The 66,497-nt window shown below is 38.4% G+C and overlaps 3 protein-coding genes across 3 annotated transcripts; all 3 read right to left on the minus strand.

Moving 5' to 3' along the window:
* Positions 1 to 4,151: 4,151 nt before the first annotated feature.
* On the minus strand, positions 4,152 to 29,837 carry LOC117331086 (caveolin-3-like). Its single transcript, XM_033889682.1, has 2 exons — positions 29,784 to 29,837; positions 4,152 to 4,496 (listed from the first exon to the last, which is right to left on the minus strand). Exons 1-2 carry the CDS (start codon positions 29,835 to 29,837, stop codon positions 4,152 to 4,154), a joined length of 399 nt encoding a protein of 132 aa, XP_033745573.1.
* A 4,705-nt stretch (positions 29,838 to 34,542) lies between these two features.
* On the minus strand, positions 34,543 to 40,025 carry LOC117330384 (caveolin-2-like). The gene is made up of 2 exons (XM_033888629.1): positions 39,650 to 40,025; positions 34,543 to 35,529 (listed from the first exon to the last, which is right to left on the minus strand). The coding sequence occupies exons 1-2, from the start codon at positions 39,701 to 39,703 to the stop codon at positions 35,185 to 35,187; spliced, it is 399 nt and encodes a 132-aa protein (XP_033744520.1). The 5' UTR covers positions 39,704 to 40,025; the 3' UTR covers positions 34,543 to 35,184.
* An 8,812-nt stretch (positions 40,026 to 48,837) lies between these two features.
* Positions 48,838 to 53,989, minus strand: LOC117331747 (caveolin-1-like). The gene is made up of 2 exons (XM_033890616.1): positions 53,859 to 53,989; positions 48,838 to 49,650 (listed from the first exon to the last, which is right to left on the minus strand). The coding sequence occupies exons 1-2, from the start codon at positions 53,916 to 53,918 to the stop codon at positions 49,327 to 49,329; spliced, it is 384 nt and encodes a 127-aa protein (XP_033746507.1). The 5' UTR covers positions 53,919 to 53,989; the 3' UTR covers positions 48,838 to 49,326.
* Between the last annotated feature and the right edge of the window lie 12,508 nt (positions 53,990 to 66,497).

Raw genomic sequence — 66,497 nt, forward strand, 5'->3', positions numbered from 1 at the left:
ACAATGATCTCTTTTTTTAAATGTATATTGCAATCATTAACGTAAAAAAGACAAATATAGAAGACAAAATTGCCCCCTGAAATAAACCATTATCACACTTGCAATAATTAGATAATGAACCGTTATCATTACCACAACATTTTACAGCACTATACAAAGATCTAATCACAGCTCACATTGTGCCCTCGATTCCAGTTTTTATTAGCTTGTACCAAAGAATTTACTGATATACGAAATCAACAGCTTTCTTAATCAATAAAACAGCAGTAAAGCGTTTTTTAAGAGTACGATTAATTAACTATTATAATGCGAAAACATCGTCAATGGTGGACATGATCAGAAATATGCATACTAGTATATACTAGTATGTTATGTCGATATACAAATGTACCTCGTGCCTTATTAGCCTCAAATATATATTGTATCTAGCGATTTTACGAAGATCACTTATATTGTCGACACTTAGTAACTGTATAAGTTTGTGTACGGATGGATTTATGTATTTTAATCTCAGATTATGATAAGTCCTACATCTCAAAATAAAATGATATTCGTCTTCCACATCTAAATAGCAGCTGATACAGTCTTTGTTCTCTCGTTGTTTTCCTGTATATATCAGTTTGTTTCAATAGCTAAATTGTGTGCAGAAAGACGAAGCTTCGATAAACAGATTCGGTATTTCACAGGAATAAACTTTGTCAAATATGTTGGTTTTCTAAGTGCTGATATAATACATTTAAGTGAGGCCTCTAATAAATCTCCCAGATATTGTTGACTTTGATCAAATGTTCTTTGATTTATAAGATACAAAATTCCTTTATGGTTTTAAGAATAGTAATTTGTCCGTATATCTGCGAATCCGAGAGAGAAAAGACACTGTTTGACATAATTAACCCAGTTAAAGCAATTACCTATATTGCTACTTCTTAGACATGAGTATGCAGTCTTTACAATACAATTTTTTGAATCCATTGTTTTTACCTTATCATTCTAAATTGTCTTATATATTCTAAAGGATATCGACCTAATTCAAAATACACCATTGTATTACAAGCCAACTTTTAATATCTTCTGACAAAAGTGCTAATGTACTTTCTCAATATCGAAACCTTTTGTAGATCCCCAAACTTCACATGCATAATGCAATATACTGCAAACATACGTATCAAATAAATGCAATAACGTTGTGCAATTTAGGCTCAAGTTAGAACACCTTGAAAAAAAGAGCAGACATCGCCTTACGTCCTTGATCAGATAACTGTTTCTATTATTAAAGTTGAGTTTTACACCTAAATAACTATAGCTAAACACATATGCATACATCTTTCTGTATCTCGTATACGATATCAATTTCTAAATACAAAAAAAAATACAACAATTTTGGTTTTTTCAGTGTTAACTGTTAATTTCCATTTATCAGAATAATCATTCAGATTATCTAAAAGACTCTGTAAACCTTCAATATTTTCAGAAAACACATGCGGTTGATAAGTTAAATAATCAACAGACCGAATCCTCACCTGCATATGGGAATTGATTTCGTTGGCATCCCGGTTGTTTAAATCTACATTCACACTGTCTCCAACTTTGTCATCCATTTTTTGCTCACAGATGAAATTATGTATACGAGTTTCTAAATCCAAACTTAATCTGTGTTGAAGGTATAATTATTGTATAGTATTTATTGGCTGTACAAGAGGTGACACTGTCTCTAAGCAATACAGTAATGTTTGATGTAAAGTACTTTGGTGGAATAACAATACTTAGTAGTTTGCATATTAATATCTGTCATTAAGACAGGAGACAAAGGGTGCATGTCTGGTTTGGTGTTTGGGGTGGTAAGGTTCGCACGCTGTTCCTCCACGTGTCGCATGCATGTATATCGATACATTTGTACGGTGATTACAGGTATTCATACCCCGTCAGGTGTGACATGTTAATTGAATAGTGTTAACACTTAGGGTTTGTTTTATCTGTGTAGCACGGCTGACGTAAACGCTAACGATAAGGACATAGATAGGACGTTAGTACATGGGACTATTTAGGATGGAAAGAAAATCACCAGTGTTTATATTGCCTTAATGATGAATGACACCACTTAAATAAAGTAATATAATGAAATGTAAGCAATGGTGTTGCAATAAATAGCAATACTCAAATAAAATATAAGCTGTAGCTTGTGTTTATGTGTTTACAGTGAAATACTAAGAATATTCTTTCAATGAAGATTATGAGTAACAAACTGACAACACATCACTAGTTTTGAAATTATTTTGATATTTTATTTGATTATTAATCAATTATTAATTCTATTTATTCATATGTTTACATATGATTCTTGAGGTATGAAAGCACTTTTTTTATTTTTCAATCATTTGATATAAATCATTGTCTTTATTAATAAAGTTGTCTAAGTATTAAGTTTGAGTTGAAGATTTGTATGGGGAAAAGGCAACCAGTAAGGAATACCCCAGAGATATATCAGGACCGCTCGTACTTATGTGTATAAATAGAGATCTGTATCATCTATGTTATACAACTGTGGGGTGAGATTGTGGAACACTGGAACAAAACGCAGCCAGATGACTGTCATACTTTAGGTGCTTCCACAAGGCCCTTCATACAATGTAATATGTACTAATCATGTCATTAAACTAGGCCAGTCGCTGGGTGTACTGTTTACGAGTTGTGTATACTAGTAAATGTAGTTTGATAAGCGTACCCAATGGATACATGTGCTGTTCTCTTAAGGAATCATCTTTTTATCATAAGAATGCACTGTAAAATGGTATTGTTTAAAAGATGCCAAACCAACAGATAGTATTTTTTATCTATTAAAAACACCAATAGACTCGTATGTATTTATCTTCAGAAATAAAAGTTACTCACTTTACACTATTACCACCCTCGGAAATTGTCATCTTATTTATCTAATTAAAGAAATAAAATTAAAATAATTAAAGATGCCACACCTCCAACAGAATGTAATAAATTGTTATTATTTTGACACTAAATGACATTTAGTCCATACAGGTATGCCTGTTGAAGAATTTTATAACGTCAAAAATTGTAATGAGGCCAAGAAGTTACAACTTTTGAATATCCCTGCCTATGAAAAAGGCCAACATTAAAATATCCTTTGCATACACTTGACCTTGATCGCGGTGCATTCTGGGATGGATTTACATACAGAAGAAAACAAATATGGTGGATTTCATCTGGGGCAAATACTGCATGTTGCCTATCATAACTACAAATTTAAAATGTCGAGGGTTTAATGCAAAAAGGAACAAAATAATATAAGATAAACATTTCAATATCACTTTTTCGCGAAAAATCACGATCCTCTGCATACAGCCACCTGCGAACTGAAAAGCTTTCTTAGTATTACCCCCTTCGGCCCCTTTTCGCTGGATTGATATTTGATTTATCAATAAGTTTAACGATAAAACGTCAATCTGCAATCAATACACATCACGAAAGAAATCTTAACCATTGATTCAATCGCATTATATGCTTACAGATTTCAGTAAAGATGACAACAGACCTAACGTTACACTACTAACGCGTACACGTTACACACTTCTCCCACAAAAACTGTGCCATTTCCGCATGTGTTCCGATTCCATTGTCGTTTTTTATATATATAATTCTACCTGTCTATCCGATCTCCGATTGAAATCCTTCCCTTTATTCGTTTCATAATCTTATTTACATTTAATTCCATCTTTTCTGGAGATGTTAACTCTTTTGGCCTTCCTCGCTTCTTATTGCGATCTCCATTTGTGTTTTTTTTAGAAATGTGAATAAAACCATTTTATATGAATTCAATATCAGATCAATATAATCAAAATTAGATGTATGCAGCTGTTAGTCATTCTGGGATACGTCAAAGATGCTAGAAGTTAAAAATGCAGATATCCGGAGGAAAAGTCAAGAACATCAAGATGTTACTTAACAGATATTAAATATAGAAGGCGGCGCATTTACAACAAGATTGAATCAATTTCGTATTTCATAAGTGGTAAAATTGAATAAATAAATAACATGAAAATGTATCCATCATGATCAAGTCCGAAGTCTTGTGGCATTTTGATACTGTCTATATATATTGGAAATGATTGGCTGTGGATGCTGAAATCCAAAAAACATCATCCTTTATTTCCAGTGTGTTGGATTGTGATGTTGGAAAACATCAGACCACACGTCTCGCAAAGTGGCGCAAGAACACAACCGACGAGATTTCCAACACACTTCTGCATGGCGCTACAGTTGATGACAAAGATCTTAATGGCAGGAGTTAAACACCACACGTGCTCAAACGCCACGCAGGCGAACTGGAATCCCCAGAAAAAGGCCAGACAGAGTCCACAGAGGACAGCCAGGAAGTTGTAACAGCAGTTCTTACTACACGAGAAACACTGTTGTGACGTGTCCCAAACACAATCCACGCTCTGGGTACCATCACTCTCCGCAAACACGTCCTTAAAGTCAGCCTGTGAAACAAAAGTTGAATGATATCAATATAACATAACAATATGTAATTTAAAAAAACGTATCATTAACGGAATTCTGTAACCCAAAACTATATAAGATGTATACATTATTTCTTCATATTAATACTACTATATTTCCTGCATATTACGCACTCCCGTAAGCAAATTGAAGCATTTTTTAGAGTTATGTAAAATATTTTTGAGATAACCCACAACGGCGAATACCTTCAGGTAATACATTGGTAATACATTGGATTTACTTTTACAAAAATGGCAATTCATGTGTATTTTTGTCGATCATTACTGATCAAGCACAAAAAGTATATTGTTGCAATATGGTTTACAAATCATCTGAAAAAAAATGAATATTTACTAGCGTCTAGCATTGATGTGCACAAAATGAAATCAACCCCATATAGTTTGTATTTGTACTAATTTAATTGATTGAGAAAACGGAGAAAAGAGATCTGCTGATGTAAAACAATCGTATTACTCGCGGGGTGTAGCAGGGGATTAAAGTCAACCATGTTATGTAATCAATTTAATGCTAACTGATATTTCTATATTTTTATATACATAAGAGCATTATCTTGATATTACAGGTGACAAAATACAACATACTGGTATATACATGTTAAATACATCAAAACAAGGGAGCCAGTATGTTACAACAACTGTGACAAGTAAGTAAGTAAGTAAGTAAGTAAGTAAATAGTTTATTTAAGTGTCACATGTTTCAATACAATTTAAAACACAGTTTACACAGTATCATTAAAACACTCGGCCGACTTCGACCTATGAGTCACTATATCACATTATTCTACAATAAAATTTTCCATTATTTAAAAAAGTAACATTAATGAGTATACGATGCTTCTTATTGCATATACATGTAGTATTATACTCGTAGTTGCAGGTAATATACAATCAATCTTATTTAAATATTCATCTATTCAGCCTAAGATTGAAGAACATTGAATGAATTCTAGTATTAATGTAACAATTAATGTTCATATAATTGAAACTCATTAGGCCCAGATATGACTTGGCAAAAGAATAATATTTTTTTCGAAATACATTTTACCTTATATATTATACATTATTGTACGGTTGTACTGCCACATTATAATATGACATAAATATACTGGAAAAACCGACCAAATTTCTAATAAAAGAAAAATATTATTAAAACCATTGCCGTCTCCTGTACATTTTATATAAAACACCAGAACATTGTAGTGTGACATATAGTCATGGATAGTCCGTGTCCTCGTCAGTACGGTTACTTTGTGGTCACGTGGGATATGGCTTACACTCTATGCAGTATATTATATAGAGAATACATGGCTAGTATGTTACAATACAGGGTTTATTTTGGTGCGAAACTTAGGAAAGCTTAGATGACGAGGCCTTTTTCCGAGTCAACTAGAATTTTCCTGTCGAGCACCAAAATAAACCTTGTATTGCAACATACTAGCCGTGTATTCTGTTTATCCTGCAACAATTTTTTAACGACAATTAAAACAAACACATTTACGTTATGTTTACCTTTCTTGGGTACGACTGACACTGAGTGAAGTGTCCTGCTACATCGAGCAGAACAATATTCATTCAATGATATCATTTGTGTGTGTGTTTACTACCGCGTAACTATTAATGCGCCATTGCAGAATAGTTCCAGGCTTTAAATGTAAATCAGAGTTCAATTTCACTTAAACATGATTGTAGGGAGATATAACACAAATACAAATTATTCCTAACAAATTTAATTTATTTTATTTACGACTTAGCATTTACTCGCATTTATTTAGGTTACGTTACACATTCAGGTCAATTTCAGGGTCATGTTGAAAGTAGTCCCGTCAGGTATGGGGTAAAAATTCACTTGAATCGTATTGACGGATAAAGGGATGAAGCATACGTTTATGTCAGTAGTTATCGGTCAGTGTGTGTGGCAGTTGCAGAATAAATATAACAACGTAACGAAGACAATAGGAGCATATAGTGTGTAAATCAATGTCTTAATGTTGTTTGTAGTCACTATCGTTGTCCCGTGACCACGTTGTCTGAGTGTTTGCAAAAACAATCATCTAAACGAAATTGTAATTCTTACTGTAAGTCCATAAAACGAGCACAAATATGAATGGAATTCAGCTTAACATGAAAAGTCAATAAACAAGATTACCTTCCTTAGTACCATTTCTCTTCGCTATGCCGCGCTCGTTAAGGTATTTTCGAAGCGATTCATAGCGGAGAGTAAAAAACAACGTCAGACAGTCCAGTCTAGAAAGTCTTGAACAGGGAGACTATGACCAGGTGTTCAGTAAGAGTAAGCGTCGTCTTCCCGCGTATCTAAGTTTATTTCTGTTTGTTCACATCCTAAAACGAAAAGTGGGGCTGTGAAAACGGAGCTACCAGGCATATCAACGAACATTGGACACGTCTGATTTCGCACAAGGAGACAATATATTCTCTGATGGGATCATAATTCGACCATAAACTTCCCCCGTAGTTATTCCTAACCTGCATCTCTGGAACCAATTTTTTTCAGCACGTGACATCTATTTTTAGTTTTCGTACTTTGCAAGAAACTCTGTCTAGCTCAGGATACAGGATATTTAAAGGATGCTTGTTACCAGGAAAAAGTATTGTGTAGTTGATTAAAAAGACAATTTCCTTGGAAATAAATGATTTAGCCTCAGACCTTCTTTTAAGTAGAGGTTGAAGAAGCCTGCGAAAAAGTTTTATTTTCTTTATCATGACCTCACATTGAAATACAAAATGTATCTCCTTAGTGGTGAGATATGCATGTAGTTTGACATGTTCTTCAATGCACTTTATGGATCCGTCGTCTCGATGCGTGAAAGCGACGTTACCAGGGTTTGAAATAGATTTTCGTCGATGCACTATTTGTATCCATTGTTTCATTGTGTTGTGTTTAGGTGACGTTACCTAAGGTCTGAGTTTCATTGTGTTGTGTGTAGGAGATGTTACCTGGATCTAAGCTTCATTGTGTTGAGTTTAGGAGACGTTACCTGGATCTAAGCTTCATTGTGTTGAGTTTAGGAGACGTTACCTGGGTCTAAGTTTCATTGTGTTGTGTTTAGTAGACGTTACATGGGTCTAAGTTTCATTGTGTTTTGTTTAGTAGACGTTACCTGGGTCTAAGTTTCATTGTGTTTTGTTTAGGTGACGTTACCTGGGTCTAAGTTTCATTGTGTTGTGTTTAGTAGACGTTACGTGGGTCTAAGTTTCATTGTGTTTTGTTTAGGAGACGTAACCTGGGCCTAAGTTTCATTGTGTTTTGTTTAGGTGACGTTACCTGGGTCTAAGTTTCATTGTGTTTTGTTGAGGAGACGTTACCTGGGTCTAAGTTTCATTGTGTTGTGTTTAGTAGACGTTACCTGGGTCTAAGTTTCATTGTGTTTTGTTTAGGCGACCTAACCTGGGTCTAAGTTTCATTGTGTTTTGTTTAAGAGACGTTACCTGGGTCTAAGTTTCATTGTGTTTTGTTAAGGAGACGTTACCTGGGTCTAAGTTTCATTGTATTGTGTTTAGGAGACGTTACCTGGGTCTAAGTTTAATTGTGTTGTGTTTAGGAGACGTCACCTGGGTCTAAGTTTCATTGTGTTTTGTTTAGTAGACGTTACCTGGGTCTAAGTTTCATTGTGTTTTGTTTAGTAGACGTTACATGGGTCTAAGTTTCATTGTGTTTTGTTAAGGCGACCTAACCTGGGTCTAAGTTTCATTGTGTTTTGTTTAGGTGACGTTACCTGGGTCTAAGTTTCATTGTGTTGTGTTTAGGAGACGTTACCTGGGTCTAAGTGTCATTGTGTTGTGTTTAGTAGACGTTACCTGGGTCTAACTTTCATTGTGTTTTGTTTAGGAGACGTTACCTGGGTCTAAGTTTCATTGTGTTGTGTTTAGGTGACGTTACCTGGGTCTAAGTTTCATTGTGTTGTGTTTAGGAGACGTTACCTGGGTCTAACTTTCATTGTGTTTTGTTTAGGAGACGTTACCTGGGTCTAAGTTTCATTGTGTTGTGTTTAGGTGACGTTACCTGGGTCTAAGTTTCATTGTATTTTGTTTAAGAGACGTTACCTGGGTCTAAGTTTCATTGTGTTTTGTTAAGGAGACGTTACCTGGGTCTAAGTTTCATTGTATTATGTTTAGGAGACGTTACCCTGGGTCTACGTTTCATTGTGTTTTGTTTAGGAGACGTTACCTGGGTCTAAGTTTCATTGCGTTTTGTTAAGTAGACGTTACCTGGGTCTAAGTTTCATTGTGTTTTGTTTAGGAGACGTTACCTGGGTCTAAGTTTCATTGTGTTTTGTTTAGTAGACGTTACCTGGGTCTAAGTTTCATTGTGTTGTGTTTAGGAGACGTTACCTGGGTCTAAGTTTCATTGTGTTTTGTTTAGGTGACGTTACCTGGGTCTAAGTTTCATTGTGTTTTGTTTAGGAGACGTTACCTGGGTCTAAGTTTCATTGTGTTTTGTTTAGTAGACGTTACCTGGGTCTAAGTTTCATTGTGTTTTGTTTAGGAGACGTTACCTGGGTCTAAGTTTCATTGTGTTTTGTTTAGGAGACGTTACCTGGGTCTAAGTTTCATTGTGTTTTGTTAAGGAGACGTTACCTGGGTCTAAGTTTCATTGTGTTGTGTTTAGGAGACGTTACCTGGGTCTAAGTTTCATTGTGTTTTGTTTAGGAGACGTTACCTGGGTCTAAGTTTCATTGTGTTTTGTTTAGGCGACCTCACCTGGGTTTAAGTTTCATTGTGTTTTGTTTAGTAGACGCTACCTGGGTCTAAGTTTCATTGTGTTTTGTTGAGGCGACCTTACCTGGGTCTAAGTTTCATTGTGTTTTGTTTAGGAGACGTTACCTGGGTCTAAGTTTCATTGTGTTTTGTTTAGTAGACGTTACCTGGGTCTAAGTTTCATTGTGTTTTGTTTAGGAGACGTTACCTGGGTCTAAGTTTCATTGTGTTTTGTTTAGGAGACGTTACCTGGGTCTAAGTTTCATTGTGTTTGTTTAGTAGACGTTACATGGGTCTAAGTTTCATTGTGTTTGTTTAGTAGACGTTACCTGGGTCTAAGTTTCATTGTGTTTTGTTTAGGAGACGTTACCTGGGTCTAAGTTTCATTGTGTTTTGTTTAGGAGACGTTACCTGGGTCTAAGTTTCATTGTGTTTTGTTTAGTAGACGTTACCTGGGTCTAAGTTTCATTGTGTTTGTTTAGGAGACGTTACCTGGGTCTAAGTTTCATTGTGTTTTGTTTAGGAGACGTTACCTGGGTCTAAGTTTCATTGTGTTTTGTTTAGTAGACGTTACCTGGGTCTAAGTTTCATTGTGTTTTGTTTAGGTGACGTTACCTGGGTCTAAGTTTCATTGTGTTGTGTTTAGGAGACGTTACCTGGGTCTAAGTTTCATTGTGTTTTGTTTAGTAGACGTTACCTGGGTCTAAGTTTCATTGTGTTTTGTTTAGGAGACGTTACCTGGGTCTAAGTTTCATTGTGTTGTGTTTAGTAGACGTTACCTGGGTCTAAGTTTCATTGTGTTTTGTTTAGGCGACCTTACCTGGGTCTAAGTTTCATTGTGTTTTGTTTAGGAGACGTTACCTGGGTCTAAGTTTCATTGTGTTTTGTTTAGGAGACGTTACCTGGGTCTAAGTTTCATTGTGTTTTGTTTAGGAGACGTTACCTGGGTCTAAGTTTCATTGTGTTTTGTTTAGTAGACGTTACCTGGGTCTAAGTTTCATTGTGTTTTGTTTAGTAGACGTTACCTGGGTCTAAGTTTCATTGTGTTGTGTTTAGGAGACGTTACCTGGGTCTAAGTTTCATTGTGTTTTGTTTAGGTGACGTTACCTGGGTCTAAGTTTCATTGTGTTTTGTTTAGGAGACGTTACCTGGGTCTAAGTTTCATTGTGTTGTGTTTAGTAGACGTTACCTGGGTCTAAGTTTCATTGTGTTTTGTTTAGGCGACCTAACCTGGGTCTAAGTTTCATTGTGTTTTGTTTAGGAGACGTTACCTGGGTCTAAGTTTCATTGTGTTTTGTTAAGGAGACGTTACCTGGGTCTAAGTTTCATTGTATTGTGTTTAGGAGACGTTACCTGGGTCTAAGTTTAATTGTGTTGTGTTTAGGAGACGTCACCTGGGTCTAAGTTTCATTGTGTTTTGTTTAGTAGACGTTACCTGGGTCTAAGTTTCATTGTGTTTTGTTTAGGAGACGTTACCTGGGTCTAAGTTTCATTGTGTTTTGTTTAGGAGACGTTACCTGGGTCTAAGTTTCATTGTGTTTTGTTTAGGAGACGTTACCTGGGTCTAAGTTTCATTGTGTTGTGTTTAGGAGACGTTACCTGGGTCTAAGTTTCATTGTGTTTTGTTTAGGAGACGTTACCTGGGTCTAAGTTTCATTGTGTTGTGTTTAGGAGACGTTACCTGGGTCTAAGTTTCATTGTGTTTTGTTTAGGAGACGTTACCTGGGTCTAAGTTTCATTGTGTTTTGTTTAGGCGACCTAACCTGGGTCTAAGTTTCATTGTGTTTTGTTTAGGAGACGTTACCTGGGTCTAAGTTTCATTGTGTTTTGTTTAAGGAGACGTTACCTGGGTCTAAGTTTCATTGTGTTTTGTTTAGGAGACGTTACCTGGGTCTAAGTTTCATTGTGTTGTGTTTAGGAGACGTTACCTGGGTCTAAGTTTCATTGTGTTTTGTTTAGTAGACGTTACCTGGGTCTAAGTTTCATTGTGTTTTGTTTAGGTGACGTTACCTGGGTCTAAGTTTCATTGTGTTGTGTTTAGGAGACGTTACCTGGGTCTAAGTTTCATTGTGTTTTGTTTAGGAGACGTTACCTGGGTCTAAGTTTCATTGTGTTTTGTTTAGGAGACGTTACCTGGGTCTAAGTTTCATTGTGTTTTGTTTAGTAGACGTTACCTGGGTCTAAGTTTCATTGTGTTTTGTTTAGGCGACCTAACCTGGGTCTAAGTTTCATTGTGTTTTGTTTAGGAGACGTTACCTGGGTCTAAGTTTCATTGTGTTTTGTTTAGGAGACGTTACCTGGGTCTAAGTTTCATTGTGTTGTGTTTAGGAGACGTTACCTGGGTCTAAGTTTCATTGTGTTTTGTTTAGGAGACGTTACCTGGGTCTAAGTTTAATTGTGTTGTGTTTAGGAGACGTCACCTGGGTCTAAGTTTCATTGTGTTTTGTTTAGTAGACGTTACCTGGGTCTAAGTTTCATTGTGTTTTGTTTAGTAGACGTTACCTGGGTCTAAGTTTCATTGTGTTTTGTTTAGGTGACGTTACCTGGGTCTAAGTTTCATTGTGTTGTGTTTAGGAGATGTTTCCTGGGTCTAAGTTTCATTGTGTTGTGTTTAGTAGACGTTACCTGGGTCTAAGTTTCATTGTGTTTTGTTTAGGAGACGTTACCTGGGTCTAAGTTTCATTGTGTTGTGTTTAGGAGACGTTACCTGGGTCTAAGTTTCATTGTGTTGTGTTTAGGAGACGTTACCTGGGTCTAAGTTTCATTGTGTTTTGTTTAGGAGACGTTACCTGGGTCTAAGTTTCATTGTGTTTTGTTTAGGAGACGTTACCTGGGTCTAAGTTTCATTGTGTTTTGTTTAGTAGACGTTACCTGGGTCTAAGTTTCATTGTGTTTTGTTTAGTAGACGTTACCTGGGTCTAAGTTTCATTGTGTTTTGTTTAGGAGACGTTACCTGGGTCTAAGTTTCATTGTGTTTTGTTTAGGAGACGTTACCTGGGTCTAAGTTTCATTGTGTTGTGTTTAGGAGACGTTACCTGGGTCTAAGTTTCATTGTGTTTTGTTTAGGAGACGTTACCTGGGTCTAAGTTTCATTGTGTTTTGTTTAGGAGACGTTACCTGGGTCTAAGTTTCATTGTGTTTTGTTTAGGAGACGTTACCTGGGTCTAAGTTTCATTGTGTTTTGTTTAGTAGACGTTACCTGGGTCTAAGTTTCATTGTGTTTTGTTTAGTAGACGTTACCTGGGTCTAAGTTTCATTGTGTTTTGTTTAGGCGACCTAACCTGGGTCTAAGTTTCATTGTGTTTTGTTTAGGTAGACGTTACCTGGGTCTAAGTTTCATTGTGTTGTGTTTAGGAGACGTTACCTGGGTCTAAGTTTCATTGTGTTTTGTTTAGTAGACGTTACCTGGGTCTAAGTTTCATTGTGTTTTGTTTAGGAGACGTTACCTGGGTCTAAGTTTCATTGTGTTGTGTTTAGGTGACGTTACCTGGGTCTAAGTTTCATTGTGTTTTGTTTAGGAGACGTTACCTGGGTCTAAGTTTCATTGTGTTTTGTTTAGGCGACCTAACCTGGGTCTAAGTTTCATTGTATTTTGTTTAAGAGACGTTACCTGGGTCTAAGTTTCATTGTGTTTTGTTAAGGAGACGTTACATGGGTCTAAGTTTCATTGTATTATGTTTAGGAGACGTTACCTGGGTCTAAGTTTCATTGTGTTTTGTTTAGTAGACGTTACCTGGGTCTAAGTTTCATTGTGTTTTGTTAAGGAGACGTTACCTGGGTCTAAGTTTCATTGTGTTTTGTTTAGGTGACGTTACCTGGGTCTAAGTTTCATTGTGTTTTGTTTAGGCGACCGTTACCTGGGTCTAAGTTTCATTGTGTTTTGTTTAGTAGACGTTACCTGGGTCTAAGTTTCATTGTGTTTTGTTTAGTAGACGTTACCTGGGTCTAAGTTTCATTGTGTTTGGTTTAGGACGACCTACCTGGGTCTAAGTTTCATTGTGTTTTGTTAAGTAGACGTTACCTGGGTCTAAGTTTCATTGTGTTGTGTTTAGGAGACGTTACCTGGGTCTAAGTGTCATTGTGTTGTGTTTAGGAGACGTTACCTGGGTCTAAGTTTCATTGTGTTGTGTTTAGGAGACGTTACCTGGGTCTAAGTTTCATTGTGTTTTGTTTAGGAGACGTTACCTGGGTCTAAGTTTCATTGTGTTGTGTTTAGGAGACGTTACCTGGGTCTAAGTTTCATTGTGTTTTGTTTAGTAGACGTTACCTGGGTCTAAGTTTCATTGTGTTTTGTTTAGTAGACGTTACCTGGGTCTAAGTTTCATTGTGTTTTGTTTAGGAGACGTTACCTGGGTCCTAAGTTTCATTGTGTTTTGTTTAGGAGACGTTACCTGGGTCTAAGTTTCATTGTGTTTTGTTTAGGAGACGTTACCTGGGTCTAAGTTTCATTGTGTTTTGTTTAGGAGACGTTACCTGGGTCTAAGTTTCATTGTGTTTTGTTTAGGAGACGTTACCTGGGTCTAAGTTTCATTGTGTTTTGTTTAGGAGACGTTACCTGGGTCTAAGTTTCATTGTGTTTTGTTAGGAGACGTTACCTGGGTCTAAGTTTCATTGTGTTTTGTTTAGTAGACGTTACCTGGGTCTAAGTTTCATTGTGTTGTGTTTAGGAGACGTTACCTGGGTCTAAGTTTCATTGTGTTTTGTTTAGGCGACCTCACCTGGGTCTAAGTTTCATTGTGTTTTGTTTAGGAGACGTTACCTGGGTCTAAGTTTCATTGTGTTTTGTTTAGGAGACGTTACCTGGGTCTAAGTTTCATTGTGTTTTGTTTAGGAGACGTTACCTGGGTCTAAGTTTAATTGTGTTTTGTTTAGGAGACGTTACCTGGGTCTAAGTTTCATTGTGTTTTGTTTAGTAGACGTTACCTGGGTCTAAGTTTCATTGTGTTTTGTTTAGTAGACGTTACCTGGGTCTAAGTTTCATTGTGTTTTGTTTAGGCGACCTAACCTGGGTCTAAGTTTCATTGTGTTTTGTTTAGGAGACGTTACCTGGGTCTAAGTTTCATTGTGTTGTGTTTAGGAGACGTTACCTGGGTCTAAGTTTCATTGTGTTGTGTTTAGGAGACGTTACCTGGGTCTAAGTTTCATTGTGTTTTGTTTAGTAGACGCTACCTGGGTCTAAGTTTCATTGTGTTTTGTTTAGTAGACGTTACCTGGGTCTAAGTTTCATTGTGTTGTGTTGAGGCGACCGTTACCTGGGTCTAAGTTTCATTGTGTTTTGTTTAGGAGACGTTACCTGGGTCTAAGTTTCATTGTGTTTTGTTTAGGAGACCGTTACCTGGGTCTAAGTTTCATTGTGTTTTGTTTAGGAGACGTTACCTGGGTCTAAGTTTCATTGTGTTTTGTTTAGGAGACGTTACCTGGGTCTAAGTTTCATTGTGTTTTGTTTAGGAGACGTTACCTGGGTCTAAGTTTCATTGTGTTTTGTTTAGGAGACGTTACCTGGGTCTAAGTTTCATTGTGTTTTGTTTAGGAGACGTTACCTGGGTCTAAGTTTCATTGTGTTTTGTTTAGGAGACGTTACCTGGGTCTAAGTTTCATTGTGTTTTGTTTAGGAGACGTTACCTGGGTCTAAGTTTCATTGTGTTTTGTTTAGGTGACGTTACCTGGGTCTAAGTTTCATTGTGTTTTGTTTAGGAGACGTTACCTGGGTCTAAGTTTCATTGTGTTGTGTTTAGTAGACGTTACCTGGGTCTAAGTTTCATTGTGTTTTGTTTAGGCGACCTAACCTGGGTCTAAGTTTCATTGTGTTTTGTTTAGGAGACGTTACCTGGGTCTAAGTTTCATTGTGTTTTGTTAAGGAGACGTTACCTGGGTCTAAGTTTCATTGTGTTGTGTTTAGGAGACGTTACCTGGGTCTAAGTTTAATTGTGTTGTGTTTAGGAGACGTTACCTGGGTCTAAGTTTCATTGTGTTTTTGTTTAGTAGACGTTACCTGGGTCCTAAGTTCATTGTGTTTTGTTTAGTAGACGTTACCTGGGTCTAAGTTTCATTGTGTTTTTTGTTTAGTGACGGTACCTGGGTCTAAGTTTCATTGTGTTTGTTTAGGAGACGTTACCTGGGTCTAAGTTTCATTGTGTTGTGTTAGTAGACGTTACCTGGGTCTAAGTTTCATTGTGTTTTGTTTAGGAGACGTTACCTGGGTCTAAGTTTCATTGTGTTGGTTTAGAGGACGTTACCTGGGTCTAAGTTTCATTGTGTTTTGTTTAGGAGACGTTACCTGGGTCTAAGTTTCATTGTGTTTGTTTAGGTGACGTTACCTGGGTCTAGTTTCATTGTGTTTTGTTTAGGAGACGTTACCTGGGTCTAAGTTTCATTGTGTTTTGTTTAGGAGACGTTACCTGGGTCTAAGTTTCATTGTGTTTTGTTAAGGAGACGTTACCTGGGTCTAAGTTTCATTGTGTTTTGTTTAAGTAGACGTTACCTGGGTCTAAGTTTCATTGTGTTTTGTTGAGGAGACGTTACCTGGGTCTAAGTTTCATTGTGTTGTGTTTAGTAGACGTTACCTGGGTCTAAGTTTCATTGTGTTTTGTTTAGTAGACGTACCTGGGTCTAAGTTTCATTGTGTTTTGTTTAGGAGACGTTAACCTGGGTCTAAGTTTCATTGTGTTTTGTTTAGGAGACGTTACCTGGGTCTAAGTTTCATTGTTTTTGTTTAGGAGACGTTACCTGGGTCTAAGTTTCATTGTGTTTTGTTTAGGAGACGTTACCTGGGTCTAAGTTTCATTGTGTTTTGTTTAAGAGACGTTACCTGGGTCTAAGTTTCATTGTGTTTTGTTAAGGAGACGTTACCTGGGTCTAAGTTTCATTGTGTTTTGTTGAGGAGACGTTACCTGGGTCTAAGTTTCATTGTGTTTTGTTAGGAGACGTTACCTGGGTCTAAGTTTCATTGTGTTTTGTTTAGGAGACGTTACCTGGGTCTAAGTTTCATTGTGTTTTGTTTAGGTAGACGTTACCTGGGTCTAAGTTTCATTGTGTTTTGTTTAGGAGACGTTACCTGGGTCTAAGTTTCATTGTGTTGTGTTTAGTAGACGTTACCTGGGTCTAAGTTTCATTGTGTTTTGTTTAGGCGACGTTACCTGGGTCTAAGTTTCATTGTGTTTTGTTTAGGAGACGTACCTGGGTCTAAGTTTCATTGTGTTTTGTTTAGGAGACGTTACCTGGGTCTAAGTTTCATTGTGTTGTGTTTAGGAGACGTTACCTGGGTCTAAGTTTCATTGTGTTTGTTTAGGAGACGTTACCTGGGTCTAAGTTCATTGTGTTTTGTTTTAGGTAGACGTTACCTGGGTCTAAGTTTCATTGTGTTTTGTTTAGGAGACGTACCTGGGTCTAAGTTTCATTGTGTTTTGTTTAGGAGACGTTACCTGGGTCTAAGTTTCATTGTGTTTGTGTTTAGTAGACGTTACCTGGGTCTAAGTTTCATTGTGTTTTGTTTAGGAGACTTACCTGGGGTCTAAGTTTCATTGTGTTTTGTTTAGGAGACGTTACCTGGGTCTAAGTTTCATTGTGTTTTGTTTTAGGAGACGTTACCTGGTCTAAGTTTCATTGTGTTTTGTTTAGTAGACGTTACCTGGGTCTAAGTTTCATTGTGTTCTTGTTTAGGCGACCTAACCTGGGTCTAAGTTCATTGTGTTTTGTTTAGGAGACGTTACCTGGGTCTAAGTTTCATTGTGTTGTGTTAAGGAGACGTTACCTGGGTCTAAGTTTCATTGTGTTTTGTTTAGGTGACGTTACCTGGGTCTAAGTTTCATTGTGTTGTGTTTAGGAGACGTTACCTGGGTCTAAGTTTCATTGTGTTGTGTTTAGGAGACGTTACCTGGGTCTAAGTTTCATTGTGTTTTGTTTAGGAGACGTTACCTGGGTCTAAGTTTCATTGTGTTTTGTTTAGGAGACGTTACCTGGGTCTAAGTTTCATTGTGTTTTGTTTAGGTAGACGTTACCTGGTCTAAGTTTCATTGTGTTTTGTTGAGGAGACGTTACCCTGGGTCTAAGTTTCATTGTGTTTTGTTTAGTAGACGTTACCTGGGTCTAAGTTTCATTGTGTTTTGTTTAGGAGACCGTTACCTGGGTCTAAGTTTCATTGTGTTTTGTTTAGGAGACGTTACCTGGGTCTAAGTTTCATTGTGTTTTGTTAGGAGACGTTACCTGGGTCTAAGTTTCATTGTGTTTTGTTTAGGAGACGTTACCTGGGTCTAAGTTTCATTGTGTTGTGTTTAGGAGACGTTACCTGGGTCTAAGTTTCATTGTGTTTTGTTTAGGCGACGTAACCTGGGTCTAAGTTTCATTGTGTTTTGTTTAGGAGACGTTACCTGGGTCTAAGTTTCATTGTGTTTTGTTTAGGAGACGTTACCTGGGTCTAAGTTTCATTGTGTTTTGTTAGGAGACGTTACCTGGGTCTAAGTTTCATTGTGTTTTGTTTAGGAGACGTTACCTGGGTCTAAGTTTCATTGTGTTGTGTTTAGTAGACGTTACCTGGGTCTAAGTTTCATTGTGTTTTGTTTAGTAGACGTTACCTGGGTCTAAGTTTCATTGTGTTTTGTTTAGGCGACCTAACCTGGGTCTAAGTTTCATTGTGTTTTGTTTAGGAGACGTTACCTGGGTCTAAGTTTCATTGTGTTTTGTTTAGGAGACGTTACCTGGGTCTAAGTTTCATTGTGTTTTGTTTAGGAGACGTTACCTGGGTCTAAGTTTCATTGTGTTTTGTTTTAGGAGACGTTACCTGGTCTAAGTTTCATTGTGTTTTGTTTAGTAGACGTTACCTGGGTCTAAGTTTCATTGTGTTTTGTTTAGGCGACCTTACCTGGGTCTAAGTTTCATTGTGTTTTGTTTAGGAGACGTTACCTGGGTCTAAGTTTCATTGTGTTTTGTTTAGGAGACGTTACCTGGGTCTAAGTTTCATTGTGTTTTGTTTAGGAGACGTTACCTGGGTCTAAGTTTCATTGTGTTTTGTTTAGGAGACGTTACCTGGGTCTAAGTTTCATTGTGTTTGTTTAGGAGACGTTACCTGGGTCTAAGTTTCATTGTGTTTTGTTTAGGAGACTTACCTGGGTCTAAGTTTCATTGTGTTTTGTTTAGGAGACGTTACCTGGGTCTAAGTTTCATTGTGTTTTGTTTAGGATGACGTTACCTGGGTCTAAGTTTCATTGTGTTGTGTTTAGGAGACGTTACCTGGGTCTAAGTTTCATTGTGTTTTGTTTAGGAGACGTTACCTGGGTCTAAGTTTCATTGTGTTTTGTTTAGGAGACGTTACCTGGGTCTAAGTTTCATTGTGTTTTGTTAGGAGACGTTACCTGGGTCGAAGTTTCATTGTGTTTTGTTTAGGAGACGTTACCTGGGTCTAAGTTTCATTGTGTTTTTGTTTAGGAGACGTTACCTGGGTCTAAGTTTCATTGTGTTTTGTTTAGGAGACGTTACCTGGGTCTAAGTTTCATTGTGTTTTGTTTAGGAGACGTTACCTGGGTCTAAGTTTCATTGTGTTGTGTTTAGGAGACGTTACCTGGGTCTAAGTTTCATTGTGTTTTGTTTAGGAGACGTTACCTGGGTCTAAGTTTCATTGTGTTTTGTTTAGGTAGACGTTACCCTGGGTCTAAGTTTCATTGTGTTTTGTTTAGGAGACGTTACCTGGGTCTAAGTTTCATTGTGTTTTGTTTAGGGAGACGTTACCTGGGTCTAAGTTTCATTGTGTTTTGTTTAGGCGACCTACCTGGGTCTAAGTTTCATTGTGTTTGTTTAGGAGACGTTACCTGGGTCTAAGTTTCATTGTGTTTGTTTAGGAGACGTTACCTGGGTCTAGTTTCATTGTGTTTGTTTAGGAGACGTTACCTGGGTCTAAGTTTCATTGTGATTGTGTTTAGGAGACGTTACCTGGGTCTAAGTTTCATTGTGTTTTGTTTAGGAGACCGTAACCTGGGTCTAAGTTTCATTGTGTTTTGTTTAGGAGACGTTACCTGGGTCTAAGTTTCATTGTGTTTTGTTTAGTAGACGTTACCTGGGTCTAAGTTTCATTGTGTTTGTTTAGTAGACGTTACCTGGGTCTAAGTTTCATTGTGTTTTGTTTAGGCGACGTTACCTGGGTCTAAGTTTCATTGTGTTTTGTTTAGTAGACGTTACCTGGGTCTAAGTTTCATTGTGTTTTGTTTAGGAGACGTTACCTGGGTCTAAGTTTCATTGTGTTTTGTTTAGGAGACGTTACCTGGGTCTAAGTTTCATTGTGTTTGTTTAGGAGACGTTACCTGGGTCTAAGTTTCATTGTGTTGTGTTTAGGAGACGTTACCTGGGTCTAAGTTTCATTGTGTTTTGTTTAGGAGACGTTACCTGGGTCTAAGTTTCATTGTGTTTTGTTTAGTAGACGTTACCTGGGTCTAAGTTTCATTGTGTTTTGTTTAGGAGACGTTACCTGGGTCTAAGTTTCATTGTGTTTTGTTTAGGAGACGTTACCTGGGTCTAAGTTTCATTGTGTTTTGTTTAGTAGACGTTACCTGGGTCTAAGTTTCATTGTGTTTTGTTTAGGAGACGTTACCTGGGTCTAACTTTCATTGTGTTTTGTTTAGGAGACGTTACCTGGGTCTAAGTTTCATTGTGTTGTGTTTAGGTGACGTTACCTGGGTCTAAGTTTCATTGTGTTTTGTTTAGGAGACGTTACCTGGGTCTAAGTTTCATTGTGTTTTGTTTAGGCGACCTAACCTGGGTCTAAGTTTCATTGTATTTTGTTTAAGAGACGTTACCTGGGTCTAAGTTTCATTGTGTTTTGTTAAGGAGACGTTACCTGGGTCTAAGTTTCATTGTATTATGTTTAGGAGACGTTACCTGGGTCTAAGTTTAATTGTGTTTTGTTTAGTAGACGTTACCTGGGTCCAAATTTCATTGTGTTTTGTTTAGGAGACGTTACCTGGGTCTAAGTTTCATTGTGTTTTGTTTAGGAGACGTTACCTGGGTCTAAGTTTCATTATGTTTTGTTTAGTAGACGTTACCTGGGTCTAAGTTTCATTGTGTTTTGTTTAGGTAGACGTTACCTGGGTCTAAGTTTCATTGTGTTTTGTTTAGGAGACGTTACCTGGGTCTAAGTTTCATTGTGTTTTGTTTAGTAGACGTTACCTGGGTCTAAGTTTCATTGTGTTGTGTTTAGGAGACGTTACCTGGGTCTAAGTTTCATTGTGTTTTGTTTAGGAGACGTTACCTGGGTCTAAGTTTCATTGTGTTTGTTTAGGAGACGTTACCTGGGTCTAAGTTTCATTGTGTTTTGTTTAGTAGACGTTACCTGGGTCTAAGTTTCATTGTGTTTTGTTTAGGAGACGTTACCTGGGTCTAAGTTTCATTGTGTTTTGTTTAGGAGACGTTACCTGGGTCTAAGTTTCATTGTGTTTTGTTTAGGAGACGTTACCTGGGTCTAAGTTTCATTGTGTTTTGTTTAGGAGACGTTACCTGGGTCTAAGTTTCATTTTGTTGAGTTTAGGTGACGTTACCTGGGTCTAAGTTTCATTGTGTTTTGTTAAGTAGACGTTACCTGGGTCTAAGTTTCATTGTGTTTTGTTTAGGTGACGTTACCTGGGTCTAAGTTTCATTGTGTTGTGTTTAGGAGACGTTACCTGGGTTTAAGTTTCATTGTGTTGTGTTTAGGAGATGTTACCTGGGTCTAAGTTTCATTGTGTTTTGTTTAGGTGACGTTACCTGGGTCTAAGTTTCATTGTGTTGTGTTTAGGAGACGTTACCTGGGTTTAAGTTTCATTGTGTTTTGTTTAGTAGACGTTACCTGGGTCTAAGTTTCATTGTGTTTTGTTTAGTAGACGTTACCTGGGTCTAAGTTTCATTGTGTTTTGTTTAGGAGACGTAACCTGGGCCTAAGTTTCATTGTGTTTTGTTTAGGTGACGTTACCTGGGTCTAAGTTTCATTGTGTTTTGTTTAGGAGACGTTACCTGGGTCTAAGTTTCATTGTGTTTTGTTTAGTAGACGTTACCTGGGTCTAAGTTTCATTGTGTTTTGTTTAGGCGACCTCACCTGGGTCTAAGTTTCATTGTGTTTTGTTTAAGAGACGTTACCTGGGTCTAAGTTTCATTGTGTTTTGTTAAGGAGACGTTACCTGGGTCTAAGTTTCATTGTGTTTTGTTTAGGTGACGTTACCTGGGTCTAAGTTTCATTGTGTTGTGTTTAGGAGACGTTACCTGGGTCTAAGTTTCATTGTGTTTTGTTTAGGCGACCTTACCTGGGTCTAAGTTTCATTGTGTTTTGTTTAGGAGACGTTACCTGGGTCTAAGTTTCATTGTGTTTTGTTTAGGAGACGTAACCTGGGTCTAAGTTTCATTGTGTTTTGTTTAGGAGACGTTACCTGGGTCTAAGTTTAATTGTGTTTTGTTTAGGAGACGTTACCTGGGTCTAAGTTTCATTGTGTTTTGTTTAGTAGACGTTACCTGGGTCTAAGTTTCATTGTGTTTTGTTTAGGAGACGTTACCTGGGTCTAAGTTTCATTGTGTTTTGTTTAGGCGACGCTACCTGGGTCTAAGTTTCATTGTGTTTTGTTTAGGAGACGTTACCTGGGTCTAAGTTTCATTGTGTTTTGTTTAGGAGACGTTACCTGGGTCTAAGTTTCATTGTGTTGTGTTTAGGAGACGTTACCTGGGTCTAAGTTTCATTGTGTTTTGTTTAGGAGACGTTACCTGGGTCTAAGTTTCATTGTGTTTTGTTTAGTAGACGTTACATGGGTCTAAGTTTCATTGTGTTGTGTTGAGGCGACCTTACCTGGGTCTAAGTTTCATTGTGTTTTGTTTAGGAGACGTTACCTGGGTCTAAGTTTCATTGTGTTTTGTTTAGGCGACCTAACCTGGGTCTAAGTTTCATTGTATTTTGTTTAAGAGACGTTACCTGGGTCTAAGTTTCATTGTGTTTTGTTAAGGAGACGTTACCTGGGTCTAAGTTTCATTGTATTATGTTTAGGAGACGTTACCTGGGTCTAAGTTTCATTGTGTTGTGTTTAGGAGACGTTACCTGGGTCTAAGTTTCATTGTGTTTTGTTTAGTAGACGTTACCTGGGTCTAAGTTTCATTGTGTTTTGTTTAGGTGACGTTACCTGGGTCTAAGTTTCATTGTGTTGTGTTTAGGAGACGTTACCTGGGTCTAAGTTTCATTGTGTTTTGTTTAGGTGACGTTACCTGGGTCTAAGTTTCATTGTGTTTTGTTTAGGAGACGTTACCTGGGTCTAAGTTTCATTGTGTTGTGTTTAGTAGACGTTACCTGGGTCTAAGTTTCATTGTGTTTTGTTTAGGCGACCTTACCTGGGTCTAAGTTTCATTGTGTTTTGTTTAGGAGACGTTACCTGGGTCTAAGTTTCATTGTGTTTTGTTAAGGAGACGTTACCTGGGTCTAAGTTTCATTGTGTTGTGTTTAGGAGACGTTACCTGGGTCTAAGTTTCATTGTGTTGTGTTTAGGAGACGTTACCTGGGTCTAAGTTTCATTGTGTTTGTTTAGGAGACGTCACCTGGGTCTAAGTTTCATTGTGTTTTGTTTAGTAGACGTTACCTGGGTCTAAGTTTCATTGTGTTTTGTTTAGTAGACGTTACCTGGGTCTAAGTTTCATTGTGTTTTGTTTAGGTAGACGTTACCTGGGTCTAAGTTTCATTGTGTTTTGTTTAGGAGACGTTACCTGGGTCTAAGTTTCATTGTGTTTTGTTTAGTAGACGTTACCTGGGTCTAAGTTTCATTGTGTTTTGTTTAGGAGACGTTACCTGGGTCTAAGTTTCATTGTGTTTTGTTTAGGAGACGTTACCTGGGTCTAAGTTTCATTGTGTTGTGTTTAGGAGACGTTACCTGGGTCTAAGTTTCATTGTGTTTTGTTTAGGAGACGTTACCTGGGTCTAAGTTTAATTGTGTTTTGTTTAGGAGACGTTACCTGGGTCTAAGTTTCATTGTGTTTTGTTTAGGAGACGTTACCTGGGTCTAAGTTTCATTGTGTTTTGTTTAGTAGACGTTACCTGGGTCTAAGTTTCATTGTGTTTTGTTTAGGCGACCTAACCTGGGTCTAAGTTTCATTGTGTTTTGTTTAGGAGACGTTACCTGGGTCTAAGTTTCATTGTGTTGTGTTTAGGAGACGTTACCTGGGTCTAAGTTTCATTGTGTTTTGTTTAGGAGACGTTACCTGGGTCTAAGTTTCATTGTGTTATGTTTAGGAGACGTTACCTGGGTCTAAGTTTCATTGTGTTGTGTTTAGGTGACGTTACCTGGGTCTACGTTCATTTGTGTTTTGTTTAGGAGGACGTTACCTGGGTCTAAGTTCATTGTGTTTTTGTTAGTAGACGTTACCTGGGTCTAAGTTTCCATTTGTGTTTGTGTTTGAGGCGACCTTCACCTGGGTCTAAGTTTCATTTGTGTTTTGTTTTTAGAGACGTAAATGGGTCTAAGTTTCATTGTGTTTGTTAAGGAGAGTTACCTGGGTCTAAGTTTCATTTGTGTTTTGTTTAGGTGACGTTACTGGGTTAAGTCATGTGTGTGTTTAGGAGGACTTTACTGGGTCTAATTTCATTGTGTTGTGTTAGTAGAACGTTACCGGGGTCTAAGTTTCAGTGGGTTTTGTTTCAGGCGACGTTTACCTGGGTCAAAGTTTCATTGTGTTTGTTGAGGCGAGATTACCTGGGGTTCTAAGTTTCATTGTGTTTTGTTTAGGAGACGTTAAACCCTGGGTCTAAGTTTCATTGTGTTTTGTTTAGGAGACGTTACCCTGGGTCTAAGTTTCATTGTGTTTTGTTGAGGAGACGTTACCTGGGTCTAAGTTTTCATTGTGTTTTGTTAGTAGACGTTACCTGGGTCTAAGTTTCATTGTGTTTTGTTTAGTAGACGTTACCTGGGTCTAAGTTTCATTGTGTTTTGTTTAGGAGACGTTACCTGGGTCTAAGTTTCATTGTGTTTTGTTTAGGAGACGTTACCTGGGTCTAAGTTTCATTGTGTTTTGTTTAGGAGACGTTACCTGGGTCTAAGTTTCATTGTGTTTTGTTTAGGTGACGTTACCTGGGTCTAAGTTTCATTGTGTTTTGTTTAGGAGACGTTACCTGGGTCTAAGTTTCATTGTGTTTTGTTTAGGCGACCTTACCTGGGTCTAAGTTTCATTGTGTTTTGTTAAGGAGACGTTACCTGGGTCTAAGTTTCATTGTGTTTTGTTTAGGAGACGTTACCTGGGTCTAAGTTTCATTGTGTTTTGTTTAGGAGACGTTACCTGGGTCTAAGTTTCATTGTGTTTTGTTTAGTAGACGTTACCTGGGTCTAAGTTTCATTGTGTTTTGTTTAGGAGACGTAACCTGGGCCTAAGTTTCATTGTGTTTTGTTTAGGTGACGTTACCTGGGTCTAAGTTTCATTGTGTTTTGTTGAGGAGACGTTACCTGGGTCTAAGTTTCATTGTGTTTTGTTTAGTAGACGTTACCTGGGTCTAAGTTTCATTGTGTTTTGTTTAGGCGACCTCACCTGGGTCTAAGTTTCATTGTGTTTTGTTTAGGAGACGTTACCTGGGTCTAAGTTTCATTGTGTTTTGTTAAGGAGACGTTACCTGGGTCTAAGTTTCATTGTGTTTTGTTTAGGTGACGTTACCTGGGTCTAAGTTTCATTGTGTTGTGTTTAGGAGACGTTACCTGGGTCTAAGTTTCATTGTGTTTTGTTTAGGCGACCTAACCTGGGTCTAAGTTTCATTGTGTTTTGTTAAGGAGACGTTACCTGGGTCTAAGTTTCATTGTGTTTTGTTTAGGAGACGTTACCTGGGTCTAAGTTTCATTGTGTTTTGTTTAGGAGACGTTACCTGGGTCTAAGTTTAATTGTGTTTTGTTTAGGAGACGTTACCTGGGTCTAAGTTTCATTGTGTTTTGTTTAGTAGACGTTACCTGGGTCTAAGTTTCATTGTGTTTTGTTTAGTAGACGTTACCTGGGTCTAAGTTTCATTGTGTTTTGTTTAGGCGACCTAACCTGGGTCTAAGTTTCATTGTGTTTTGTTTAGGAGACGTTACCTGGGTCTAAGTTTCATTGTATTGTGTTTAGAAGACGTTACCTGGGTCTAAGTGTCATTGTGTTGTGTTTAGGAGACGTTACCTGGGTCTAAGTTTCATTGTGTTTTGTTAGGAGACGTTACCTGGGTCTAAGTTTCATTGTGTTGTGTTTAGGAGACGTTACCTGGGTCTAAGTTTCATTGTGTTGTGTTAAGGAGACGTTACCTGGGTCTAAGTTTCATTGTGTTGTGTTTAGGAGACGTTACCTGGGTCTAAGTTTCATTGTGTTTTGTTTAGGAGACCTTACCTGGGTCTATGTTTCATTGTGTTTTGTTTAGGAGACGTTACCTGGGTCTAAGTTTCATTGTGTTTTGTTTAGTAGACGTTACCTGGGTCTAAGTTTCATTGTGTTTTGTTTAGTAGACGTTACCTGGGTCTAAGTTTCATTGTGTTTTGTTTAGTAGACGTTACCTGGGTCTAAGTTTCATTGTGTTTTGTTTAGGAGACGTTACCTGGGTCTAAGTTTCATTGTGTTTTGTTTAGGAGACGTTACCTGGGTCTAAGTTTCATTGTGTTTTGTTAAGGAGACGTTACCTGGGTCTAAGTTTCATTGTGTTTTGTTTAGGTGACGTTACCTGGGTCTAAGTTTCATTGTGTTGTGTTTAGGAGACGTTACCTGGGTCTAAGTTTCATTGTGTTTTGTTTAGGCGACCTAACCTGGGTCTAAGTTTCATTGTGTTTTGTTAAGGAGACGTTACCTGGGTCTAAGTTTCATTGTGTTTTGTTTAGTAGACGTTACCTGGGTCTAAGTTTCATTGTGTTTTGTTTAGGAGACGTTACCTGGGTCTAAGTTTCATTGTGTTTTGTTTAGTAGACGTTACCTGGGTCTAAGTTTCATTGTGTTTTGTTTAGGAGACGTTGCCTGGATCTAAGTTTCATTGTGTTTTGTTTAGGAGACGTTACCTGGGTCTGGACTAGATTTTCTTGGCGATGCAATGGTACAACAAGACACGCATAAAATGGTTTTTCTGTGCATTTGATTTTTTGGGAGAGTATATTATCGGTTTCTGATCACAAGGACAGATCTATAGAAATGTTCCTATTTGTATAAAGATATCGATAGGGGTTATGAGCCTGTTAATGCATAAAACATAAACTGCAGTATATTCCATCGCTGCTAATAAAAATGGGGCTTTTTATGTATACGGTTAACAGTCCTTACCTGTAGTAACTGCTCCTTACTTGTGGTAACTAGTCCTTACATGTAGTAACTAGTTCTTACCTGTGGTAACTAGTCCTTACCTGTGGTAACTAGTCCTTACCTGTAGTTATTTGTCCTTACCTGTGGTAACTGCTCCTTACCTGTGGTAACCAGTCCTTACATGTAGTAACTGCTCCTTACCTGTATTAACTAGTCCTTACATGTAGTTACTGGTCCTTACCTGTAGTAACTGCTCCTTACCTGTGGTAACTAGTCCTTACATGTAGTAACTAGTTCTTACCTGTGGTAACTAGTCCTTACCTGTATTAACTAGTCCTTACATGTAGTTACTGGTCCTTACCTGTAGTAACTGGTCCTTACCTGTGGTAACTAGTCCTTACATGTAGTAACTAGTCCTTACCTGTAGTAACTGATCCTTACCTGTGGTAACTAGTCCTTACATGTAGTAACTAATCCTTACCTGTATTAGCTAGTCCTTACATGTAGTTACTGGTCCTTACCTGTAGTTATTAGTACTTAGCTGATGTTACTAGTCCTTCCTTGTAGTAACTAGTCTTTTTCTGTTGTCACTAGTCCTTATCTGTAGTTACCCGTCCTAACTTGTTGTAACTAGTCCTTATCTGTAGTAACTAGTCCTTACCTGTAGTTACTAGTCATTACCTGTAGTTATTAGTACTTAGCTGAAGTAACTAGTTATTATCTGTAGTAACTAGTCCTTACCTGTAGTTACCCGTCCTTACCTGTAGTTATTAGTCCTTATCTGTAGTTATTAGTCCTTACCTGTAGCAACTAGTCCTTACCTGTAGTTACTAGTCCTTATTTGTTGTAGCTAGTCCGTACCTGTAGTTACCCGTCCTTGCCTGTAGTAACTAGTCCTTACCGGTAATTACTAGTCCTTACCTGTAGTTACCCGTCCTTACCTGTAGTTATTAGTCCTTACCTGTAGTTATTAGTCTTTATCTGTAGTTATTAGTCCTTACCTGTAGTTATTAGTCATAACCTGTTGTTACCCGTCCTTACCTGTAGTTATTAGTCCTTACCTGTAGTTATTAGTCTTTATCTGTAGTTATTAGTCCTTACCTGTAGTTACTAGTCCTAACCTGTAGTTACTAGTCCTTACCTGTAGTTACCCGTCCTTACCTATAGCAACTAGTCATTACCTGTAGTTATTAGTACTTAGCTGAAGTTACTAGTCCTTCCTTGTAGTAACTAGTCCTTATCTGTAGTTACTATTCCTTACATGTAGTTACTAGTCCTTATCTGTAGTTATTAGTCCTTACCTGTAGCAACTAGTCCTTACCTGTAGTTACTAGTCCTTATTTGTTGTAGCTAGTCCGTACCTGTAGTTACCCGTCCTTACCTGTAGTAACTGGTCCTTACCTGTAGTTACCCGTCCTTACCTATAGCAACTAATCCTTACCTGTAGTTATTAGTACTTAGCTGAAGTTACTAGTCCTTCCTTGTAGTAACTAGTCCTTATCTCTAGAAACTAGTCCTTACATGTAGTTACTGGTCCTTACCTGTAGTTATTAGTACTTAGCTGATGTTACTAGTCCTTCCTTGTAGTAACTAGTCTTTTTCTGTTGTCACTAGTCCTTATCTGTAGTTACCCGTCCTAACTTGTTGTAACTAGTCCTTATCTGTAGTAACTAGTCATTACCTGTAGTTATTAGTACTTAGCTGAAGTTACTAGTTATTATCTGTAGTAACTAGTCCTTACCTGTAGTTATTAGTACTTAGCTGAAGTTACTAGTTATTATCTGTAGTAACTAGTCATTACCTGTAGTTATTAGTACTTAGCTGAAGTTACTAGTTATTATCTGTAGTAACTAGTCCTTACTTGTAGTTACCCGTCCTTGCCTGTAGTAACTATTCCTTACCGGTAATTACTAGTCCTTACCTGTAGTTACCCGTCCTAACTTGTTGTAACTAGTTATTATCTCTAGAAACTAGTCCTTACCTGTAGTTATTAGTCCTTATCTGTAGTAACTAGTTATTATCTGTAGTAACTAGTCCTTACCTGTAGTTACCCGTCCTTACATGTAGTTACTAGTCCTTACCTGTATTAACTAGCTCTTACCTGTATTAACTAGTCCTTACATGTAGTTACTGGTCCTTACCTGTAGTTATTAGTACTCAGCTGAACTTACTAGTCCTTCCTTGTAGTAACTAGTCTTTTTCTGTTGTTACTAGTCCTTATCTGTAGTTACCCGTCCTAACTTGTTGTAACTAGTTCTTATCTATAGTAACTAGTCCTTACCTGTAGTTATTAGTCCTTACCTGTAGTAACTTGGTTTACCTGTAGTTATTAGTCCTTATCTGTAGTTACCAGTCCTTACGTGTAGTTACCAGTCCTTACCTGTAGTTACCAGTCCTTACCTGTAGTTACTAGTCCTTACCTGTAGTAACTTGGTTTACCTGTAGTTAATAGTCCTTACCTGTAGTTATTAGTCCTTACCTGTAGTTATTAGTCCTTATCTGTAGTTACCAGTCCTTACCTGCAGTTATTGCTCCTTACCTGTAGTAACTTGGTTTACCTGTAGTTATTAGTCCTTACCTGTAGTTACCAGTCCTTACCTGTAGTTATTAGTCCTTACCTGTAGTAACTTGGTTTACCTGTAGTTATCAGTCCTTATCTGTAATTACCAGTCCTTTCGTGTAGTTATTAGTCCTTACCTGTAGTAACTTGGTTTACCTGTAGTTATTAGTCCTTATATGTAGTTATTAGTCCGTATCTGTAGTTATTAGTCCTTATCTGTAATTACCAGTCCTTACCTGTAGTTATTAGTCCTTACCTGTAGTTATTAGTCCTTATCTATAGTTATTAGTCCTTACCTGTAGTTACTAGTCCTTACCTGTAGTACGCGACTAGTGAATTGTTTGAACTAACTCTTTTTATAGTCATATACTAGTAACAACTTCCCCTTTGACGTGTACAACTAGTTGACTGTACGAAAACTTTCCATGTATCCAGGTATACTTATATCTAAACCTCACACGTAACTAGATATTACATGTAACTTAGCCTCACTTTTAACTACCTCTCACATTTAACTAACATTTACATCTAGAAGTGTTGAATGGTTGATAAAATGATAAAAAAAGACATCATTTTACCAATAATACACGTTAGTCGAAGAAAGCAGGAAAAGTCACCTCACGAAATGTCATCAGTTCCGAAAAGGAATTTAGTTAGTAGTGAATGAGTAAAAACTTTTATCTTACATTTTGAATTTTTTTTATAAAACGTAATCAACACACACCTGTAATTAACTGTTACCTGTAATAATATCTCACCTGTATATGTACGTTGATACCGTTGGGGTCTCGGTCCTGTTTCGTGGAGGCCATGGCTAACCTAACGTAGAGCTACCCCTCCTTTTGTATTTACTTACACACAGTAACATATACATCAAACCCGGCGCGTGACGTACACTTCTTATCATGGAGAATTTATTATTGTGTTTACCAACATGCAAAGCAAGCCATAAAACAGTTAGGTTGCCGGGTCGTATTGTTTGATTTCAGTTATTAAAAGTATAAAAGTCAAACTTCAGCTTGGTTTTTCATGTTTCATCGTTCATATATTTGTTTAAGATTTTTCTCCACTTATAAATGTCAACGGAGCTAGTAATACGAAAACTAACATGAAAAAAGCAACAACAAAAAAAACCGCTACTGTTTCCAGACATGCATACATGTATGTCGTATTTTGAAACTAACAGTATGCGGTGTCAAAATAGAGAAGTCGGCTAAGGTAGACACCACACCGTACATAATTGATTATAGCCGTTTTCTTCTTATGACTTATTGAGCTTTAAAAGTTTGACATGAATGTCTGTGTTTCTATATTCCACTGTTCTATATAACCTGGTTAGTATATCTATACTATAAAGTTTGACATGCAGGTCTGTGTTTCTACGTTCCACTGTTCTATATAACCATATACCTGGTAAGTATAACTACAAAATGTATATATAAAGTTTGACATGAATGTCTGTGTTTCTACATTCCACTGTAGAGATATAACCATATACCTGGTTAGTATATCTATAATTAAAAGTTTGACATGAATGTCCGTGTTTCTTCGTTCCACTGTTCTATATAACCATATACGTGGTTAATATAACTATATATAAAGTTTGACATGAATGTCTATGTTTCTACACGTGGTTAGTGGTACTTGTATAACTATAATTTTATCAAGTCGTGTTCACGTCGCCTTTAATGTGACGTCATTAAAATAACTGCGATATTGATTGCGCTTGAAAGATGTTATAAAATGCGACACTTAACGACTCGCTTTTAATGACAGGTATGAATTTACAAGTCATACAATTCATATTTATACAGGACCAATATGTGTTCAAGATATGGTAGTAACTTACATAAGTATACTCACATATTGAGTTTTTCTAATTATTTGCACACGGTCTCATTTTACTGACCAGAAGATAGTTTAAAAATGTGAATTACGAATGGATGATAATTTTGGTTTAACAATATACACGTCTTTAATGGCGCAATAGTCTAAAAAAAACCTCTTAGTTCGAATACTCAACCTTATAGTTCATTCAATGGAATCGAACATAAAGGGAGGGGTCTGCTATTTTTCCTCTTTTCTTGTTGTTTAAAAGTGAAAATGTTTTAGGAAGAACTTCGGGGAACGTTTAGGTTCTGAATTACGATTGACTTGTCTCCCCTCTACCATGCAATCAACGTTTGATGTATAGATATTTCAACAACAGTTTCGTCCTTCTAGGACTCCACAGTGATGTTAGGGACATCATACAGCAGTTTCGTCCTTCTAGGACTCCGCAGTGATGTTAGGGACATCATACAGCAGTTTCGTCCTTCTAGGACTCGTCAGTGATGTTAAGGACATCATACAGCAGTTTCGTCCTTCTAGAACTCGTCAGTGATGTTAAGGACATCATACAGCTGTTTCGTCCTTCTAGAAATCGTCAGTGATGTTAAGGGCATCATACAGATGTTTCGTCCTTCTAGAACTCGTCAGTGATGTTAAGGGACATCATACAGCTGTTTCGTCCTTCTAGAACTCGTCAGTGATGTTAAGGGACATCATACAGCTGTTTCGTCCTTCTAGAACTCCACAGTGATTCTAAGTGTCTAAAGCGTTGATCAATGGAGGCAAACAAACACTCGAATTAGGTCGAAACAATCTAAGTGAGGAGGTGCAATAGACCCACAATTCAATAAATTTTCTAGTTTTCAATGGTGAATTTCAAAATCAAGTACATTGTATATGTGTATGAAGCAAAACGTAACAAGTAGGTTATGATAAACATCGGTTACTGAACAGTACACTAGCAGTGTTAACATATTGCAATCTCAAAGGATTGTACAAATTCCACCAGCAGTGTTTACAACATATTGCAATCTCAAAGGATTTTACCAAATATACGATATTAGCACACACAAAAAAAAAAAAAAAAAAAAAAACACACGCTACTCTAAATATCTGCAATGCACGTCCCCTCCGTAAAGTACTTTGCATTTGTTATAGAATTTTTTTTTTAATTGCAGTGAAAAGTAGGAAGTAAATATATGGACTGAAAGGCATTTTTGATAGTCATACTATTATGGACGTTAAAAGAATACGGATAAAACCGATTTGATTGCATTAAAGTTAAAAATAGCTTTCGGTTACTTTATGAAATACATGTTTAATCTTTGTAACGTAACGTTTATCATATCCATGTAACGATCCCGATAGCATTTAATCATGTAAAAATCAGACAATCATGATTATACTACAATACAATCGTGTATTGCTTTATCATATTTAAGATATTTACAAATGAAATATTTTTTCTGTATGGTGTATCAATGCGGAGCCGTTTTTGCATACATTTTCGTACAGAAGATTGCACAAGAAGCTTGTCATAGATAGGAGCTATATCTTCATATTTTGTGGACGATGGTTATTTTGATATAGTGGAATACCCGACTCATATTGATAATTTTACACACTTTTTCAAAAGATACGTTGGAATAGTTTGATCTCTAAATTGACATTGTGAAGCTTTTCCTTAGCGATTTCTCCCAGCTGTATCAGGTGTTCACCTTTATGTTTGGTGTTGGGTGAAGTCCCCGGACCCGTTTGTGGAGATATCTCCTTTACGACCCAACAATTCTTTGATGATCTCGTGAGTGAAAGTACTTTCGGTATTCGGTCTTTTTTTCTATTTCAATGGATCAGTTTGTTTATTTGCTGGGTTTATCACCCCGTGAGCAGCCAGGGTCATTTTGAGGCGGGTCTCCTTGTAGTAGTTGGTGACTACCCCACCGAACCGACCCGTTTCTCAGATACCCGAGAAGCAGGTATCTCACCAGGACCAAACGAGAGGGTTCCTCGCGTTTTAACAATATTCTTTGTAAACCAGGAAGTAAATTGTGTAAATCCTTCGAATAACCGTACTTCTTTAAGTTGTTTGTCAATGGACATATTTTAGACCCTAGCTGTATGAAAAGTATAATAATTTCAACCTGCAAATTATTACTTTTTTCCATTTCTAGATAGTAGCACCACTGCTTTCCTAAACTATAATAATTACATGTCCCAAAGGTTTATCAGTCATGTATGTAAATATACACTTTAGCACAGTGCTTTGTGCATTGCTATCACTAACGTAACGATTACTCAAGTCTACATACTGTAAACATCGCTATTTTCGCGAGGGGTTAATTTCGCGATCGATCCACCCATTTGTAGTTATCCAAATAATATACGTGGGGGGAATTTTCGCAATCAAAATGACTAAATTGGCGTAAATTTCCCCCTCGCGTAAATTTCCATGTTTACAGTACGGAGGCAATGAAAGTCGTCTCCTAAAATGATAAACGCCGCTGTATTCTGATATCAATAAGTAGGTATTAGATTTTGAATATCAATATGACATTATCATGATAAAGGTGACTACCACATATTGTGATTAATGAAAGTGAGTCAGTATTACTCGATCTTTCTGGCCTTGTACTACAGTTATCGCCCGTGTGTGTTTCCCTAATGCGATTGAACGAGTTCAACATTCCATACAATCTATAGTTATTTAATAGACAATATACTAAAATATATAGATAAATATGTATACAATTACAGACGAATTTTAGGTGTCGTGTCACCTTCCCATCCCGGGGCATGTGTCCTGTAGGCATGATCTTCGTGAGTTTTACATTCAATCAATCTGTATCCTATATCAATATATGTGTGCTCAATCTTAATGGAGGTCCCTACATTAGGTAATACTGTCTCCAAAGCAACATGGCCAGGTATGGCAATGCAATTGAGACACAAATGATTTATCTATCAGAAACATTTTGCACTCGAGACAAAAATAAATCATCTTTTAAAATGAATTGTCCATTACTGAGAAAAGGTGTGTAGAGCGTGCTGAGGTGTGATTAAGTCACATGTTATGGTCGTGTATTGGGTGAGGATTTTAATATCTTTCCCCCATCAAATATTTAAACCTTCCCGCAGGTGACATGTTATTTCACTTCTTAAACGAATCGTGTCCTCTCCACCCGATATCAGCTGACGTGGACTTACTTGCATGATGAATTGTTCACGATTGTAGGCAACGTAAATATGCTACCGGTTATGCTGAAATCGACCACAGCTGATAAATGATTTTGCATATCTTACAACAGGTACTTTGTTTGCTCCTCCAGGACCATACCAAAAATCTAAAGAATGAGGAGAGAACCTGAGATAAATGAAGAAAAACAGCCAATTAAGAATTCTTACATGGAATTCAATATATAAAATAATATACATTTACTACAACTTCACGATACGTTTTAACAGTTCCTGATAACTATCACCGCTATTTGATGTTTATATCACCGTACTTTGATATATATATCACTGCTATTTTTTGTTTATAGCATGGCTATTTCATGTATCACTGCTATTTGATGTATATCTCGTCACTGCTATTTGATGTATATCTCGTCACTGCTATTTGATGTATATATCGTCACTGCTATTCGATGTATCACTGCTATTTTTTGTTTATAGCATGGCTATTTCATGTATCACTGCTATTTGATGTATATATCACCGCTATTTGATGTATATATCGTCACTGCTATTCGATGTATCACCGCTATTTGATGTATATATCATCGCTATTTGATGTATATATCACCGCTATTTGATGTATATATCGTCACTGCTATTCGATGTATCACCGCTATTTGATGTATATATCATCGCTATTTGATGTATATATCACCGCTATTTGATGTATACATCACCGCTATTTGATGTATATATCACCGCTATTTTATGTATATATCACTGCTATTTGATGTACATGTATATCTCGTCACTGCTATTTGATGTATTACTGCTATTTGATGTACATATCACTGCTATTTGATGTACATATCACTGTTATTTGATGTATATATCACTCCTACTTGATGTATAGTTCACTACGTTTTGATATAGACGGATAAATTCGAAGTGTTGATAGCCTCTAGCTGAAAAAAAATATCCCCGTAATCATCACAAATGAGTGATACAATTTAAGGAACTGATTTTGAGGTTTGGCGTATTTAAAAAAAACATATTTAAATAGCCGTAGTTGAACTTATTCATTAATAAGTGGCTGTTCGACTTGCTGTGACTGACTGGATTTCTTAATCCTGATGGAACCATATTAAAATGTTATTGTTTGCTTCCAGTGTGTTGGATAGAAATGTTGGAAAACATCAGACCGCATGTCTCGCAAAGTGGCGCGAGAACACAACTGACGAGATTTCCGACACACTTCTGCATGGCGCTACAGTTGATGACAAAGATCTTAATGGCAGGAGTTAAACACCACACGTGCTCAAACGCCACGCAGGCGAACTGGAATCCCCAGAAAAAGGCCAGACAGAGACCACAGAATACAGCCAGGAAGTTGTAACAGCAGTTCTTACTACACGAGAAACACTGTTGTGATGTCTCCCAAACGCAGTCGAAGCTCTGAGTACCATCACTCTCCGCAAACACGTCCTCAAAGTCAGCCTACAAGAGTGACAGTATAATAATGATGGTACATAAACTAACACTGATTATGATTGCCTTGTCAAAGTACACTTGAATTTGCCACCTGTATTTTGCGACAGTGACTGTGAGGTCTTTTAGAGGTGAATTGAAAACAAAATCATATGTTTGTATAGATAAATTCATTAATGTTGCACTAACCAGAAGATATTGCCAACTTTATATCAAATAAGTGACGTTACAGAGTTTAATTCGCTTGAAACATTGTCTACTTCTTACATGAAATGTTTACAAGAATCTTGCATGTGCCTGTTCCATGGACAGAGATATCTCAACCCGAGTGTAAGAGTTTGGCTGGCAAATATGAGGCATACCGAGGGCTTGTTAGCCGAACTCTTACACGAGGGATCAGATAGTTTTGATTTTTTTTTCTCACAAAATGTAATTTAAAAAAGTAACAAAATGTATGGTGTTACGAAACCTGTTCATCGCGCCATCATAAATATCTTTGAAATGTACGTAACAATAGATGACGTTATCAATTTGCGACGTGATTACCCTACATAAAATTACGCCATTGTGAGTAGCACGATAACGCGTGTCAGCTGTCTTCCCTTCTCCGTATGAGATTAATAGAATCTTACATGGGCTGTTCTATAGACAGGAATATCTCAACCCTCGTGTAAGAGTTCTTGCCAAGTGCTGGACAGCCAAACTCTTACACAAGTGTCACGATATCCCTGTGCACTGTATAGGCCAGTGTTTGGTCGGTTTTTTTCTTCCCAAATACTGTACTTAAAAAAGTAACGAATTGTAAGGAGTTGCGATTCTTTTACATCGCGTCATCATGAAATTGTGCGTAAAAATTAAAATGATGACCTTATGCGATATACTGTGAGTGACGTCATAGCACGTGTCAGCTGCTTTTTTTTTTTTTTAATCCCGTGTCAGATCAATTTATCCCATTCTAGCAACCACAGGATTACCCTGAAGTATGTGAGAATGTTTGTTTTAGCTAATTACCGTGATAGGCAAAGACAGGTGACACGCGATATGACGTCATGATGACAGGAAAACGTCGTTGTATTGTTTCCATGACGTCATAAAATTGCTGTGAATGGTCAATCAACCGTTTCACTCATGAGTTGTTTAAATGAGATCGATATTATTTCCGACTGGAACTTATTTATCTGTAAGTATGTGGTGCAAATAGTCAAACTAGCAAGCGTCATGCTTACCAGCTAAACTCTTACGATTAGGTTGAGATATCCACGTCTACGGAAAAGATCCATGAAAGATTTTATTAATCTGAAACCTTAATCCAAATAAAAAAAAAACAAAAAAAAACAACCTGTATTTTGTTTTTTGAAAGATCCAAGCATATTTCCCCCAAAAAGAATTGTTGAACCTTATGTTCGTATTAAGTTTGACGATGTCCCCATGTCTCACTGGTGTACATATATCCTACAACACGATTATGTATCGGCCCTAAAGCCGTCTTTAGATGGTTATATTATTGGTATATCTTGGCATTTACAGCATAAAACAATTCGACAAACTGAACATCTACCTATATAGATAATATAGTATACTGTACATCAAATGTCACTCTTCTGCCAATCTTTAAAAATATAAACACAATATGTCTAACATATCTTTGGAAAGCTGGACAGACTGAAATCAAAATTATCATCTGAACAAAGTTAAAACATAGTTAACAAATTCATTCTACCAATGGAGGGCTTCCTCTAGCTAAACATATTTCACTATCTGTACAATATTCAAGACAATTTTTTCATTGAAATCATAAATTGTACTGTTGTAGTATTTTGACAAACATATATCATGTCATACAGAGGCTGCAAGATTTTAAAATTCTCACCAACGACCTGTGTCCATGAAATCAACAGTACAATCTGTTGTGTTTTAATGTTCTATAAAACTAGCGCTTGTATAATTTCTTTAATGGAACAACCGGCCTTAGTTCCGTACTAAACACTGATGTAAATCATTAACACCTTAAAGTGAGCTAACGAGCTAAAGTCAATAGATTCTTTAAAATCTGACCATTTACATACATACATACGTACATACATACATACGTACATACACACGTACACAAATGCTCATTCAATCACACTGTCCGACGCCTATGCAGACGCAAAACATAAGACACACAGACATACGACAAACAACCAACCATGGCAGACACTGACCGACTCGAACAATATCGAGCAATCATTTATAATTTAAACAAACGCAGATGATAATTCAGCATGTTTTTTTTCGCTACGAGGGCTGATTGATAATGTTGTGAGCCTCATATTGAAGGATTTGAATTTTGCCGGACATATTTTTCAACATAATCCCCTTCAGTATATATACACTTTCGCCAGTGGTGTTTAGGGGCATCAATGCCACTTTTATAGAACTCCTTTTCTTGGCTGTTCAGAAAGTCATCCACTGCATTTATGACGTCATCATCGGACTGAAAGTGGGTGCCTGAAATAGCCGTTTTCAGTTTTGGAAAAAGATGAAAGTCTGATGGAGCGAGATCAGGTGAATAAGGCGGATGCTCAATCAATTTTAAGCCACAATCGTGAATTGCAGCCATGGCAATGACAGCCTTGTGAACAGGATCATTGTCCTGATGGAATAACACACCTTTAGTGAGCTTTCCGCGGCGCTTAAGTTTAATATTTTCCCGTAACTGCCTCAGAAGTGAAGCATAGTATGTGCCATTGATTGTTTGTCCATTTTGCAGATATTCTATCAGCAGAATACCATCTGCACCTAGAAAACCGAGGCCAAAACCTTCCCAGCTGATGGAACAGTCTTTGCCTTCTTTGGCGGGGGAGAGCCAGGTGCTTCCATTGTTTCGATTGTTGTTTGGCCTCTGGGGTCAAATGATGGACCCATGTTTCATCCATAGTGACCAATCTATGAAGAAAGTTGGCAGGATCTTCCTCAAAAAGGTTAAGATTAGCACGCGATACTGTGCGCCTTGTGTGCTTCTGATCAACTGTCAGAAGTCTTGGTACCCATCGGGTCGAAAGCTTTCTCATTGCAAGATCCTCGGTCAGAACGGCATGTACTATTTCCTGTGAAATGCTAACTCTACTAGCTATATATCTTTCTGTGACTTGTCTGTCAGTCATAACACTATCATGAACATTATTGACCATTTCTTGGGTTGCAACATTGAAAGGCCTTCCAGGACGGGGGGTCATCCTCAAAGGATCTGTCGGCTGCACTTAAATTCCGCCACCCATCTTTTCACTGTAGCCTATGAAAGGGCATCTTTCCCTAGTGTTTCTACCATATCATTATGGATATCCTTAGGTAATAAACATTTTTATGCAAATATTGGATCATTGCTCTTTCACCGATTTTTGTCCATTTTGCAAAAACCGCTTGTCTTGTGTACTTAAGAGTGCTACCTCGTCGATATAAACTAACCAAATAAGACCAGTCCTTGGGTTGACGGTCCTATATAGTCAGACAATAGTAGGGCTTAAAAGAACAGCCTTGAGTACCTCCTTCAATACGAGGCTCACAACAAATCAATCGTCCCTCGTACAACTATTACTTCTACTAAGAAGTTTAAAATGGTGCAACAACTCTATCTTCCGCCAACAAATTCATTAGAACTTGCGTATGATGCACCACGGCTGTGTAAACTTGGCTCAACATCTGACATTCAACATTCATGATCTGAATGCTGCTCAGCTCAAGATCCGACATTCAACATTCAGGATTTGACGGCTGCTCAGCTCAACATGTGACATTCATCCCTGAACGTTGTTTGTCGAATGCCATATGTTGAGTCAATTTCACACAGCCGTGATACATCATACGCATGCACATATTTGTTAATACCAATCAAACATCATACATAAATACATCTATCTTACACTCACCTGGAGTAAGCACTTACCTGTAATTAACACTCACCTGTAATCAACACCCACCTGTAATTAACACACATCTGTAATAAATTCCCACGGCACCAGGTTGTCGGTACTAAGTCTTCTTCAGGTAATGATCATACACTTACCCTAAGTAGAAAACCAAACTTAACTTCTAGAAATATTCTTTTCTTGTATCATCAAATTAAACAGCATCAGTCCTGATGTCTCACCTGTATGTGGATGTTGATGCCGTTCGGGTCCCTGTCCTGTTCGGGGGAGCCCATGGTTACTCTATATGTAAACCCTTTATTCCTGCCTGCTTTTCTTATAAGTTTCTGTATTTATAAGGTAAGCGTTAAGAATCCTTGAAAGACGAACTGTCCTTATAAAAGTATCTCTGTGTATGAAGTATGACCGTGAACAGTCCTTGGAAGAGGTGGCCACGTATACCGCCTTGATGGAGAGCTATATACACAAATAATAAAACTTACAACGATTGAAGGGATTGGCTCTCGATAGATCCGATATCTCTAGCTCTGAGTCAATGTTGAATTAGCAGGTTAACATGGAATTGTCAATTTCTATACCTTTTCTTGTTTCATGCACTGTTGAATAAAAATTATTAATATGCGTTTTGAGGAGAAATAATTTTAAGTTGTTATTTGCGCATGATGTGTTATTGGAGCATCCGAGAACACGCCCCTTGAATACTGATAACGTGTCCGATTGGCATAGAGGTGTTTCTGTTTTATGAGGGAAATAAATATTCCTTCACCCAAGATTAGTGCTATGATTATGTGGGATTTTCTTGTGTATTATAAAGGATCAATATAGTACAGGTAAGGAATTGTTTCCTATAGGCCTGTCACTTCCACCCCATGGGTTTCGAATCGCTGTAGCTCTTCACCCACAAAAACTGACTGGCTGATACATTAAAACAAAATCGGCGAATTATCACACCGCCCCCTCCTATGAAACTTATTATGAAGACAAATTAACAATCAAAGTACTTAATTAAGGCATTTATAACTTTTCAACTTCCATCAAATCAATTATACATGTGTATAAGGTTCTGGTTTAGAAAAACAAACTCTGTCATCTGATTGGTTACTTATCGAGTACCAAGGTAAAGTAAGTCAGTGTTACTTACCAAGTATCTCGGTAAAGTCAGTGTTACTTACCAAGTATCTCGGTAAAGTCAGTGTTACTTACCAAGTATCTCGGTAAAGTAAGTGTTACTTACCAAGTATCTCGGTAAAGTAAGTGTTACTTACCAAGTATCTCGGTAAAGTAAGTGTTACTTACCAAGTATCTCGGTAAAGTCAGTGTTACTTACCAAGTATCTCGGTAAAGTGTTACTTAACAAGTATCTCGGTAAAGTGTTACTTACCAAGTATCTCGGTAAAGTCAGTGTTACTTACCAAGTATCTCGGTAAAGTGTTACTTAACAAGTATCTCGGTAAAGTGTTACTTACCAAGTATCTCGGTAAAGTCAGTGTTACTTACCAAGTATCTCGGTAAAGTGTTACTTACCAAGTATCTCGGTAAAGTCAGTGTTACTTACCAAGTATCTCGGTAAAGTAAGTGTTACTTACCAAGTATCTCGGTAAAGTAAGTGTTACTTACCAAGTATCTCGGTAAAGTAAGCGTTACTTACCAAGTATCTCGGTAAAGTCAGTGTTACCTACCAAGTATCTAGGTAAAGTAAGTGTTACTTACCAAGTATCTCGGTAAAGTGTTACTTACCAAGTATCTCGGTAAAGTAAGCGTTACTTACCAAGTATCTCGGTAAAGTCAGTGTTACTTACCAAGTATCTCGGTATAGTCAGTGTTACTTACCAAGTATATCGGTAAAGTCAGTGTTACTTACCAAGTATCTCGGTAAAGTGTTACTTACCAAGTATCTCGGTAAAGTGTTACTTACCAAGTATCTCGGTAAAGTCAGTGTTACTTACCAAGTATCTCGGTAAAGTGTTACTTACCAAGTATCTCGGTAAAGTCAGTGTTACTTACCAAGTATCTCGGTAAAGTCAGTGTTACTTACCAAGTATCTCGGTAAAGTCAGTGTTACTTACCAAGTATCTCGGTAAAGTGTTACTTACCAAGTATCTCGGTAAAGTCAGTGTTACTTACCAAGTATCTCGGTAAAGTAAGTGTTACTTACCAAGTATCTCGGTAAAGTAAGTGTTACTTACCAAGTATCTCGGTAAAGTGTTACTTAACAAGTATCTCGGTAAAGTGTTACTTACCAAGTATCTCGGTAAAGTCAGTGTTACTTACCAAGTATCTCGGTAAAGTAAGTGTTACTTACCAAGAATCTCGGTAAAGTCAGTGTTACTTACCAAGTATCTCGGTTAAGTCAGTGTTACTTACCAAGTATCTCGGGAAAGTAAGCGTTACTTACCAAGTATCTCGGTAAAGTAAGCGTTACTTACCAAGTATCTCGGTAAAGTCAGTGTTACTTACCAAGTATCTCGGTAAAGTCAGTGTTACTTACCAAGTATCTCGGTAAAGTCAGCGTTACTTACCAAGTATCTCGGTAAAGTCAGTGTTACTTACCAAGTATCTCGGTAAAGTCAGTGTTACTTACCAAGTATCTCGGTAAAGTAAGTCAGTGTTACTTACCAAGTATCTCGGTAAAGTCAGCGTTACTTACCAAGTATCTCGGTAAAGTCAGTGTTACTTACCAAATATCTCGGTAAAGTAAGTCAGTGTTACTTACCAAGTATCTCGGTAAAGTAAGTGTTACTTACCAAGTATCTCGGTAAAGTCAGTGTTACTTACCAAGTATCTCGGTAAAGTAAGTGTTACTTACCAAGTATCTCGGTAAAGTCAGTGTTACTTACCAAGTATCTCGGTAAAGTCAGTGTTGGCAATGAAGAATAAAGAAGAATAAAGAAATAATAGTCAGTGGTCGGTAAAGCCATATTTCATTGGATATCACAATTATGGTGCTAGTGTTTAGATGCAGCTTATTTCATATTTGGCTTCACAGTGTTAAAAGAATTGAAAGTGATTGAACCCTGTCGACACGTTCAGAATGTTGGTTGTTTATAAGTTACTCTCCGCCATGGAGAAGTTGGAGTACATCACAATAAGACCTGCCTACTGTATTTTGGTGGTAGGCGGCGACTATGACAGTGGGCCGACTGCCTAATCGGGTATCCCCCTACGTGTTTCTGTTGAGCGGACATTAGAGACCTAATAGATCTGATAGCCCCATGTAGTACTTTGGTTGTTTTGTTTATCCTCTTTTCTGTTTCCCCCTTCCTTTCTGCGCTTTCTTCAGGACAGATTATTTTTACGGTATGTTCTGTTGTCTTCTGTTTTCGTCTCCATGACAACTAAAGCGTAATCACATGACCATGTCTACGGCGAGGACGTTAGCCTCCTAAGTTATCTGCCGCACAACCATATCAAAATGAAATTAGACTTGTAATTTCCAATCGTCTACGATACTCTACGACACACTGTAATACAGTATTGCAGTGTATCTTAGAGTATCGTAGAGGAGCGGAAATTACAAGTCTAACTTTAATTAGATTGCCGCACAACCCGGAATCTCACGGAGTTTCAGTTTCATTTGAAATCAATAAAATTATTATTTTCACTTTATCCCAGGGAACTGTGAAATTCTCAGACTCTTTTGATATACATTGTAGTTTTATGATATTTTTGGATTTAAAAAAATACATGTATAACGTCCCAAGGAGTGGGATTTCTCGGTAATGGAAATACCTTCAATATTTTGCATGATCATCGCCCTATGAAGAGGCACGCCTTTTTGTACCTGACCAAATGACTGTTATACTGTTGCTAACCTAACCATTAACAGGTCAAGCCGTTTGTTTTCGACCATCCACAGAGCGATATACGCCAATAAATATACATACATATTTATAGATAAACATCATTTTATTTGCTTAATTATTTTCATGCTAGCAACGTTTGTCAGCTGGTCGAAAAGGAACGGATTGCATAATGTAACAAATGTGTGCTTCGTCGAAAGGGATTAGTAACATAATATAACAATTGTCAGTTGTGTCGAATAGGGGTTAGTAACATAATACACCAATTGTCAGTTGGGTCGAAAAGGGGTTAGTAACATAATACACCAATTGTCACCTGGGTCGAAAAGGGGTTAGTAACATAATACACCAATTGTCACCTGGGTCGAAAAGGGGTTAGTAACATAATACAACAATTGTCACCTGGGTCGAAAACTAACACAATGTAATTTTTTCATCTGGATCGAAAAGGGGTTCGGGTGGCACAGTGGTAACACTTGCCTTTCACTTAGGCGTCAGGGATTTGATTCTCAGATCGGATGTGAAAAGGCATAGGGTCACCTGCGAGACAGCGTGGGTTTTCCTCGGGTACTTCATCAGTTTCCTTTAACAGTAAGACCCTTTGCGCGATTACATCCGTGCCAACAAAATAGAAAGTTTACAAATAGGAATGAAAAGAGCTTGTCTCAGGATAAATATGACTTAAACGTTAATATTTATACAATGAATACCCATTCCACGAATAACAATAATCTACTGTGTTCAGTCTTAAAAAAAAAATTCTCGGTCCAATAAAAGCCTTACCACATGGTATTTGATCGTGTCGACCTGCTAATGACAGTCCCCCTAGTCCCTGCTGTTTAGACATGTATTAAAGGTATTGATTGGTCCAGCAATAAATCAAAAGGATTTCGGGAGGTAGATAACAGGCGAAACTGGACGGTGCTGTATTAAGTTTTAAAATCAATAAGTTCAGTAAAATCTCTCATTAAGAAATAGATTGTATGCTCTACACGAACGTGACCTCTTTTAACACTAATGATAGGATCAACATATTCGTCCTTCTATACGACACAGAGGACATAGATCAATTATTATCAGTGAGTCTCTACCTATCTTCACAGCTAGGTAGGCTGGGTGATATCAAGCTCGGTCACTACTATACTCGCCATTTACAACCATTTATCACGTATGTTGAGATATTTTTCTATCTGAAAAAAACTTTTGAAATGTCATGACTGCAGGGATTGATAAGGAAATCTTACATCATAATGGTATGTGTGTTTGTCAGCATTGACCAGTTAGCTTGGTCGATATTCTGTTTTAATACGAAATGCTAAATTGGATGGGATAATTGATAACGTCATAGAATACGGCGTCAATGATTACATTGTACCTGTGTTTTAACCCCACATACACAGTCATAGTCTTCTGACTTCGGACCTTTTAATTGTAGAGTAAATCTTGATGAACATCATGATCGTACTCGTTATATACCCCCACAACATCATCCAACGACACAACCTTCTTTCATTTATCACAGATGTTTTAAATCTTAGGATACAGCTTTATATCATAGATTACATTAATATAAAATAAACTACAAACTGGTGGCTATACATAGATGTGATTGGTCATCGGTCCGAAAATACCTATTACTTATAGTCAAATACGTCCAGTGTGAACGCTAGTCAAAATTAGCTATCTTGAACATGACGTTGGATCAATATTTACAATAGGTATGTAGTACACGTGGTATTGATTTTACTGTATATGACCAATAAATAAATACGTAACTATTTAGGGGCGTTTTGGATACAGACAACGAATTACAAAAATCAGAATAAATAGTATGTGGATAGAAACTGAAGGACATTATAAAACTTTCGTTTGTACCCCTCTCCACTTCTCTCCCCAAACAAAATATTCAAAATCCCATGTTAAAATACTACTACTCAACAATTATTCAATTGTATCATTGTAAAATTGTGTTCAATAATTTGAATATGATAGAGTATGCCATGTAACCAGATACCCAAACCCGGAAATCAATGAATGTGGGTAAAAAAAAAAATACTTTCTCTTCGAAGACAATGCGTTTTCACAATACATATATCTCTGACATGAAAAAATTGTTGTGGTGAAATTTGGTGAAAGCAGCTTTCCCAATATATGATTATCTAATGAACCGCACCTTTTGAGTGATATGGTCCTGTTCATTGGGTTTTTTTAACATAGGAATCTCGGTCTGTAACGTGTTTAGATATGTGAGGTATACTACGCATGTGTTTAGTATGAGGCGCCGTTTTACTATTTATTAACAAAACTGGATATCCATAATTCGAATTTTGGATATCCATAATTCATTTTTGGATATCCAAAATTCGAATTTATGATATCATTAAATAATTTTGGATATCCAAAATTCGAATTATGGATATCCAAAATTCGAATTATGGATATCCAAAAATGAATTATGGATATCCAAAATTCGAATTATGGATATCCTAAATTCAAAGCATTTTAAGATATCATAAATTCGAATTATGGATATCCAAAATTCGAATTATGGATATCCAAAAATGAATTATGGATATCCAAAATTCGAATTATGGATATCCTAAATTCAAAGCATTTTAAGATATCATAAATTCGAATTATGGATATCCAAAATTCATTTATGGATATCCAAAATTCGAATTTTGGATATCCAAATATCATTTCTTGATATCATTAAATCGAATTTTGGATATCTTAAAATGCTTTGAATTTAGGATATCCATAATTCGAATTTTGGATATCCATAAATCGGGGAAATGTTAATATTTTACTGTCTAATGATTTCTCCCTGCTACATCCTGTTCCCGCGGGCGCGTTTTTTCGTAGGATCGGAAGTCCTCGGACTTCACTATACGAATCAATGCGAATCCAAGATGGAGCGAAAGGTGTCAAGTGCTTTAAGTGCAATCCAATTTGATAACACTGAGCATTTTTGGATATCCTCTGTTGACTTGTCGGAGCACCCTAAGTAGTAACTTTTGGTAAATGTTGTATGTAAGGGCCTAACTGTCTGGGGAAGTTTGTCCTTTGGAACTCCTCTGCTGTATTCTATTTCGTAAACGTTGTTTCCGGTCCATTACGCGTATTTACAAGTTCGTAACAAGGGTCGGTTTTGACCGGTAGTAGTGCCGGGAGCAATCCAATTTGATAACACTGAGCATTTTTGGATATCACAAAATCGAATTATGGATATCCAAAAATACATGGAATTTAGGATATCCATAATTCGAATTTTGGATATCCAAAAATGAATTATGGATATCCTAAATTCGAATTATGGATATCCAAAAATGAATTAAGGATATCCAAAATTCGAATTATGGATATTCTAAATTCAAAACATTTTAAGATATCCTAAATTCGAATTATGGATATCCAGAAATGAATTATGGATATCCTAAATTCGAATTATAGATATCCAGTTTTGTAAATAAATAGTAAAACGGCGCCCCATAGTTTAGTGTATACATTTGGTCTTTGTGTTGTGCTATTTGTAGCTCAAACAACATAATATTTTGAGATAAAAAATAGTATAATGTTGAATTGAATTGATACAAATTACTTTATTATACTGTATAGTATCATTTACCTCCTCTGGATATTTTGACGGTCATTGGGGGATGGTTATATGTATATTAAAGATGGATACTGAGGTCAGGGTATATGTATATTAAAGATGGATACTGGAGTCAGGGTATATGTATATTAAAGATGGATACTGGGGTCAGGGTATATATATATTAAAGATGGATACTGAGGTCAGGGTATATGTATATTAAAGATGGATACTGAGGTCAGGGTATATGTATATTAAAGATGGATACTGGGGTCAGGGTATATGCATATTAAAGATGGATACTGGGGTCAGGGTATGTATATTAAAGATGGATATTGGGGTCAGGGTATGTATATTAAAGATGGATATTGGGGTCAGGGTATATGTATATTAAAGATGGATACTGGGGTCAGGGTATGTATATTAAAGATGGATACTGGGGTCAGGATTCAGTGCCAATGTTATGTGGGATCAAAATGATCCCTAGTAAAGCTATAGTCACACCAGATCGTGCGATTGGGGGCGATTTGGCCGAGTTACGACCGATCGGCAATGTTTGTTGCGATGTCTATTCGCGATCGCATACTGCGATTGGTCCTACGACTGGTGGTAGATCATCGTACGATTGGTGGTGCGCTTGGTCGCGCAATGACTTACGACTGGAGAAGATTGATCGCAAGATCAATCGTAGGCAATCGAAGGCAATCGTAGACAATCGTGCGATGAGTGGTGCGATCAGTGACCAATCGCACGATCAGTCGTGGCAACCTGCGATTGCTCGCACGATCAGTCGTAGCAAATCGCAGACAGTCGATCAGGCTTGTACCATTTTAGCATCAGTTGTGACCTCGCAGTACAGACGAATACATCAATAATATAATATAATAATATAATAATCAATAATATGCCTTCAGTTGTTGTTCCTGATGCTGCAGTAACAAAATTGCTTGTATATCCGCCATTTTGTTACCTGTACCCAGGAAAGTGGTTTGCGAGGTAAAGACTGGTGGTGCGACCGATCGTAAGGTCGTGCAAACACTCGGGACAGGTCGTGACTGATCGTACGACCAATTGTGAGGTCGTACGATCGGTGGTACCACCAATCGTAGAGTGGCACGACCAGTAGCACGACCAATTTGCGACTACTTGGCCCGCGATCATGCACGACTGGTCCTGCGTTCATGTGCGACTGGTGGTACGACCGTTCTGCGACCACTTGCGATTTAGAATCGCAGGTCAGAAGTTTTGAACATGACCATCGACCTTGCTGCGACTGATTTTGCGCGTGCGATCACCCACGACCACTGCGACTAGTCGTGCGCTCATGCTACGATTTCCCTGCGATTCCGATTTTCTTCGGTCGCAACTAGGTCGTAACCTGGTCGTAGGTCCGGTGTGACTGGGGCTTAAAGAGACACATGAAATAAACTATTTACGTGTACAATTGATTGACTGATATATTTTCTAATACGTAAGAACGTAATGTGTAGAAATAGCTGTATCAAGTAAATACAGGATATTAAATGGCTTCCCGTTTAATATAACATATAATATTATATTTCACGGGTATGACAGAATATCAACATTTTCGCGAGTGTGAAGCACGAGTGAAACATACGATATATTCTGTCATTCGAGTGAAAATATGTTATATTCAACGGGAATCCATATACAAATTGCAAATACAAAGTTTCGCTCTGATTGGTCAAAAACGAAAAACTTATATTTTCAGTGCAAAATCTCGTATTTTCACTGCTCATCGCTGCAGTGAAAATATAAGTTTTATTAGTTTGATAAATTTCTATATTTCACTGGTAAATATGCAATAAATTTCTACTTTTCACTGACGTCGTCTCTTAGTGACGTAACTCCACGTCAACTTGACGACGCCATTTGAAAGGACTGATCAGCGCAATTTAAGCGTTTTTCTGCTGTGAAAATATGAGTTTCATTAGTTTGCTAAATTTCTATATTTCGCTGGCAAAAAATGCAATAAACAGTTTTAACGCATATGTGATATCAGTGATGGACATTTATTATAAATATTTTACATGTAAATCTATAACAATAATAATACAGAAAATGATAAAAGTAAAAAGACGAGAATGAGTACATACCACACAAAATATAGCCCATGTAGTTTACATGTTTAATTGATGAATTTTATCAAAACATAAAAATCAAGTTAGATCATCACAATTTATCCTTTATTCACTTATGGAAATATTTCAGCCGATATCGTATCAATGTAATCAATAAAAATAATGGCTAATTTTACCAACGAGTTCTTTTGTCAGATTCGTTCCATGTTTTGTGGGGACCACTTTTACACTGGTAATTGATAGATATATTGTTAGTAGTGTGTTATAAAGAAGGTCAATGTGCGCCGCTTCCTTGTTCGAAAGACCATTCACGTCTCCAACAGGTCTGAATAAATTATAAAACGGAATTATTTCCCGGAGTGGTGTCGTAGCCGGGGTATGTCATGTTGATCGCAGTCCCTTTAGCGTTTGAATGGCGAGAACATAATACTCATTGCCTCACAGAATGGATCCATACAACAATGAATACACAGGCCGTACAACTTTTGCATGCACGCGCAGTTGATCTCGAGGAGTTTGAACATGGGTGTCACGTACCAGATATGTACGAATGATACATATGCGAACTCACATCCCCACTCTGCGGCGATACAGATCCCGAACATTGTGGTCAGAATGTAGTAACAAAGGTCCTTCCAGCAATTGAAGCATCTGTATGAACATTTCCAAACGCAGTCAAGACTGTGAGCGCCCTCTGGTTCTGCCAAAATATCCTCAAAAGTGACCTGAAAATCCACAAAACCGTCGAAATTAGACGAACTAGTACTATAAATATATAATAAATGTTTTAAATACGTATGAAATACTACAAGAGTTGACAGAAGAACAGACAACATTCATTTGAATAGACTGTTTTAAACAAAATGCTTTAGCTAATAATAGAATTTTTGGAAATTATGATTATGTTAAAATGGTAGCCCATTCAACCTAGCGACGAATGTCATTCGGAAATGATTTAGAATTTTCGTCGTAATTAGACTTCAAACGTCGCGTCGGGTTTGTTCCAGCATAATGTGACATATTGTCGGAAAACCAAGAACATATTCTTTCAGAGTGGAAAATATAAACTTTGGGGCAGTAAACCGTGATTGTACTGTGATAAATAGAGTAAGATGGTATGAGATAAAACCAGTATCACTCCCGTAGGTACAGGGCAGTACAGGCCATCGGAACAGAGCAATACAGGTCAGTACAGGCCATCGGTACAGGGCAGTACAGGCCATCAGTACAGGACAGTACAGGCCATCGGTACAGGCCATCGGTACCGGGCAGTGCATACCATCGGTACAGGGCAGTACAGGCCATCGGTACAGGGCAATACAGGCCATCGGTACAGGGCAGTACAGACCATCGGTACAGGGCAGTACATGCCATCGGTACAGGGCAGTATAGGCCATCGGTACAGGGCAGTACAGACCATCGGTACAGGGCAGTACAGACCATCAGTACAGGGCAGTACAGGCCATCGGTACAGGGCAGTACAGGCCATCGGTACAGGGCAGTATAGGCCATCGGTACAGGGCAGTACAGACCATCGGTACAGGACAATACAGGGCAGTACATGCCATCGGTACGGGGCAGTACAGATCATCGGTACAGGGCAGTACAGACCATCGGTACAGGGCAGTACAGGCCATCGGTACAGGGCAATACAGACCATCGGTACAGGGCAGTACATGCCATCGGTACAGGGCAGTACATGCCATCGGTACAGGGCAGTACAGGCCATCGGTACAGGGCAGTACAGACCATCGGTACAGGGCAGTACAGGCCATCGGTACAGGGCAGTACAGACCATCGGTCCAGGGCAGTAAAGACCATCGGTACTGGGCAGTACAGGCCATCGGTACAGGGCAGTACAGACCATCGGTACAGGGCAGTACAGACCATCGGTACAGGGCAGTACAGGGCAGTACAGACCATCGGTACAGGGCAGTACAGGCCATCGGTACAGGGCAGTAAAGACCATCGGTACAGGGCAGTAAAGACCATCGGTACAGGGCAGTACAGGCCATCGGTACAGGGCAGTACAGGGCAGTACAGACCATCAGTACAGGGCAGTACAGGGCAGTACAGACCATCGGTACAGGGCAGTACAGGCCATCGGTACAGGGCAGTACAGGCCGTTGGTACAGGGCAGTACAGGCCATCGGTACAGGGCAGTACAGGCCATCGGTACAGGGCAGTACAGGCCATCGGTACAGGGCAGTACAGACCATCGGTCCAGGGCAGTACAGACCATCGGTACAGGGCAGTACAGGCCATCGGTACAGGCCATCGGTACAGGGCAGTACAGGCCATCGGTACAGGACAGTACAGGCCATCGGTACAGGACAGTACAGGCCATCGGTACAGGGCAGTACAGGCCATCGGTACAGGGCAGTACAGGCCAGCAGTACAGACCATCAGTACAGACCATCAGTACAGACCATCGGTCGGTACAGACCATCGGTACAAGGCAGTACAGGCCAGCAGTACAGGGTTGAGGTACATATGATACTTGGTGGTCTGATGGTTACAAACGTACGCTTTAGGGTAACCTAACTTTTCACGGGTAGATTGCATGTATCTGGGATGCTGCCAGAATTCTCATCAATATTTCATGCTCAAATCAAACGATACTGCTACTATTTTCCCTCACAAACATCCACGTTGTCCTACCGACCCCGTAAACATGTCCGTGTTTGGCAGTGTTGGTGGGCTAATAGAGCACTCATTAATTATGTAAAAAGACGGCCGAATCTTCCAAATCCCCGAAGGTTCTCTAGAAACTTAGAGTCATGGCAACTATGTAATATTTGTTAATAAGACACACGTAACATCTTACTATGTAAGTAGAATATCTCAATACTTTAGCTTCGATATGATTTCCAGTTATTTATGGTCGTTATAAATGTAGCTTTGCGCCAAAATGGCGATGTTTGTTAGCCTGCAAAGCGTTGTCATTTTAACAGGCTAATTAGTGACAAGTAAAGGAGACCAATGTGTATCTTCGTATTTCTGTCATTCTCTCTTCTGTTTGTTGTAGTTACTAATTGAATTTAACTAAACTCATTTTTTATGGAACAGTTATTTTAGCGATTGACTATCGAAAGCCCTATTACTACAGTTGTGTCCATATAATAGGCACGCGGTTGGTTTTATTTAGTCTAATAAGTTCCACTTCTTTCTAATTAGTTAAGTATAATGCAGAATTGCCATGTAGAAGTAACTGCAAAATTTATACCATACAAAAATCAGGGAGAATACTGAAGTTTTCATAAAAATCAGTTGACAGTGAAATCGCTGTGCTAACTAGCAGGGCAGCTAGTGACTTCTGGAGTTTAACGCCTTCCTTCTAACTAGCAGGGCAGCTAGTGACTTCTGGAGTTTAACGCCTTCCTTCTTTTCTTCCCATGACATGCTAAGCATAATTAGCCTTGTATGTCCGGGACATTTTGATTGGTAGTACATAATTAGCCTTGTATGTCCGGGACATTTTGATTGGTAGTACATAATTAGCCTTGTATGTCCGGGACATTTTGATCGGTAGTACATAATTAGCCTTGTATGTCCGGGACATTTTGATCGGTAGTACATAATTAGCCTTGTATGTCCGGGACATTTTGATCGGTAGTACATAATTAGCCTTGTATGTCCGGGACATTTTGATCGGTAGTACATAATTAGCCTTGTATGTCCGGGACAGTTTGATCGGTAGTACATAATTAGCCTTGTATGTCCGGGACATTTTGATTGGTAGTACATAATTAGCCTTGTATGTCCGGGACATTTTGATTGGTAGTACATAATTAGCCTTGTATGTCCGGGACATTTTGATCGGTAGTACATAATTAGCCTTGTATGTCCGGGACATTTTGATCGGTAGTACATAATTAGTCTTGTATGTCCGGGACATTTTGATTGGTAGTACATAATTAGCCTTGTATGTCCGGGACATTTTGATCGGTAGTACATAATTAGCCTTGTATGTCCGGGACATTTTGATCGGTAGTACATAATTAGTCTTGTATGTCCGGGACATTTTGATCGGTAGTACATAATTAGTCTTGTATGTCCGGGACATTTTGATCGGTAGTACATAATTAGCCTTGTATGTCCGGGACATTTTGATCGGTAGTACATAATTAGCCTTGTATGTCCGGGACATTTTGATCGGTAGTACATAATTAGCCTTGTATGTCCGGGACATTTTGATCGGTAGTACATAATTAGCCTTGTATGTCCGGGACATTTTGATTGGTAGTACATAATTAGCCTTGTATGTCCGGGACATTTTGATCGGTAGTACATAATTAGCCTTGTATGTCCGGGACAGTTTGATCGGTAGTACATAATTAGCCTTGTATGTCCGGGACATTTTGATCGGTAGTACATAATTAGCCTTGTATGTCCGGGACATTTTGATCGGTAGTACATCACGAGTTTCTTTGGATTATATTTCCTTATACGATGTGTTAGATGGTTAAGAGTCAAGAGTTAAGAGACGGTTCTTGTTTTCATGGTGTTGTTTGGATTTGACCTATGTCATCGACGAAGCAGTAGACACGTATCATTCCAGAACACACTGCTTTATTCTACTTGTATTTTAAGGGTATTCGTGTTTGTTTTTGGTTTTGAATTTCCTATCAACAGGTAAGGTTAATTAAGGACAGAGGTTATCGTGTCAATCTGTGCTGTTGATACCCCTACCTCTCCTCGTTTTACGGTTTCCTTTGATCGGTATTCTGTAGGTTTTTTCCGGGTATATCGTAAGACGGTTCGTCAGCTACGTACATTTGATTAAAGTAATAAACTGCAGGAGTCGCTGCTATTCAAATGATCAATCCAGTTTTAAAAAAACATTCGTAGAATAAAAAAAAATGTATTCATAATACAAAACATTCATTGGCTGAATTGGAAAAAATAATACGGTTTTCTGAGGTAAACTTACCTTGAGATGGTCATTGATGTTGTTGGGGTCTCGGTTGACCATGTCCAGTTCTTCCGTCATTCTGTGTCTTTATAATATCAGCACAAAACAAACGAGATATTAACCTGGATATGTTCCGGAATGAAGTGAACGCCAACCTTTTCCGAATCGGCTTTTATAGCATCCCCAGCTTGCGTTGCTGGACATTAAATATTGATGACAAGAAACAGTAACACCTCTGCCCAATACACGAACAAGTGTGATATTAGCTGATTAGTACAGGTGGGCTAGGCCTGGCATTGTTTACCTGAGGAATCACCCGAGTTACGAAACAAATCCAACCATTTTAAATACCAAACATACTGAATGTAGTGCATAGGAATGTAGGCGGATGTAATGTGTATTACAAACAATAAACAGAAATATCTGACATCATTATCGAGGTAGTACGAGGATTTGGTTTATTTTGTTTAACGTCCCATTAAGAGCAAGGTTTTGGAGGTGGAGGAAAGCCGCAGTACCCGGAGAAAAACCACCAGCCTACGGTCAGTACCAGGCAACTGCCTCAAGTGGGTTTCGAACTCGCGATCCAGAGTACGAGGACGAAAGCATCAAATATACATAGTTAAATTTTAATTAAAGAACTTGCATAACATTTGAAAACCACAGGGACAAATGCTAGCACATGGTCCATATCATATGGTTGATAGTTTTTTTCACTCGATTACAACATCAAAAGAGTAACTGTAGGAAACCCAAACTGACACACGGGTTGTCCATTCTATTTATAGAAAAAAATGCATATCATTGAACTCCATTGGTGTGGTATTAACCGTCGTTATGAATGACAGTGTTTTCAGATAGAGTGGTAGAAGCTATCAGCCAGTAAGATATGCAGTTTGACGATGAAATACAGAGACCATGTCATTACCTTTGGAAATCGACGTCAGCTTCGCGTTTTCTCGCAGACGATACTTCTCTTCAGTACTCTTCCTTCTCATGCCATGAAATACCCCGAATCTTTGAACAGGCGGGCCAAACTGGTGTTCTTTTCATATCAAATAGAACTGATATTGACGAATTAATTGATTTAGAATTTAACGGAAATATTTGAGATTTTACAGATCGTCATAAGCATTTAGGCGTTACTTTCAGTTCCATTGTCAAATGAGGGGATCGTGTGGAAGCAATATATTCTTCAGTTATGTAGAAAATAAATGTGTTGAGAAAGTTGAATTTTTATTAAAACATGATGATCTCTTAAGTATATACCGAACTTTTATTCCCCCCCCCCCCTAACAGAATATGTATTTGAAGTCTGGGACGGCTGCTCCAGGTCCAAATCTGAAAAATTAGAAAATGATAACGGGACTCCCATCTTAAAAACGGGATTAGAAACATTATCTGTCAGAAGGAAAATCTACAAGTCTGTAGAATACATACTCATCAAACACCCGACTATCTTTCTTCCTTACTACCTTCCACAGTACAAGATCAAGAACAAAGTCTCCCTTTATACCTACTACACTTCGTTGCTGGAATAACCTCGAAAATTCTGTTAAGTCATCAATCTCGCGGAATATTTTTAAAAGATTCTTGAAACCTGATAATACATCTTCGCCTTCCTATTTTGGCATTGGGGACCGAAAATTAAATGTTATCTATGCGAAGCTTAGACTGCAGTCTAGTTCTCTAAACTACATTATGTATGACTTATTTCGGGTAAACCTTGTAGAAACCCCCAGCTGTATTTGAGGACACACCTGCGACATTTTTATAATTTTTTCTTCCAATGTAGCCTATATAGTATTGTGAGAAACGTCCTTTTGGTGATCCGTATGCATATTAGGGGATAAAATAAGTCCTTTTTCCCACATACAAGTTTAATGGCGAATAAGGCACATGTTAAAAATGATGTTTTATTAAAGATACAATATAAACTTACAACAGTACTATTTACAGAATTAGTACCTTTATTGGAAACTATAGTTCCTACATGATGATCTTTATTTTTGTATGGCATTTGATTATTGTATAAAAGGACTTGTTGATCCTCTATCAGACCTAGTAAATCAGGATGGGGGGGGGGGGGGGGGGGGGGGGGGGGCTGTTGATCCTCCATCAGACCTAGTAAATCAGGATGGGGAGGGCTGTTGAACCTCCATCAGACCTAGTAAATCAGGATGGAGAGAGCTGTTTATCCTCCATCAGACCTAGTAAATCAGGATGGAGAGAGCTGTTGATCCTCCATCAGACCTAGTAAATCAGGATGGGGGGGGGGGGGGGGGGGCTGTTTATCCTCCATCAGACCTAGTAAATCAGGATGGAGAGAGCTGTTGATACTCCATCAGACCTAGTAAATCAGGATGGAGAGAGCTGTTGATCCTCCATCAGACCTAGTAAATCAGGATGGGGGGGGGGGGGGGGGGGGGGGGGGGGGGCTGTTGATCCTCCATCAGACCTAGTAAATCAGGATGGACAGAGCTGTTTATCCTCCATCAGAAATAGTAAATCAGGATGGAGACAGCTGTTTATCCTCCATCTGACCTAGTAAATCAGGATGGAGAGAGCTGTTTATCCTCCATCAGACCTAGTAAATCAGGATGGGGAGGGCTGTTGATCCTCCATCAGACCTAGTAAATCAGGATGGGGGGGGGGGGGGGGCTGTTGATCCTCCATCAGACCTAGTAAATCAGGAAGGGGGGAGGGCTGTTGATCCTCCAATAGACCTAGTAAATCAGGATGGGGAGGGCTGTTGATCCTCCATCAGACCTAGTAAATCAGGATGGGGGGGGGGGGGGGGGGCTCTTGATCCTCCATCAGACCTAGTAAATCAGGATGGAGAGAGCTGTTTATCCTCCATCAGACCTAGTAAATCAGGATGGACAGAGCTGTTGATCCTCCATCAGACCTAGTAAGTCAGGATGGAGAGAGCTGTTGATCCTCCATCAGACCTAGTAAATCAGGATGGAGAGAGCTGTTTATCCTCCATCTGACCTAGTAAATCAGGATGGAGAGAGCTGTTTATCCTCCATCAGACCTAGTAAATCAGGATGGGGAGAGCTGTTTATCCTCCATCAGACCTAGTAAATCAGGATGGGAGAGCTGTTGATCCTCCATCAGACCTAGTAAATCAGGATGGAGAGAGCTGTTGATCCTCCATCAGACCTAGTAAATCAGGATGGGAGAGAGCTGTTGATCCTCCATCAGACCTAGTAAATCAGGATGGGGGAGAGCTGTTGATCCTCTATCAGACCTAGTAAATCAGGATGGGGAGGGCTGTTGATCCTCCATCAGACCTAGTAAATCAGGATGGAGAGCTGTTGATCCTCCATCAGACCTAGTAAATCAGGATGGAGAGAGCTGTTGATCCTCCATCAGACCTAGTAAAATCAGGATGGGGAGAGCTGTTGATCCTCCATCAGACCTAGTAAATCAGGATGGGGGGGGGGCTGTTGATCCTCCATCAGACCTAGTAAATCAGGATGGGGAGAGCTGTTGATCCTCCATCAGACCTAGTAAATCAGGATGGGGAGAGCTGTTGATCCTCCATCAGACCTAGTAAAATCAGGATGGGGAGAGCTGTTGATCCTCCATCAGACCTAGTAAATCAGGATGGGGAGGGCTGTTGATCCTCCATTAGACCTAGTAAATCAGGATGGGGAGGGCTGTTGATCCTCCATCAGACCTAGTAAATCAGGATGGGGAGGGCTGTTGATCCTCCATCAGACCTAGTAAATCAGGATGGGGAGGGCTGTTGATCCTCCATCAGACCTAGTAAATCAGGATGGGGAGGGCTGTTGATCCTCCATCAGACCTAGTAAATCAGGATGGGGGGGGGGCTGTTGATCCTCCATCAGACCTAGTAAATCAGGATGGAGAGAGCTGTTGATCCTCCATCAGACCTAGTAAATCAGGATGGGGGGAGGGCTGTTGATCCTCCATTAGACCTAGTAAATCAGGATGGGGAGAGCTGTTGATCCTCTATCAGACCTAGTAAATCAGGATGGAGAGAGCTGTTGATCCTCCATCAGACCTAGTAAATCAGGATGGGGGGGCTGTTGATCCTCCATCAGACCTAGTAAAACAGGAAGGGGAGAGCTGTTGATCCTCCATCAGACCTAGTAAATCTGGATGGGAGGGGGGCTGTTGATCCTCCATCAGACCTAGTAAATCAGGATGGGGAGGGGGGGGGGCTGTTGATCCTCCATCAGACCTAGTAAATCAGGATGGGGAGGGGGGGGGGGGCTGTTGATCCTCCATCAGACCTAGTAAATCAGGAAGGGGAGGGGGGGGGGCTGTTGATCCTCCATCAGACCTAGTAAATCAGGATAGGGGGGGGGGGTGGGGGCTGTTGATCCTCCATCAGACCTAGTAAATCAGGGTGGAGAGAGCTGTTTATCCTCCATCAGACCTAGTAAATCAGGGTGGAGAGAGCTGTTTATCCTCCATCAGACCTAGTAAATCAGGATGGAGAGAGCTGTTGATCCTCCATCAGACCTAGTAAGTCAGGATGGAGAGAGCTGTTGATCCTCCATCAGACCTAGTAAATCAGGATGGAGAGAGCTGTTGATCCTCTATCAGACCTAGTAAGTCAGGATGGAGAGAGCTATTCATCCTTCATCAGACCTAGTAAATCAGGATGGGGAGGACTGTTGATCCTCCATCAGACCTAGTAAATCAGGATGGAGAGAGCTGTTTATCCTCCATCAGACCTAGTAAGTCAGGAAGGGGAGGGGTGGGGGGGGGGGCTGTTGATCCTCCATCAGACCTAGTAAATCATGATGGAGAGAGCTGTTGATCCTCCATCAGACCTAGTAAATCAGGATGGGGGGGAGCTATTCATCCTTCATCAGACCTAGTAAATCAGGATGGGGAGGACTGTTGATCCTCCATCAGACCTAGTAAATCAGGATGGAGAGAGCTGTTTATCCTCCATCAGACCTAGTAAGTCAGGAAGGGGAGGGGTGGGGGGGCTGTTGATCCTCCATCAGACCTAGTAAATCAGGATGGAGAGAGCTGTTTATCCTCCATCAGACCTAGTAAATCAGGATGGAGAGAGCTGTTGATCCTCCATCAGACCTAGTAAATCAGGGTGGAGAGAGCTGTTGATCCTCTATCAGACCTAGTAAATCAGGATGGAGAGAGCTGTTGATCCTCCATCAGACCTAGTAAATCAGGATGGAGAGAGCTGTTGATCCTCCATCAGACCTAGTAAATCAGGATGGGGAGAGCTGTTGATCCTCCATCAGACCTAGTAAATCAGGATGGAGAGAGCTGTTGATCCTCCATCAGACCTAGTAAATCAGGATGGGGAGAGCTGTTGATCCTCCATCAGACCTAGTAAAATCAGGATGGGAGATGGCTGTTGATCCTCCATCTGACCTAGTAAATCAGGATGGAGAGCTGTTGATCCTCCATCAGACCTAGTAAATCAGGATGGGGAGGGCTGTTGATCCTCCATCAGACCTAGTAAATCAGGATGGAGAGAGCTGTTGATCCTCCATCAGACCTAGTAAATCAGGATGGGGAGAGCTGTTGATCCTCCATCAGACCTAGTAAATCAGGATGGGGAGGGCTGTTGATCCTCCATCAGACCTAGTAAATCAGGATGGAGAGAGCTGTTGATCCTCCATCAGACCTAGTAAATCAGGATGGGGGGAGCTATTCATCCTTCATCAGACCTAGTAAATCAGGATGGGGAGGACTGTTGATCCTCCATCAGACCTAGTAAATCAGGGTGGAGAGAGCTGTTGATCCTCCATCAGACCTAGTAAATCAGGATGGGGAGAGCTGTTGATCCTCCATCAGACCTAGTAAATCAGGAAGGGGAGGGGGGCTGTTGATCCTCCATCAGACCTAGTAAATCAGGGTGGAGAGAGCTGTTGATCCTCTATCAGACCTAGTAAATCAGGATGGAGAGAGCTGTTGATACTCCATCAGACCTAGTAAATCAGGAAGGGGGGGGGGGGAGGGCTGTTGATCCTCCATCAGACCTAGTAAAACAGGATGGGGAGAGCTGTTGATACTCCATCACACCTAGTAAATCAGGATAGGGGGGGGGGGGGGGGCTGTTGATCCTCCATTAGACCTAGTAAATCAGGATGGAGAGAGCTGTTGATCCTCTATTAGACCTAGTAAATCAGGATGGGGAGAGCTGTTGATCCTCCATTAGACCTAGTAAATCAGGATGGAGAGGGCTGTTGATCCTCTATTAGACCTAGTAAATCAGGATGGAGAGGGCTGTTGATCCTCTATCAGACCTAGTAAATCAGGATGGAGAGAGCTGTTGATCCTCCATCAGACCTAGTAAGTCAGGATGGAGAGAGCTGTTGATCCTCCATCAGACCTAGTAAATCAGGATGGAGAGAGCTGTTGATCCTCTATCAGACCTAGTAAGTCAGGATGGAGAGAGCTATTCATCCTCCATCAGACCTAGTAAATCAGGATGGAGAGAGCTGTTGATCCTCCATCAGACCTAGTAAATCAGGATGGAGAGAGCTGTTGATCCTCCATCAGACCTAGTAAGTCAGGAAGGTGAGGGGGGGCTGTTGATCCTCCATCAGACCTAGTAAATCAGGATGGAGAGAGCTGTTGATCCTCCATCAGACCTAGTAAATCAGGATGGGGGGAGCTATTCATCCTTCATCAGACCTAGTAAATCAGGATGGGGAGGACTGTTGATCCTCCATCAGACCTAGTAAATCAGGATGGAGAGAGCTGTTTATCCTCCATCAGACCTAGTAAGTCAGGATGGGGGGGGGGGGGCTGTTGATCCTCCATCAGACCTAGTAAATCAGGATGGAGAGAGCTGTTTATCCTCCATCAGACCTAGTAAATCAGGATGGAGAGAGCTGTTGATCCTCCATCAGACCTAGTAAATCAGGGTGGAGAGAGCTGTTGATCCTCTATCAGACCTAGTAAATCAGGATGGAGAGAGCTGTTGATCCTCCATCAGACCTAGTAAATCAGGATGGAGAGAGCTGTTGATCCTCCATCAGACCTAGTAAATCAGGATGGGGAGAGCTGTTGATCCTCCATCAGACCTAGTAAATCAGGATGGAGAGAGCTGTTGATCCTCCATCAGACCTAGTAAATCAGGATGGGGAGAGCTGTTGATCCTCCATCAGACCTAGTAAATCAGGATGGAGATGGCTGTTGATCCTCCATCTGACCTAGTAAATCAGGATGGAGAGCTGTTGATCCTCCATCAGACCTAGTAAATCAGGATGGGGAGGGCTGTTGATCCTCCATCAGACCTAGTAAATCAGGGTGGAGAGAGCTGTTGATCCTCCATCAGACCTAGTAAATCAGGATGGAGAGGGCTGTTGATCCTCCATCAGACCTAGTAAATCAGGATGGGGAGGGCTGTTGATCCTCCATCAGACCTAGTAAATCATGATGGAGAGAGCTGTTGATCCTCCATCAGACCTAGTAAATCAGGATGGGGGGAGCTATTCATCCTTCATCAGACCTAGTAAATCAGGATGGGGGGGGGCTGTTGATCCTCCATCAGACCTAGTAAATCAGGGTGGAGAGAGCTGTTGATCCTCCATCAGACCTAGTAAATCAGGATGGGGAGAGCTGTTGATCCTCCATCAGACCTAGTAAATCAGGAAGGGGAGAGGTGGGGGGCTGTTGATCCTCCATCAGACCTAGTAAATCAGGGTGGAGAGAGCTGTTGATCCTCTATCAGACCTAGTAAATCAGGATGGAGAGAGCTGTTGATACTCCATCAGACCTAGTAAATCAGGAAGGGGGGGGGGAGGGCTGTTGATCCTCCATCAGACCTAGTAAAACAGGATGGGGAGAGCTGTTGATACTCCATCACACCTAGTAAATCAGGATAGGGGGGGGGGGGGGGCTGTTGATCCTCCATTAGACCTAGTAAATCAGGATGGAGAGAGCTGTTGATCCTCTATTAGACCTAGTAAATCAGGATGGGGAGAGCTGTTGATCCTCCATTAGACCTAGTAAATCAGGATGGAGAGGGCTGTTGATCCTCTATTAGACCTAGTAAATCAGGATGGAGAGGGCTGTTGATCCTCTATCAGACCTAGTAAATCAGGATGGGGGGACTGTTGATCCTCTCTATCAGACCTAGTAAATCAGGATGGGGGGACTGTTGATCCTCTCTATCAGACCTAGTAAATCAGGATGGGGGGACTGTTGATCCTCTATCAGACCTAGTAAATCAGGATGGGGGGACTGTTGACCCTCTATCAGACCTAGTAAATCAGGATGGAGAGAGCTGTTGATGCTCCATCGGACCTAGTAAATCAGTTTTGATAGTTTGCCAACGGCAAACTATCAAAAGTTATAAGTTGAAGGGAAACAACTCTTATGTGTTTTAGTTACTTTGCAATATACACCCATCCAGTATTGACGGGCGAATTAGGGTATACCCACTGTGTCCGTGCGGATGTTCGGCCGTCCGTCTTTCAACGAAGAATTTTTACTTTTAAATACAGGTGCGTAATAAATGTTTTATATTAAATTACCCGTATCTGAAAAAAAAACATGGAAAAAATAGAAAAATGGTAGGAGACAGTAAAAATATGGCGTTTTTCTCAAATTGCGAGGAAAAATAGTTTATAGAAAAAAAAACTTATTTGAAATGGGGAAATTTACGTGTACAGTACATAGAGTGATATGCAATAAATGTTGAGATGGATTCATAAAGCAAATACTACGACATGGATATACATGTAAGCTTACTAGAGTCTATATCTTTTGGTTTGTTCTACCCAAATAACTGAATGGTGTTGCGTGTATACAATAATAATTATGAAATCATATTTTTGTTTGTTTGTGTGTTTGTTGTTGTTGTTTTTTCTTTAAAAAGTTGATTTTTGGTAGCGTCATGTAAAGCATGATTGTTATTCAAATTTATATTATCTAGTCTATTTCTTATTAATTCACTGCATATTTGTTTTCTCTCTTTTTTTCTTTTTTTTTTTTTTTTCTCCTTTTCTTGCGACTTCTCAATTTTCACATTGCATGTATGTGGACAGTTGTAATTTCTGTAAGTAATTAAAGAATTGTATCGTGTGATGTATGAATGCGTAGCTAGAAATCTATTATTGTATTAGATTCTATGTATTGCTGAAAAAAATCAAACATCTAGATCTAGATCAAGATGCTTACGTCTAACTTGCAAACTAAAATGAAGTCCAAAATGGTTATCTCCTGTTTTTCCCATTTTTCCACTCCGTTCCATTTTTTGTGTAGTCCAAATTTCCTTTGGTCCTCACACCAGACTTGGACATTCTTACAGATACAGTTACAGTAGGCCTTAATGGTGTTGTCCATTTTAAATATCCAGTTAAGTAACAGGGGCTGGAGTAACGGATACCGGAGTATATATGTCTCTGGTAATATGGACTGGATACTCAACTTTGATTTATAAGTTATACATTATGCGGTAGGTGATATCAAATCGAATACCTGCCGCAAAACTAAGTTAACATATTGCTGACTTCCAATTGGATAATTGTTACGGTTGAGTGTAAGCTAACATTTACACCCTAGTGCACTACATCTAAGCTACCGGTAAACTAGTCGTGCACTACGTCCAGTCAAGTGTGACCACAAATCCCCCTATACAGGTAATTGACAGTGCCACTGGACACATGTGTTAGATACCTGTATTCGGTACATATACAGACCTGTGTATTATATCTGTCATGATGACTTTCCCAGGTATATTTAAATGTTGATAAAATTTTATCTAATATTAACTCAAAATAAAATTGGCTGCGGTTCTTATATGATATATTGAACAAGAGGAATTAAAACTCTATCAATTGGATTTGTAGTGAGGTTTTTTTATCATTATTTTTTTTAAAAGATTTAATATAGTGTAAAATTATTAAGGTTAACTTCCTGATTTCAAAATTTTGATGCTTTTCATTTTTTTTAGATGTAATTAATCTACATTTTATATCAATAATTAATTCTACCTTAGGACTTGATGACTGTAGATTTATTTCTCAAGTACACTGTATGTACATAATAATTATATTTTGATATCTATTAATTTATCAAACAAACATATTTTTAAATTCAGTGTATTGTTACTTCACTAACATCTTTTAATTCAACCATGAAATCATTTCATAGTACATAATCAAGAATCAAGAATCAGAAGTTTCGTATATTACAGTGAGCTGAGAATCAAATATATTAAGCCCTATTTTCGAATAAATCCCTCCGTTTTCAAATTAGGTATATTTCTATCGTCTGTTAATACAAAAGAATTGTGTAATTTAGGAAAATTTGTTCATCATGCAAACATATTACGAGGAAATTATTTACCAGAAAATTAGATTTTATATAATTGTCCCTGGAAATATTTTTGTAATTTAATGTATGCAAATCTTATATCCATGAACTGTATCAGTTTACGATTAATAAAGAATTGCATATTCTCATTTATGTACTGTAAGAGACATATAATATCTACACAACAAGTAATGTACATGTACCTGTAGGTATAATTGGTACTCTCAGGACATGCCTGTTGTCATGGCCACCTGGGTCCCAGGGCCCAAACCCCACCTTACCACCACCTTATGGGCCTCCATAACACCTTACCTATATATATGTATCAGATGAGGATCAGTCTTAAGAAATGACTCAATAGAAATAGATCACGATGATATCCTTATTAAAGTTTGAAGATTTATGAAGCAGTCTATAGCCTTACCTGTAATTATCTCCTATTGTTCTACCTTCCACACATAGTCTCACTTGGCCAACAAAATACCTTACCTGTATATCTCAAAATTCAGAATGTTGGCTAAGTGAGAATACATCGTCTTAAGGTGTGGCTGTTTTAACACCTGGCTATCCAGTCCCCATTTACCCCCCAGGGGTCCATTTATAGCATGCTGTGCCAGGCTCCTCTGCCTTACCTACCTGTAATTAGCATCTAACACTACCCATATATAATATTTACCTGTGGATGTTTTAAAAAAAAAAATCTTTTTTTTTTTTTTTTTTTTGCGAATCATCAAAAAATAATTAATTTTTATATACATTTTTCTTCACAATAAAGATATTTAATAGATATAGTTAATGTGCTGATTTTCTTTAATTACAAGAAGAGGTGAAGTCCCATCATTTATGGCTCATTCCCCGAACACCAACTCCGGTAAAAACAAAGGAAGGTGTTTATGTAGGAAGTTCTTTGAAGTTCAGTTATAGTCTGTTTCAATATGGAATACCAACTCAGGTAAAAAATAGGGTCAACTCAGGTATATGAATCAGAAAAAGTTTTCTAAATTCCAATCACTATCGTATAGATTATTTTACTAGTAAGAATGAAACGACAATATCATATCAATAAATAAGTATAAAATGAGTAAAAAATAAATATGACATACATGTATGTATATGGTAAATTTTATCTTATAGATATTGTTGACATGTTCACATCATCATCAATTGTCATTATTATTTTTGGTCATGTAAATTCAGTTCATCATGTATGTTATATGGGACAAGACGGATTATAAGTTTTATACTTGTGTCTAAACCCATTTTTGTTTCGACAAATAAAATAGGTCTAAACGAGAAATAAAAAATCAAAATTTCAAAGCACCATGCCTAACTATATATTTCGCTATTGATTATGACAATATTAGATTAAAACATATAGATAAAAGATAAATAAAATTAGAAATTGTTTTCTAAATTTAACGCACTAATTATATATATTACTATTAATAATGACCTGTGCGTTCTCCATTCCGTGTATGATTAACAAAATTATTACTGCTAACTAAGCCTGAAACAGATACACACAAGAATGTTACAGTTGTTCTACAAGAACTGATCTATACAGTAATTATATGATAATCTAAACAAATCTGGAAAAATCAATTGAAGTATAGGTATTCGAAGTAAACCTGTACTAATCAAAACTGATTACAGCTACAACTTTACAAGAATTTTACAATTCTACAATAACTTAATTGTCTATACAAATCGGAAAAACGTACAAAGTTATCAATATCAAAAAATCAAAGTCTAACTAATATACAATTGCTTTACAGTGAACAAGTATAAATTTAAGATTCTGTAATTATGCCAATTTAAATGCTAATTCAAATGATGAAAATCAGATATATATTACAATATCAATGAAAAATGATACTGGGCTGAATTTGCTGAAATAATTTAAAAGAATGTAAGTTAAACAGTGGTATTAAAGTATTGTTTGAATATTTACACTAAATCAGAAAACAACCACAAATTAAGTCAATGTGACACAAAATTTAACAAAATGGTGAAGTTTGATAAACTTTTTTCAGAAAATATGATTTAAAAGTATTCAACGTTTAACTGTTTTGCAATTCAAGATTCAGTAAGTATTTACATGTATATGTCTGCCACGATGTTGATAATTCAAATATCAAATCAAAATATGATGATTTTCCAAAGTGTGCTTAGTTTTATACACTATTTGTGAAACAGTTTGGCAATCATTAACAGCTAATGATTTTCTGATCACCTAACAGGTGAGTGATTTACCTGTGTTCTGATTTACCTGTGTTCTTACACTGAGGATATTTCTGTAACAGACTATAATTCCCTATCAACACACCTTAACCCATATGTAAACACCCCACCCTCACCACAGTTATACATTTTGAG

This window comes from Pecten maximus, chromosome 7 (genome assembly GCF_902652985.1).
Source record: "Pecten maximus chromosome 7, xPecMax1.1, whole genome shotgun sequence".
Lineage (NCBI taxonomy): Eukaryota > Metazoa > Mollusca > Bivalvia > Pectinida > Pectinidae > Pecten > Pecten maximus.

Bases quoted from the DNA above. Each gene is read 5' to 3' on its own strand.
- LOC117331086 (XM_033889682.1), bottom strand. From the start codon at position 29,837: ATGGCCTCCACGAAACAGGACCGAGACCCCAACGGTATCAACGTACAT. The intron at 4,497-29,783 runs GTGAGATATTAT...TTTGTTTCACAG, and splicing joins GTATCAACGTACATATACAG to GCTGACTTTAAGGACGTGTT.
- LOC117330384 (XM_033888629.1), bottom strand. From the start codon at position 39,703: ATGGGCTCCCCCGAACAGGACAGGGACCCGAACGGCATCAACATCCAC. The intron at 35,530-39,649 runs GTGAGACATCAG...TCACTCTTGTAG, and splicing joins GCATCAACATCCACATACAG to GCTGACTTTGAGGACGTGTT.
- LOC117331747 (XM_033890616.1), bottom strand. From the start codon at position 53,918: ATGACGGAAGAACTGGACATGGTCAACCGAGACCCCAACAACATCAAT. The intron at 49,651-53,858 runs GTAAGTTTACCT...GTGGATTTTCAG, and splicing joins ACATCAATGACCATCTCAAG to GTCACTTTTGAGGATATTTT.